This window comes from Gymnoscopelus microlampas, assembly GCF_963454915.1.
Source record: "Gymnoscopelus microlampas genome assembly, chromosome: 13".
Lineage (NCBI taxonomy): Eukaryota > Metazoa > Chordata > Actinopteri > Myctophiformes > Myctophidae > Gymnoscopelus > Gymnoscopelus microlampas.
In genome coordinates this window covers 44,918,095-44,990,183 of record NC_139950.1, presented here as the reverse complement: position 1 = coordinate 44,990,183, position 72,089 = coordinate 44,918,095, and the positions used below count along the sequence as shown (strand labels likewise).

Here is a 72,089-nt window from a genome sequence, read left to right as displayed (position 1 = left end):
TCATGGTTTGGAAATCTCATGTTTGATACTAGCTTATTTCATCCCATATCGGATTTTCTTTCTAGATGGACTGAAAGAAATCAGTTAAACGGTTGTGATTTTGTAGCTATCATTATTTTTCTACTTGGAAAGTTCTGTCTTTTTCTAACTTATGTGCTGCTCGTACAGATCAGTTAATTTTCTTCTGTTTTTCGCCATGGTCCTACCGTTTTGCACAAGTGATTTGAATAAATATGCTGTACAGTTCTTTACTTCAAGTCCTGTGTAATGTTTGTAACACACGGTTGTAAGAGAAGACTGCATTTGAAGCCTGTTGGTTTACAGATGTATTTAATGTAAAGGCAGATCTTGATTATTGCACACTTGAACTGGATTGTTTTGTATTCAACATTAACATTTATTTGCTCAGCACTTCAAACAGAAACCTCTTTGAGGCGTTGTGTTTTCAGTTTGTGCCACATTGACAGGATAACAAAGTTACTTTGCCATGCCACGGATTACATGAATGTTTTGGTTTAAGTTTGAGGAATGTTAAGACACTGAATATTAAACCAGGCTCCTTTAGTTATACATTGCACATGTTGCTGCTTGTAAGCGGCATTCTGTGTTAGTAACACATCTTTATAAACTTCCTTCAACTCTTATTGTGAACCAGTTGAACTACAATCTACACAAGTTCGGAGGTTTGTTTGTTGAACACAAATGAGGCTAATGGAAGTCAAGCCATCTTGACTCTTTTTCTAAAGGCTTAGCTACTTCCAATTGGTTAGGTTCAGCCATTCTCCAGTACTCTTCATCTTTAACCACATTACAACAACCCTGATGTCCCAATTTTGAGCATGTGACATCATAGGCTAAAATTAAAAATGAAACAAATTCAAAAGATTTAGATTTAGTTTTCCAAAAAAAATGCAGATCTACAAGCTCACAATGCATTGCAATGTGAGATGTTGTGAACCTGTAGATTGTAGATATCAATTTGTTTTTAAATAATTGGTCAATTTTTAGTGGTTAATTTGTTAATCTCCTGATAACGGAGCCTATGCTTTAGAGAAATCTTCCTGTGTAAGGCAAGAGAGAGCCTTTTATTAGGACTCCGTAATACGACGCACTGAGCCAATGGTGGAGCTTGTGCTGCCCCACTCACTGTGCTTGGTGTACTCTCCAGGACGCAGGTAGTACTGGCGCCCTCTGTAGTTGGGGTGTTCGTGGAGGATCCAGTAGCCCTCCACGACGTTGCAGGAGCAGATGTCACGCAGGTGGAATCGGTCCTGGAGGTTGGGGCAGTCGTCACTCAGCTCCGTCATCTTGCCTCCAAAGTCAGACCTCTCAAAGATCTTCATCCTATATTTGCCACTGTACTGCACAGCACACACATACCCAGAAAGAAGCATTGGTATCGGTGAACGTGCACGTTATCACGCAATATTCTGAGCAAAAATGGCATCTGATGTACGTATTGTGGCGGTGTAATGTAAAGTGTGTAATGTTAAAGGGTCCACACACGGCATCACTTCTAGCAGACAGCTGGTGATTTTTTTTCGGGTGTTTGGAACCTTTCAAGAATGTTGCACTTCTGACCACATCCCATTGACGCAAGCAATGATGTCACAGCAGGTGTTTTTCCATAGGTAACAATACCTGCTTTGACATCACTGATGGGGCAAGAAGTTGAACATGCTTGAAAGCTTCAACCCATAGAGAACAGTGTAGAAGTTGTTTTCTACCCAAAGTCATTCAGTGTGGATTTACCTTTTTCTTTTATTACTGTAGTTATGTAGTGTTGTAATCTGTGCAATGACACTCATTTGTGTAGTCTTAGTATCATTCCATGTGTACTGTTATTTGTGTTGTGTTAGTGTTGTTGTCTCCGCCAGGCCACAGGCATTACCAAGGCTATTTTTGCACCCCGTCCCTCCGTCTGTCTGTTAACAGCTAATCTCCAGCACCGTTGGCCCCAGCGTAGGGATAATGACCACGCACACTCCTTGGATGCCAGAGCAGAACCTCTGCCCCAAAGTTGTCACATGGGCCTGTTATAGCGCCACCAGGAGGCCGATTTTTGCATAAAACATTTTTTTTGACCGTACTACAGATTTTGTCCAAACATCATGCAAATCGGTACACAGTATCTCAATAGTCATTAAACGAAACGGGTCTTTCAGATTTTTCATATTCCATCCTGTTTGGCTAAGCGTCCGATTGCGGTGAAACTTTGCACGCACATTCGCACTATATTGAGGAACAAATGCCACCCTTTTAACATTGCCCTATTATAGCGCCACCAGGAGGCCGATTTTTTTGCGAAACATTTTCTCCTACAAATGTCCAAACATCACGCAAAACGGTACACATATTATCTCTATAGTCAAGTGATCAAGACGGATCCGTCCGATTTTTCATATTCCATCCTGATTGGCGAATTCCAAACGTTGCTGACCCACAATAACCTACCTGACCTGGCGGAGACCTGTGCTCCAAGGAGCACTTTTTCTAGTTCCATGTGTACTGTCATTTGTGTAGTGTTAGTGTTGTTCCATGTGTACTGTCATTTGTGTGCTGCTGGTGTTGTTCCTCATGTAGTGTTATTTGTGTAGTAGTGTTAGTGCTATTGTTTGTGTGGTATTGTTAGGCTACTGTTTGTATTTGTGCAGTGTTTGTGTTGTTCTACGTGTACGACGTGTTATTCATGTTTGTAGATGAGAAAAAGAGGACTGTCTCTCACAGCAGGGACGATGCGACAGGAGCGGATGCAGTCATTGAAACCGGACCAGCGGTGGTGGTCCGGGTACTTTCCCTTGGTCAGCATGTACTGGTATCCAGAATAGCTGGGCTTCTCGTAGGCCATCCAGCAGCCGCTGTCCACGCGGATGGAGTTGCAGCGAGCAAAGTGGGAATGCATATCGGTGCAGTCACCACTGCACTCATAGTGACGTCCTTCATAGTTCCTGCCCTCGTAGAAGATGATCTGAACGGGGAAGAGCAAAGCACGTCATTCACCCTGGGAGCTGTCGTCCAACGTGGCTCCGAGACAGCCCAAAAACAGGATTCCGGTTATACAGCAAAATATCATAAATGATAACCATTTGGGATACATGTATGTGGCTTGTGGAGGCTTTCTGGCTGCTCTGCCTTTTTTTTTGTGCTTTTAGAGTCCACTTACCTTTCCCATTATGGCTGTGTGGTTTGACAGGACAGGCCTGTCCAGTTCTACACATCCTTTTATCTGTGTGAAACTAGCACTGAGCATTGTTATTGAAATAAGGTGAATTATCATGTCAGCACAAAACTATTCTGTTGCCCCATGACTCTGGGCACATGTCAACCTCATGTTCCATTCTCAGTTGTCATGCAAATTTGGATGGACTGTTTTTCCTAGGCTTGAATAATAGAGGTGGAAACTCTGGAATTGTCCCTGGGAAAAACAAAAAAAACAAAAACAAGGTTGAGGTCAAATGTAGGCCTATACCATTAAGAGCATCTTTTGCAGCATGTTATGTACAGTAGGTTGTGGAGGCAGGACACGGCTGTTGGCGGTGACACCTGATCTCTTCAACATGTGGAGGTGGTCTGTGTGTGACAGTAAATTGGCAATCTATTTTGTCTGATTCTAGTTATGGGGGATGAGTCTACCAGAATGTATGTGTTTATACATTCTGTCTGTCTGTCTGTCTGTCTGTCTGGTACTCAACCCCAGTACTTGAGATAAGTATAGGTAGTCCTGGTCAAAATATTACTCAACTGAAAATGAAAGTTGCCAAACCATGTCATAATATACCTTAGAGCTGTTGTGTGGAAATAAGAAAAAAGTCCTCCCCTTCTATGTTGCCTATAACGATTGTTGGGGTCATGTGATCAGTGACATACAGAAGGTGTACTCTTTGGGCCGCCCTCTAGGCTCCCTCATTCACTAGAATGGTTGAAAATGAGTGGAATTCCCCTTTACGTTAAAGTACTGATGTTTGCTACTAAGCTTAACCACTTAAACCCCAGCATCCTTATCGTGGGGAAGGCTTTCACAGAAAATAGCAGATCGACAAGCTCACAATAATGCGTCGCGCTGCGACGCATTATTGTGAGCTTGTCGATCGGCTATTTTCAGCGAAAGCTTTCCCCACAATAACAGAAAACAGGAAATACACTTAGTACAGAGGGTCACCCATATGGGGCTTGTGTGGTTAGAGCTTTTATTTTGAGGTGTGATGACATAATATTGTACCGGAAGTAATGCTGTTCTTATATCAGCCTGTTCTTGACGGCGTGGTGGGCCGTCCAGTGAGGTCAGAGGTCAGAAAAGTGCCGCTTACGGACAATAGTGGACGCTGGACAGGAGATGGCTCTTTGTGTCGGCACTTGTGACATACCGACGCGCTCGGGGAGACCTCCTCAGACCAAACAGATTAATTTGTATAAAACACATTGTCCTAGATTATGAAATACATAGTCTTACTTTGATTATGGTTACTTGAGATGCCATTTCCTACATTAAAATGCAGTTTCCGCAGCTAAGTCATTATAACAGTCAGTTCCACATGCTGTACTTCCACCTTGAATGTTCCAACATACAGAAAGACACTGCTGCTACAAATGGCATATTTCTTATAGGGAGAGTTTCATCACACATATCCAGTGGAAGAAAAACATTGGACTTTGCAATTAAGCGATTTCATTCCAGAGAGGTCTGTTTTAAATGGATTAAGATTCTATCCAGCAAAACACTACTCACATAAAACAAATTGAGACAATAATACTTCTTTCTATGATGTTCAATTAAAATCAAATCTAAAAGAGCGTTCAGGTCTCTAATAACAGTCACATACTGTATGTCGGCTGTTCTTGATGTAGGCTGTAACCGAATAAAGAAAACTTGAAAGTGACATAAAATCAATACATAAGTAGCGTATGCGTTGTCAAAACATGTGTTTCCTGTCTGCTGCATGTGTTTGCAATCTGCTAAGCATCAAGTTTCATGTTGGAGGAGGGAGGAACTAATCTAGAATCTAGATTTCCTGTTGAAGGAAAAGAGTGGAAACGTCTGAATCTTCTGAATGTACTGTACAGTAGCTTGATTTGATTAAAATGTGATTTTGATTGAACAGAGAAACTACCTCTGCATTGTTGAAGCTCTTCAGTGATCTTCTACATCAGGGGTCTTCAACAGGGGGTCCGGGACCCCTAGGGGGTCCTCAGAGTTACTACAGGGGGTCCGCCAAATCTTTGTTATGATTTTTTTTTACCCTAATATCCCTTTTCTGAGGAGAACTAGAGCCAAAAATAGCAGATCTACGTGCTGCGAGGCGTTGTTTTTGGCTATTTTTGGCAAAGAGGCGTAGAGGGAATAAAGAGCAAACCAAGAGAACAAAAAAAGTTTAATCTGAAACACAATTTTATAAAATAAAGAGGGGGTCCCTGCTTCATCTCTCTCTCAACTAAGGGGTCCTTTGCCTGAAAAGGTTGAAGACCCCTGTTCTACATAGTACATACGGTTTGCTGAATGATAACTAAACAGGTGTTATTTTTCTTCAACTGGTGATTTCCATGGACCACCGAGGAAGAACGATGTCAGAGGAGCAGCGGGAGATAGACCTGGGACGTGGACTGCAGGATAGGTATGTATCCTATCCTATCCTTTACTGCTGGTTTCCACTGACTACTACAGAAATAGGTCTGTGTTAAATGTTAATAATTTGTATACAAGAAATCTGTCGTGTAATTGTCTGTTGGTGGCAGGTATTATTATACAGCATAACAATGGTGGCACTCTGGTGATCCTCTGCCAGGGGCTTTCTAATGCTGGCAGGTAGCTTCTGCCAGCATTCTTAAGCATTCTGACTCATTTTTCAAGAACCACAGAATATTTATCTCCAGTATGATCGATCCCCTGATGGTTGCTAATCACAGAGGAAATCGTTGTGCTTCTGTGAAAGAAAAAAAATGTCATTGTGACCTCCCGTTCTCTTGTTATACCCAGTTGAAAATAGCATGTCTCGCCAAAAATACATATAGTAAAAAAAACAAAAGGTACACAGGAGCCGAGATACAGGATTTTAAAGTAATAAGTTAACCAGGAAGTGAATGGAGCAGTAAATCTTCGGATCATGTTATCTTAGGTTCTGGACGTCCCCCACCCCCCCCCCAAAAAAGGAAAGAAAATCTGTTAAATCACGGATATAACCGTGAATGGCAGGTTTAATACAAAAAAAAAAGTTATCAATTTCAAGTCAAGTCAAATCTTATTATAGCCCAATATTCCAAATAATGTCCCAAAAGGCAGTCAAAAGAGCCATTTTGGACCACAAAATCTGTCTGTAGCCGCACATTTATTTGAGCCTTATAATGAAGTCAACACTTGCTAAGTGTATATATTAGCCTATCAAAATGACTAAATACAAATACATGTTAATGAATTACTTTAAATATGCTATGATGCTCATTTTAGTTGACAGAAATGTTGAAACTTTTTATTTATTCTACACATTTTTACAAATTTGGAAAACGTAAGAATGAAGGCTGTGTCATGTTTGGCCTACTTTACAGCAACAATAAATAAAAAAATAAAATGTGAAGAAAATAAATATAGTTAATTTCCATATATTTTTTGTAAAGCCACAGGGAGCCACTATGGGAGGGGCTAAAGAGTCACATGTGACGGACCCCATGGAACCACGGGTTGGAGACCCCTAGTGGACTAGAGTTATCGTGAGGCGGCTTCAAACCGGCTTGAACGTGTTTGGCAAATCCATCTTTCGTTCAAACTTTAGCACAACTAACGACAAGAATTAACTAATTGATTTGGCATTATGGCTTGGAAAAACGTTACAGGCCTACTGCTGTCCCTGTGGCTGTTGATGCGGATGACGAGCACAGTTCAAAGTATGTTTCTATATTCTTTATTAGCATTGCTAACATTAGGCTTAGTATTTTATCGAGTCTTGACTTTTTACTGTCGTATCTACGAGTCTTAGTGACCACCTTTGCACAGTTTGCACTGGAATTTCACCAGTAAAGCCCGTATTTCTCCGAATATGTACAAATGCTAAATATAAGCTGCTTACCCGCTTGCCCCAAATGTTAACTAGGGGTCCGGCGTGTTTGTGCAATGTATTACAGTCCATATCTTTCAATGAAGAAGTGTTTTAGTCCCGTCTGTGGCCGATTCTGTCGGAAGTTCAATGGGTGGTAGTGACGGGGCGCATCTGGTGAAAACCGGAATTACACTCAATGTAAAAAGGAATTAAACAAGGGGGGGAAATGTCGTTCGGCCACAGACGGGATTAAAACACTTCTTTATTGAAAAATATGGATTTATACAATGCACAAACACGCCGGAGCCCTAGTTAACATTTGGGACAGACAAAATATATATGATGTATATCATGTCATGATGACCCAAGGGCAAGGCTACGTATGCACTATGCACGTTTTTAATCCACGTGTTTATGGAGAACCGTTCGAACAACCGACTTCAAATTCGGATAGGCGCAGTTGTCCAGAACCCCCAGAAAAGGCTCTGTCTGGCCTAACCCAAATACTACTACTACTAATAATAATCGATTTAATTTATAATGCGCTTAACATTTGGGATTTGCCACACTTAACCTCCATCTTATGGAAAATTAAGATGGGGCGTTAAGCCCCAAGTCACAAAAAGGAGCCAAATCCACGCAATAATTCACCTTTGTTTGCACCTCTGATGTCACTAAAACTAAAATAATCATTATTGCCGCTGTTCTAACTTGTAAAGGATATCTTACATCTCAATGTGAGGCTTAAAGCCCAATAAAGAAGCTATCTCTAATACAAATACAGACAAAACATTTAAGAAATTGAATATAAGTTATATTATATAACATGCCTTACAATAGAAGTGACGAAGGATCATTGACAATGTATTTTATACGTCATGAACTATATGAACAACTAAGATTTCACATGAAATCACATCCAGTTGATATACAGCAGTGGTTCTCAAACTTTTTCATGTCAACGACCCCCCAAATTGACATTTATTAGCCTGTGGACCCCCATTTGAAAAGATATGCCCCAGGGACCCCCATAAGAGAAGTTTTTTTTACGGCTCTAGTGATTCTCAACCATTTTAATTTCAAGGACCCCCAGTTTGACATGCATTAGGCTACAGACCCCCATTTAATGACATCTTTCTCTGTGACCCCAATTTGTATTGTAAAATCAATGGTCCATTTGGTTCCATTTGTACACTCAGAGTTACAGACCCATAAGGGTCCATTTGGTTTCTAACTATCCATCATTTAGCTGGGGACCCCCTGGAACTCCCTCAAAGACCCCTGGGGGTCCCTGTACCCCACTTTGAGAACCAATGATATACAGTATTGTGTACAATACTGAATATTTAAAATGTTGAATTGAGTTTCTGCTGTTTTCACTGGCTGACGTTTAAGTAATACACACAAGGCTGTGATATATTTCATATCATGGCTAGAGTGATGAATTTTTGTTCAGAGATTCTCTTTATAATGCTACATGATTGCCTTATGCTTTATGATAGCCATTTGAAATTGTACATTTGTTTTCCTTTTTGGATCAAATAAGATATGCAACTAAGCACTGGGTAGTCAGTTGATGCGACTTATTTGTCTACTTTTGTTTGTGCAACTCTCTTAGTCCCTCCAGTGACCAGCCTGATGGTTGAAGCTCCTGCTCCCGTTGAGGGGGAGGATTTGGTCACGTTTGCGAGCTGCATAGCTTCTGGTGCCAAACCCCCTGCAGATGTCACCTGGGACACTGGGTGTTCTCCAGATCTGAGCGTTGCGACCAACTCCACCCTACATGCCAACGGCACCACCACCACAGTCAGCCATCTGGTCGGCATACCAACCAGAAAAATCAACCAACTCCTCGTCCAGTGTGTGGTCAAGCAACAGGCCCTGGCAACAGAGGAAACCCTGCCCTTCACCATTGAGGTCCACTGTGAGTTATATACCTGGCCTAACAGCTTATACACTTTCATATTTGTATCAACAGGGAGTCACATGTGCAGGTTAACCCATTAACCCAAGACCTGGAACGCATCTGTGTCACTTTAGATTTCTTTGGCTATTCAAAAATAGCAGACATACAAGCCCGAGTGCACCGAGTGCCGCGCTATGAGCTTGTAGATCTGCTATTTTTGAAAAATCTTGGGGGAAAAAATGTGGATTTAAAAAAAACAAACTGTTAGGATTTAGAAAACATTTTTAAGAATCGCCTCAGGTCTTAATGGGTTAAACATTATCTCCTGTTGCGCTCGGGTGGCCACCACCACGGAGGCTGTGGGTTCGAATCCACAGTTGTGCATCCGGCTTTGTCGAGCGTCTACACGAACACAATTGGCCCGTGTTCGGGGAAGGGAAGCCGGCCGGGGAGGAGGGTGATATATCGGTCATTGCATGTACTCCTACGGGCTGGGGGAGGGGGGGGGACGTCACCTGTCAGTGGGGAGTGTTAGGCGGGAGGAGTAGGACGAAGGCTCTACGTCCTCCTGGTGTGGGCTCCTCACTGGCAGGTGAGTCAGTAGGATACGACCGCAGAGACAACACAGAAATGTATGTGGGGAGGAATCAATTGACATAACGACTAAATTGGGGAGAAAAAGGGGTAAAAAATGATTGCCTACTCAAACAAAAACCTTTTTCTCCTGTTGTGTATTGTGTGAAGTCCTTGTTGAACCACACTATACAACTAGTGGAACAATCTGTAGTGCCTGTTTTCCAAAAGACATCACAGACACGTAATTGTCTTCTATAGCAGTGGCTTTCAACCTTTTTCGCGTCAAGGACCCCCAAATTGACACATATTAAGCCAACGTACCCCCATTTGAAAAGATATGCCAGGGACTCGACCGTTTTGATTTCTTGGGGGTCTTAATCTACACTGTAATCATCATCATTAGTGTTCATTTAACTCTGAGAGTGTACAAATGGAACCAAACGGACCCGTCAGGGTCCGTTTGGTTCCATTTGTACACTCTCAGAGTTACAGACACATAAGGGCCAATTTGGTTACTAACTATTAATTTGGCTGGGGACCCCCTGGAACCCCCTCAAGGACCACTGGTGGTCCCCGGACCACTGATTGAGAACCACTGTTCTATAGCATTTAGCCAGTAGGTTCACAGGTATGAGTAGGTTCCACTGTGTGAGACCATGCATGCCTGGTGCCTGGTGGTCGTACACTAAAAATGATGCCATGCAAGGAGGAGTTATTAAAGGCTTCAGTGTTGACATTCAAAAGCACCATTAATCGTCAGTTGCATCATTATCTATATGGGTGCCATTATCTCCTGTTCAGAACATGGGGGCTACTGACATCCTTCTTAAACTACTGCCCCTACACCTTGTCCATTTCATCTCCTTTCTTGCAGATGCACCTCTGTCAGTGAACATCCATGAAACATCCGAAGACGTGTTTGAATGCGTGTCTGACTCCAGTCCAGAGGCAACGTACACCTGGAGCAGGTAGTTTCAACAAACTAGTTTAAATGTAAATGGTTAGGTCTCTGCATACATATTCAATGACATTTGTTGAACCTGTATGCTTACACACGCTCGAAAGTTGAAATGGCCTTTCTGTTAAACATAATGATGTCTTGTTTAGTATATTTTGTATCCACGGACATGAATGTAACCAAACGCACACCATCTCAGCTAGACGGACACCATATAGCAGTGGTTTTCAAACAGTGGTCCGGGACCACCAGTGGTCCTTGACGGAGTACCAGGGGTCCCCAGCAAAATTAGTTAACATAGCTTCACAATCATTTTAACCGCTTAGATTTTCTTACCTTAATAAAAATTGTCATAAAGTCTATATGCTTCCAGTCGCTAGTTTAAAGTCTCCTTTCAATCATCATGATATGCGTTTTGCTAAACTATGGTCCCATTTATTTTAAAATTGACGATAAAGTAGGCTATTCTCTAGGAGGGGTGGGATGATTTGATTTACAAGCTACACAACCAATAGCATTCATTCCCCGCCCCCCGCTCTTGATGACAAGCTACCCAACCAATAGCAAACTTTGGGGATTGTTTTCCGGTTCCTGTTACCGACGTGCTTTTGGGCTTATATTAGAGATGGCGGATTTAACATTCCTGAACAATCGGCTTCATTTTCTGTCTGTAGAAACCAGCGGTCTGGCTTTGTCCATCTGTTTTGTACAGTCTATGGGATAAAGGCTCATCCTGAGTGTTTGCTGTGTCTCTGTTGTAGAGTGAACCAGTCATGGCCCACGTCTGGGATCTGTGCTGAGGGAGGCAGGCTGACCTTCAGCGGCCTCAACTTTGACCTGGAAGGTCTCTACGCCTGTGAAGCTTCTAACCCTCATGGACGACAACATGTCTCTCTCTACGTGTATGACGCAGGTGAGAAATATGCCTGCACACCACTGAAACCCAGGGGGTTCAAGTACCAATACTGCAATATAGAAATACTCTGTTACAAGTTAAAATCCAGAATTCAAAATGTACTTGGGTAAAAGTACAAAAGTATTGGCATCAAAATGTACTTAAAGTACCAAAAGTAAAAGTACTAAAATATTTGAAAATAGCAGATCTACAAGCTCACAACGAGCTTGTAGATCGGCTATTTTCAAATAGCCGAGGTATAAAATAGGGCTAAAGTGGTTAATGTATGTTCTATAACATCATAATTTACATCCGCAAAGTAACTAGTAACTAAAGTTTTCAAATAGTTGTAGTGGAGTAAAAGTACAATATTTGCCTCTGAGGTGTAGTGGAGTAAAAGTATTGGAAATTGGAAATACTCAAGTAAAGTAGAAATATCTCAAAATTGTACTTACAGTACTTAAGTAAATGTACTCAGTTACTTTACACCACTGGTGCTTTGTAAAATGTAATGTCTTGTCATGTTCCCATGATGTCTTCAGTGTCATGATGAGTCTTTTTCTAATCTCCGTCTTCTGTTCTTTAGGACGCCGCGTGAGCTGGGTGAAGTTCTTTGCCATCTTCAATTCCATCATCTATCTCTGTTGGTTCTTCCACTTCATACATGTACAGTACTACAACCCCGGTAACTATCAGCAACATCAGTAACCATCCTATTTGTGTGTAGTGTTGCTGTGATTCTTTGATTTTCCCCTTTTTTTCCACAAAATATTTCAAAATGACATTAGAGACATAACAAAAAACAAAAAGGACAAGTACATTTAAACATTACAAGACAATCAATGAAAAAACAAAAGAAAAACACACAATGACATCAGCACTACTCCTCTCCAGATTCTGCCATCAAATGTGACAGATTATTGTTTTCCATATACTGTATAAAACTTTTTTTTTTTCCCGAGGTAGACATAAAGACCGTTCCCTGAACCACTGTGCAATGCTTGGTCTGTCCGGCCTCGTCCAGGTCAACGCTATTACTCTTTTAGCTTGTAAAAGACAAATATCTATAAATATTCTCTCATTGCGCTTTATTCTGTGTCCAACTGGATAGAGGCCTAGCAGAAATAATTTAGGTTCTGGTACAATGTTAATTAACAGGATCCTTTGTATTTCCTGCCCAATCTCCCTCCAAAACTCTACCAATCTTGGGCATGACCATAAACAGTGGAACAATGTGCCTCTATCTTCACCGCATCTGGTGCATACGTCCGGAATATTGTTATTAAACTTGTTAAGTTTCACTGGTGTGATGTACACTCTCATAAGCCAATTGTATTGTAGGTGTTGCTGAGAATCCAATGGTGATTCCAGGAGCTGTGATTCCAATGGTGATTCCAATGGTGATTCCAGGCGTGTGTGCCTAGAGGACGAGGCACACCTCTGACTCCAGTCATCCTCTTTTTTGCATCAATGCAATCCTGCCACAGTTGATCGGCGTGCAGAAGCAGAGGAATGGCTGTCCCCACCCTAGCACTGCATTATTGTAAAGTATCTCTTATGTTTCATGATATGATCTTTGTAAAAACGGGACCACCTCGTGGCAGTGGGGCCTGGCTTGTTTTCGGCTGCAGCGTGTAACGTATAAGTATATTTTGATTCCAATGCTTTTGTACTTTTAAAAATGTTTCCCAGACTTTTACTTGTAACAGAGTAATTAATTGGGTGGTTGTCGATTGCTGTCAGCCTATGAAAGACAGTTGCCTGCGTCAACATTCCATCCTGTGACTCTGCACTTGCAGCCGAGAACAAACCATGCCCCGCCACTTTACATTTAACAAGCTGATACGTTAAAGGAGGAGTTCATCCAAAAAATGACTTATTTTCTATCAATTGCACACCCCCATGAAGCCTTGAATTCATGGATTCATTTTTGTTTTTGTGGCATTCCTAAGCCAAGAATTTGATGACCAGGTGTATTTCCGGTCAGAGACACAAAGAATCTACTTTGTGTCTCCTACCGGATACATTAGCCGGTAGGAGACGAGAATCAAATTATTAGCGTAGGAATGCAACTACAACAAAAAAAAAATCCATGGATTCAAGGCTTCATGGGGTGTGAAATTGATAGATTTTCTTTTGGGTGAACTACTCCTTTAAGAATGCGTTACATACTGTTGTATTACTGTAGATTGGCGTCTAATGTATCAGACCTGGGTGTACTTGAATTTTGAAATTCACTGAATGATTGTCATACTGGGAATTTGGCTTCCTATCTAAGTGCCTTATTTTGTCCAACTCACCCCATTTACTGTAACTAACCCTATTTCACCGTTGCATTATTTCTGAAATATTTACTAAAAGAAATGATGATTCTGATTGTAAACATGATGAAAGATGGCAATATGATGTTCATAGTGATTCCAGACATTTATTGATATTTTTTGGTTCACAGGAAACATTCATCCTGTGTGCGCGTTGTACCGAATGTGAATGTTGAACTGTTATTTCTACGTTAAACCACTGCGCTGTGTTCTTCAGTTCTGAAACACTACATTTATTATTGTTGTTATAATCATTATGTATGTATTCTGTTAACCCATTAAGACCGGGAAAGCATCTGTCATTAGATTTCAACCGCTTTCACCATTATCTTATACTTTGGGCTATTCAAAAATAGCAGATATAGATCTGTTGTTGTTTTTGAAATCGTGAAAATTTGTGCAAATCTTTGAATATATATGTTTTTTTAAAGCACATTTCTTTTACTCGAATCTTTGCTTCTGGGGAAGTCCGCAGACCCACCCCATCTCAAGATATTTTGTTCCAGGGACCCCCAGAAGCAAAGATTTGAGTTAAAGATTTATGTATATTATATTCAAAGATTTGCACACATTTTCATGATTTTGTTTTCAAGCTTGTAGCGCAGCACTTGGTACCGCGCTACGAGCTTGTATATCTGTTATTTTTGAATCGCCAAAGAAATCTTAAAGTGACACAGATGTGTTCCCGGTCTGAATGGGTTAACATGAAGGATTTCACTGCTACAGATACTTTTGGGATGGCATAACTCTTAACAGGGAAGTGCATTGTTCAGAGTTTTTCAATGATGAAAGCACAGATGAATGGTATTGATATTGGTATTATTATTTATAAATGTACAGTACAGGTCAAAACAGCATTTTGTTAGGGCTACGTCAATTGTTTTTAGAGCTTTTTCAGAGATCTTCCTTTTGTAGTTTTCTTTTTTAAAGGTCGGACCATTGTTTGTGTACTGTATAGAGTTTAAAGTCTAAACACTACTGTATGATATGGTTTTATAGACGGTGTTATAGTATGCAGCTGAGTGACATTTGAAAACGGGGAGCCTCAACAACGGAACCGTTTCAGAGAGTTTGTTCTAATGTTTTATTGAAATTTGCACTATATTTTTTGTTTTAATTGTTTAATTTCGTTTGCACTAAATCCTCATCTGTGATTAAACCAGTGTGATGGCTCACACTGGTTTTGTATGTAGTTACGTCGTGTGCTGTTTGACACGCGTTTGACAAACAAAATGGCATTACGTTTCCCCTTCATCGATTTATCAATAGGTCTCTTGTCTGTTGTATATGTCTGTGCCTTGTTAAACAGTGTCTGATCAGCCTTACATGTCTTTGAACGCTGATCGACGGCAGATTGCATGAACTGTTTGTGGGCCTGACACAGCTCCACGACCGTCTCAAAGTCGTCAGTATCTCGGGTCCACAGCTTGTTACGGATGTCTGTCATTGCACCGACAAACCACTCACCAGCGTTTGGATCTTTAATAGAAGCCATGATATGACAGTTTGTCAGGCTGACAGATGAGCTGCTGCTGCTGAGCGACGACTTGTCGTTTGGGTTTGTTTTCGAATACTGTGCTTTTGTTGAGACACATGATGTGTTTTTGTTGCTATAATAAATGGCAATAACTAAATGGCTTCACAGTGGCTCCCATTCTTTTTTTTTAAATTATTATTAAGCGTTGACACTGAATCAACACTTAACATCTTGGCTGGGGCACTTTGACTACACTGCCACCTCCTGGTACAACAGCCTCGCAGTTATTTTAGAGGGTCACCCATTGTGTGGTTAGAGCTTTTATTTTGAGGTGTGATGACATAATATTGAACCGGAAGTAATGCTGTTCTTATATCAGCCTGTTCTTGACGGCGTGGTGGGGGTGCCATGTCATTGTTCCGACGGCTCATTGTTCCGACGTATACTAACCCTATACCTAACCCTAACCCTAACCTTAACCGCACGCGGAAGCCACGTAGTCGGAGTAATGGAATGTCGGACTTATGGGCAGTCCCCCTCGAGGGCCGTCCAGTGAGGTCAGAGGTCAGAAAAGTGCTGCTTACGGACAATAGTGGACGCTGGACAGGAGACGGCTCTTTGTGTCGGCACTTGTGACATACCGACGCGCTCGGGGAGACCTCCTCTACCACGCCACACTCTCAGCTAAGCCGGACAGGTGTTTTAAGTCTACCAGAATGTATGTGTTTATACATTCTGTCTGTCTGTCTGTCTGTCTGCCTGGTACTCAACCCCAGTACTTGAGATAAGTATAGGTAGTCCTGGTCAAAATATTACTCAACTAAAAATGAAAGTTGCCAAATTTGTACTTAAAGGGACAGTCATTTTCAACATTGAACCATGTCATAATATACCTTAGCGCTGTTGTGTGGAAATAAGAAAAAAGTCCCCCCCCCCCCTTCTATGTTGCCTAGAACTGGAAAATCGATTGTTGGGGTCATGTGATCAGTGACATACAGAAGGTGTACTCTTTGGGCCGCCCTCTAGGCTCCCTCATTCACTAGAATGATTGAAAATGAGTGGAATTCCCCTTTACGTTAAAGTACTGATGTTTGCTACTAAGCTTAACCACTTAAACCCCAGCATCCTTATCGTGGGGAAGGCTTTCACAGAAAATAGCAGATCGACAAGCTCACAATAATGCGTCGCAGCGCGACGCATTATTGTGAGCTTGTCGATCGGCTATTTTCAGCGAAAGCTTTCCCCACAATAACAGAAAACAGAAAATACACTTAGTACAGAGGGTCACCCATTGTGTGGTTAGAGCTTTTATTTTGAGGTGTGATGACATAATATTGAACCGGAAGTAATGCTGTTCTTATATCAGCCTGTTCTTGACGGCGTGGTGGGGGTGCCATGTCATTGTTCCGACGGCTCATTGTTCCGACGTATACTAACCCTATACCTAACCCTAACCTTAACCGCACGCGGAAGCCACGTAGTCGGAGTAATGGAATGTCGGACTTATGGGCAGTCCCCCTCGAGGGCCGTCCAGTGAGGTCAGAGGTCAGAAAAGTGCTGCTTACGGACAATAGTGGACGCTGGACAGGAGACGGCTCTTTGTGTCGGCACTTGTGACATACCGACGCGCTCGGGGAGACCTCCTCTACCACGCCACACTCTCAGCTAAGCCGGACAGGTGTTTTAAGCGGCGCAAGCTGCTCTATACCTTTCACCGTCAACGTTCTGATTGGTCAGACCCGTCAACGTTCTGATTGGTCAGACCCGTCAACAAAGTGATTGGTCAAGCTTCACGTGACACATGGCTATAAACACATTATAAACACATATTGTGGTAAAGACAGACACTGCCTTTCCCACTTTACCTTTATAGCCTCACATGTTCCATTATTTTCATTATTTTCTGTTTAACATATGCATTTTTCATACTGCTCATTTCATGTTCATTTTATTTATACAAACAACACGGAGACAATGGTTTGTTTAAAACGTAACCACTTTATTGTATCTCAACAGCTCCTCACCACACCAAACAAACACACATACTTGCCATGACCACTTCCTGGTCTGAGGATCTGAAAAGAGTAACACATGACCACAGTGCTCCTTATATGGAGGGTAGGGGAATTGGGACATACCATTTGACAGGGGAGTGTGGGATTTGTCTGTATAAGGTATATTATGATTCAAAAGAGGTGTGTTGTTAAACATGATTAATACTTACCTTTTGGTTGATTTGAATGATTTATGTGAAGTTTGGAAAATGTTTTCTTTGTTTGAGTTCATTTGTATTTTAGGTGAATGTGTTGAGGTTACTTGTCTTTTAGGACATGGTTGAGGCCACTAAGTAGAGCCGTTCAGGTAGATGATATGAGTCAGTCTAGTCTCAGGCCTGGGTTAGGAAAGTCATGGGGCACAATGCTGCTGAGAGAGCGCTGTCCTTTATCTCAGTCTGAACATCATTTTTGTGCAATTTAAGAGAAATAAATGCGGATTATTGCAACATTTGGTTTGTCATTCTGTCTACCTAGCCCTCATCCAAAGGAACTCTTTTACACATATCGATGCGAAAATGTATCAAAGGCGCCGCTACCTTCACACAGGGTGTGATTTTTTTTTTAAAAGGGGCCAGAGGTCAGAAAGTGCCGTGGAGATTTGGCCATGTGGGAAACATTACATGTTTGGACAACAAGGGGGCAGACGTAATTCACACTAAAACAGAGCATACAGTAAGTAAGTAGTACTGTACACATATGCAGGCAGCTGTCTACCATCACTAGCAGTGACTTTAGACTCATAGAAAAAGGACACTGAAGGTGTGGCCAACTTCTGTGGAATAGCTTCAGTATGATGAAGAAAATGCCACGGCAAGAGGCTATGTTACAACTGAAGCCTATTCATCATTTAACAGGTTTGTGCTTATATTTGGATTTTGCTCTGTGTAGCCAATTTAGCCAATATAGAAGATTAATCATGTAAACTAAATCAGTCAATTTTCTACACATGTAGCCTTATGACCACAAAGCATGATGTGATGGGTGGTTTGTTACAAAATGGGTTTACTCTCAAAACATAAGTTGTACGAACTCTTGTTTTATCTTTGTATTGTTTTATTGGATCTTGTTTAGTCGATACACTTATTTGTTTTAGCTCGTGCTCAATTGATTTTGCCATTTTTGTCTCATCTGTTTAAGAAAGTAGGTAGCTGATATATTGCACTTTTACCTTAGCGCTAGGTATACTCTTGGTTGCTTGTTTTTGCAGGAAATGTACTTAAAACTTCTGGTGATTAGTAGTTTTCGTTCCCTACCTATGTTGAATACACTTATTGTAAGTCGCTTTGGATAAAAGCGTCTGCTAAATGACTGTAATGTAATGTAATGTAATGTAATGATGCCGTGTGGACGAATACAAGTCATTTCGCCCTTTCCGCACTTCGCCCAAAAAGTCGGACATTTCGCCCAGACATTTCGCCCAAAAATTCGGACATTTCGCCCAGACATTTCGCCCATTTTTGCGGACATTTCGCCCATAGATAGTGAAGCTAGCTGGCCGTTTGTGTGCGAGAATGAGAGGGTTAGGGTTAGATAAAAGCTCTCTCTCTCTCTCTCTCTCTCTCTCTCTCTCTCTCTCTCTCTCTCTCTCTAGCTAAACTGTCCATGCATCATTATGTTTTTTATTCATTTCTATTCTGATAATTTAGTTGCCCTATTTGCAAATAGATGAAGCCTTTAGGAATAAAATTCCTAAATCTAATTTGTTTTCAAGTGTAATCATTCAGAAAGAATGATTCAAGCCAAATCTAACAATTACAACAATTTAGGCTGGGGATAGATTATATTATCGACTCAGTGGCCTGTTTTTCAGTGCATTGTTTGATTGATTTACGTGTCATGCTTGATTCCTCAGACAAAGATCCAGCAGAATCTAAATGTTTAGTTCTGAAATGAATTTAGCTTGTTTGGCCTTTTTTATTTTTGTATTGTCTTGATTAGGATTAAATGGACAGTGATAGTGAAGTAATGTATATAATGAACAGAGCATATGGACAGATAACTGACAGAGGGCATAGCTAATGTTAAGCATGTATTCTGTCAGTTCTGGACTGGGTTGTAGACATGTTTTAGGCCTATTTATAAAACAAGCCAAAGGTGTCTGTTGCTCATGACATAGGAACAGTGGAGATGACTTCTGACATGCAGCAGCGGTGAACAGGTTTGCCAGGAGTCATATATATACACACACACACACTAAGACAGGAGAAAAGGAACATTTACATTTGCAATACTTTTTATTCTGCTATTCTGTTATTGTCATTACAGTACAGATGCATCACAGAGGCAGGTCACATTCCATTCCTTTGTCTTGAAATTTCAATAGACCTAGATCCAGGAGGTGCGGAATGGGCCATCTGCCGCCAATTAAAGCAATTAAAGTACACAGATAGCTGGACATTAAAGTACAAAGATTCAGGTGGTGATCAGTTAAGGCGTTTGTACCTTTTCCTATGCAAACTGCATGCAATCAATCAAACAGTAGAACAAGTTGTAAACGGAGCTATGCAAATAGTCAAACAGTAGAACAAGTTGTGAAAGTTGAGAAATTCCCCTCTTAAATAAAGCCATTTATAATGAATGGTAACTATAATAATTGCAAAAGTAGGATGTATGTATGTATGTATGTATTCCCCTCTTAAATAAAGCCATTTATAATGAATGGTAACTATAATAATTGCAAAAGTAGGATGTATGTATGTATGTATGTATTCCCCTCTTAAATAAAGCCATGTATAATGAATGGTAACTATAATAATTGCAATTGCAAAGGTAATTTCAATATAATGAATCTCGCACAACTGATGGATTATATATTTATAATGAATGTCGCACAATATAATTGCAGGGCGAAATGTCTGGGGGTGGGCGGGCGAAATGTCTGGGGGTGGGCGAAATGTCTGGGAAAAACGTATGGGGTGGGCGAAATGTCCGGGCGAAATGTCCGGGGGTGGGCGAAATGTCCGCTCAAAAACAGGGGCGAAATGGTTTTAGGGCGATATGTCTGGTTACCGTGTGGACCCTTTAACATTACACACTTTATATAACCAATACACTACACCAGTGGTTTTCAACCAGTGGTCCGGGGACCACCAGTGGTCCTTGAGGGAGTACCAGGGGGTCCCCAGCGAAATGAGTTAACATAGCGTCACAATCATTGTAACCGCTTATCTTTGGCTATTCAAAAACCTGTGTTAAAAAAACAAACAGAATAGTTAGCCTAGGCTACAGTTAGGAAAGTGCTGCAACTTCAGAAGACAACCAAATTGAGAAATGCTATAAGAAGGCCTGGTCACTGTATTTTAAGCTGCTTTACAACCTCTTATACTCAAAGTCCCCTTTCCTTAGAAGCACTCACACAGACAGGCCTCAGGTTATTCTTCATAGAAGACCAAACAGATTATTATATTTGTATAAAACACATTGTCCTAGATTATGAAATACATAGTCTTACTTTGATTATGGGTACTTGAGATGCCATTTCCTACATTAAAATGCAGTTTCCGCAGCTAAGTCATTATAACAGTCAGTTCCACATGCTGTACTTCCACCTTGAATGTTCCAACATACAGAAAGACACTGCTGCTACAAATGGCATATTTCTTATAGGGAGAGTTTCATCACACATATCCAGTGGAAGAAAAACATTGGACTTTGCAATTAAGCGATTTCATTCCAGAGAGGTCTGTTTTAAATGGATTAAGATTCTATCCAGCAAAACACTACTCACATAAAACAAATTGAGACAATAATACTTCTTTCTATGATGTTCAATTAAAATCAAATCTAAAAGAGCATTCAGGTCTCTAATAACAGTCACATACTGTATGTCGGCTGTTCTTGATGTAGGCTATAACCGAATAAAGAAAACTTGAAAGTGACATAAAATCAATACATAAGTAGCGTATGCGTTGTCAAAACATGTGTTTCCTGTCTGCTGCATGTGTTTGCAATCTGCTAAGCATCAAGTTTCATGTTGGAGGAGGGAGGAACTAATCTAGAATCTAGATTTCCTGTTGAAGGAAAAGAGTGGAAACGTCTGAATCTTCTGAATGTACTGTACAGTAGCTTGATTTGATTAAAATGTGATTTTGATTGAACAGAGAAACTACCTCTGCATTGTTGAAGCTCTTCGGTGATCTTCTACATCAGGGGTCTTCAACAGGGGGTCCGGGACCCCTAGGGGGTCCTCAGAGTTACTACAGGGGGTCCGCCAAATCTTTGTTATGATTTTTTTTTTACCCTAATATCCCTTTTCTGAGGAGAACTAGAGCCAAAAATAGCAGATCTACGCGCTGCGAGGCGTTGTTTTTGGCTATTTTTGGCAAAGAGGCGTAGAGGGAATAAAGAGCAAACCAAGAGAACAAAAAAAGTTTAATCTGAAACACAATTTTATAAAATAAAGAGGGGGTCCCTGCTTCATCTCTCTCTCAACTAAGGGGTCCTTTGCCTGAAAAGGTTGAAGACCCCTGTTCTACATAGTACATACGGTTTGCTGAATGATAACTAAACAGGTGTTATTTTTCTTCAACTGGTGATTTCCATGGACCACCGAGGAAGAACGATGTCAGAGGAGCAGCGGGAGATAGACCTGGGACGTGGACTGCAGGATAGGTATGTATCCTATCCTATCCTTTACTGCTGGTTTCCACTGACTACTACAGAAATAGGTCTGTGTTAAATGTTAATAATTTGTATACAAGAAATCTGTCGTGTAATTGTCTGTTGGTGGCAGGTATTATTATACAGCATAACAATGGTGGCACTCTGGTGATCCTCTGCCAGGGGCTTTCTAATGCTGGCAGGTAGCTTCTGCCAGCATTCTTAAGCATTCTGACTCATTTTTCAAGAACCACAGAATATTTATCTCCAGTATGATCGATCCCCTGATGGTTGCTAATCACAGAGGAAATCGTTGTGCTTCTGTGAAAGAAAAAAAATGTCATTGTGACCTCCCGTTCTCTTGTTATACCCAGTTGAAAATAGCATGTCTCGCCAAAAATACATAGTAAAAAAAACAAAAGGTACACAGGAGCCGAGATACAGGATTTTAAAGTAATAAGTTAACCAGGAAGTGAATGGAGCAGTAAATCTTCGGATCATGTTATCTTAGGTTCTGGACGTCCCCCACCCCCCCCCAAAAAAGGAAAGAAAATCTGTTAAATCACGGATATAACCGTGAATGGCAGGTTTAATACAAAAAAAAAAAGTTATCAACGTCAAGTCAAGTCAAATCTTATTATTGCCCAATATCCCAAATAATGTCCCAAAAGGCAGTCAAAAGAGCCATTTTGGACCACAAAATCTGTCTAGAGCCGCAATAATTTGAGCCTTATAATGATGTCAATTGCTTTTAAGTGTATATATTAGCCTATCAAAATTACTAAATACAAATACATGTTAATGAGCATTAATTAAATATGATATGATGCTCATTTTAGTTGACAGAAATGTTGAAACTTTTTATTTATTCTACACATTTTTACAAATTTGGAAAACGTAAGAATGAAGGCTGTGTCATGTTTGGCCTACTTTACAGCAACAATGAATCAAAAATTAAGATGTGAAGAAAATAAATATAGTTCATTTCCATATATTTTTTGTAAAGCCACAGGGAGCCACTATGGGAGGGGCTAAAGAGCCACATGTGACGGACCCCATGGAGCCACGGGTTGGAGACCCCTAGTGGACTAGAGTTATCGTGAGGCGACTTCAAACCGGCTTGAACGTGTTTGGCAAATCCATCTTTCGTTCAAACTTTAGCACAACTAACGACAAGAATTAACTAATTGATTTGGCATTATGGCTTGGAAAAACGTTACAGGCCTACTGCTGTCCCTGTGGCTGTTGATGCGGATGACGAGCACAATTCAAAGTATGTTTCTTTCTATATTCTTTATTAGCATTGCTAACATTAGGCTTAGTATTTTATCGAGTCTTGACTTTTTACTGTCGTATCTACGGGTCTTAGTGACCACCTTTGCACAGTTTGCTCTGGAATTTCACCAGTAAAGCCCGTATTTCTCCGAATATGTACAAATGCTAAATATAAGCTGCTTGTACGCTTGCCCCAAATGTTAACTAAGGGTCCGTTGTGTTTGTGCAATGTATTACAGTCCATATCTTTCAATAAAGAAGTGTTTTAGTCCCGTCTGTGGCCGATTCTGTCGGAAGTTCCCAATGGGTGGTAGTGACGGGGCGCATCTGGTGAAAACCGGAATTACACTCAATGTAAAAAGGAATTAAACAAGGGGGGGAAATGGTGTTCGGCCACAGACGGGATTAAAACACTTCTTTATTGAAAAATATGGATTTATACAATGCACAAACACGCCGGAGCCCTAGTTAACATTTGGGACAGACAATATATATATGATGTATATCATGTCATGATGACCCAAGGGCAAGGCTACGTATGCACTATGCACGTTTTTAATCCACGTGTTTATGGAGAACCGTTCGAACAACCGACTTCAAATTCGGATAGGCGCTGTGGTCCAGAACCCCCAGAAAAGGCTCTGTCTGGCCTAACCCAAATACTACTACTAATAATAATAATCGATTTAATTTATAATGCACTTAGCATTTGGGATTTGCCACACTTAACCTCCATCTTATGGAAAATTAAGATGGGGCGTTCAAGCCCCAAGCCACAAAAAGGAGCCAAATCCACGCAATAATTCACCTTTGTTTGCACCTCTGATGTCACTAAAACTAAAATAATCATTATTGCCGCTGTTCTAACTTGTAAAGGATATCTTACAACTCAATGTGAGGCTTAAAGCCCAATAAAGAAGCTATCTCTAATACAAATACAGACAAAACATTTAAGAAATTGAATATAAGTTATATTATATAACATGCCTTACAATAGAAGTGACGAAGTATCATTGACAATGTATTTTATACATCATGAACTATATGAACAACTAAGATTTCACATGAAATCACATCCAGTTGATGTACAGCAGTGGTTCTCAAACTTTTTCATGTCAACGACCCCCCAAATTGACATTTATTAGCCTGTGGACCCCCATTTGAAAATATATGCCCCAGGGACCCCCATAAGAGAAGTTTTTTTTACGGCTCTAGTGATTCTCAACCATTTTAATTTCAAGGACCCCCAGTTTGACATGCATTAGGCTACAGACCCCCATTTAATGACATTTCTTTCTCTGTGACCCCAATTTGTATTGTAAAATCAATGGTCCATTTGGTTCCATTTGTACACTCAGAGTTACAGACCCATAAGGGTCCATTTGGTTTCTAACTATCCATCATTTAGCTGGGGACCCCCTGGAACTCCCTCAAGGATCCCTGGGGGTCCCCGTACCCCACTTTGAGAACCAATGATATACAGTATTGTGTACAATACTGAATATATAAAATGTTGAATTGAGTTTCTGCTGTTTTCACTACCTGACGTTTAAGTCAACTGCCATTTGCCATCATTACTTACTGTATTTTGATGTAATGATTTTGGATAAAAATGTGAGTTATGATAGCCAGGTTATTAAAGCAATAATATACACACAAGGCTGTGATATATTTCATATCATGGCTAGAGTGATGAATTTTTGTTCAGAGATTCTCTTTATAATGCTACATGATTGCCTTATGCTTTATGATAGCCATTTGAAATTGTACATTTGTTTTCCTTTTTGGATCAAATAAGATAATGCAACTAAGCACTGGGTAGTCAGTTGATGCGACTTATTTGTCTACTTTTGTTTGTGCAACTCTCTTAGTCCCTCCAGTGACCAGCCTGATGGTTGAAGCTCCTGCTCCCGTTGAGGGGGAGGATTTGGTCACGTTTGCGAGCTGCATAGCTTCTGGTGCCAAACCCCCTGCAGATGTCACCTGGGACACTGGGTGTTCTCCAGATCTGAGAGTTGCGACCAACTCCACCCTACATGCCAACGGCACCACCACCACAGTCAGCCATCTGGTCGGCATACCAACCAGAAATATCAACCACCTCCTCGTCCAGTGTGTGGTCAAGCAACAGGCCCTGGCAACAGAGGAAACCCTGCCCTTCACCATTGAGGTCCACTGTGAGTTATATACCTTACCCTACAGCTTATACACTTTCATATTTGTATCAACAGGGAGTCACATGTGCAGGTTAACCCATTAACCCAAGACCTGGAACGCATCTGTGTCACTTTGGATTTCTTTGGCTGTTCAAAAATAGCAGACATACAAGCCCGAGTGCCGCGCTATGAGCTTGTAGATCTGCTATTTTTGAAAAATCTTGGGGGGAAAAATGTGGATTTAAAAAAAAAAAACTGTTAGGATTTAGAAAACATTTTTTAAGAATCGCCTCAGGTCTTAATGGGTTAAACATTATCTCCTGTTGCGCTCGGGTGGCCACCACCACGGAGGCTGTGGGTTCGAATCCACAGTTGTGCATCCGGCTTTGTCGAGCGTCTACACGAACACAATTGGCCCGTGTTCGGGGAAGGGAAGCCGGCCGGGGAGGAGGGTGATATATCGGTCATTGCACGTACTCCTACGGGCTGGGGGGGGGGGGGGGGGGGGCGTCACCTGTCAGTGGGGAGTGTTAGGCGGGAGGAGTAGGACGAAGGCTCTGCGTCCTCCTGGTGGGGGCTCCTCACTGGCAGGTGAGTCAGTAGGCTACAACTGCAGAGACAACACAGAAATGTGTGTGGGGAGGAATCAATTGACATAACGACTAAATTGGGGAGAAAAAGGGGTAAAAAATGATTGCCTACTCAAAAAAAAACCTTTTTCTCCTGTTGTGTATTGTGTGAAGTCCTTGTTGAACCACACTATACAACTAGTGGAACAATCTGTAGTGCCTGTTTTCCAAAAGACATCACAGACACGTAATTGTCTTCTATAGCAGTGGCTTTCAACCTTTTTCGCGTCAAGGACCCCCAAATTGACACATATTAGCCAACGTACCCCCATTTGAAAAGATATGCCAGGGACTCAACCGTTTTGATTTCTTGGGGGTCTTAATCTACACTGTAATCATCATCATTAGTGTTCATTTAACTCTGAGAGTGTACAAATGGAACCAAATGGACCCGTCAGGGTCCATTTGGTTCCATTTGTACACTCTCAGAGTTACAGACACATAAGGGTCAATTTGGTTACTAACTATTAATTTGGCTGGGGACCCCCTGGAACCCCCTCAAGGACCACTGGTGGTCCCCGGACCACTGATTGAGAACCACTGTTCTATAGCATTTAGCCAGTAGGTTCACAGGTATGAGTACTAGGTTCCACTGTGTGAGACCATGCATGCCTGGTGGTCGTACACTAAAAATGATGCCATGCAAGGAGGAGTTAAAAGGCTTCAGTGTTGACATTCAAAAGCACCATTAATCTTAAAGTCAGTTGCATCATTATCTATATGGGTGCCATTATCTCCTGTTCAGAACATGGGGGCTACTGACATCCTTCTTAACTACTGCCCCTACACTGTGTCCATTTCATCTCCTTTCTTGCAGATGCACCTCTGTCAGTGAACATCCATGAAACATCCGAAGACGTGTTTGAATGCGTGTCTGACTCCAGTCCAGAGGCAACGTACACCTGGAGCAGGTAGTTTCAACAAACTAGTTTAAATGTAAACGGTTAAGTCTCTGCATACATATTCAATGACATTTGTTGAACCTGTATGCTTACACACACTCAAAAGTTGAAATAGCCTTTCTGTTAAACATAATGATGTCTTGTTTAGTATATTTTGTATCCACGGACATGAATGTAACCAAACGCACACCATCTCAGCTAGACGGACACCATATAGCAGTGGTTTTCAAACAGTGGTCCGGGGACCACCAGTGGTCCTTGAGGGAGTACCAGGGGGTCCCCAGCGAAATTAGTTAACATAGCTTCACAATCATTTTAACCGCTTAAACTTTGGCTATTCAAAAATAGCAGATATACAAGCTCATAGCGCGGCACCGAGTGCCGCGCTATGAGCTTGTAGATCTACTATTTTTGAAAAACCTTGAAAAAGTGTGCATATCTTTGAATATTTATGTTTTTTAAAGCAAAAATTAACTGATATATTTGCTTCTGGCGGTCCCTGGCACAAAACATTTTCAAATGGGGGTCCACGGGTATTTAGAAGTAACATCAACATTGAAATGTCATTGGACCAAAATACTATATTCGAATCCTGGAAATATCTATATATTTTTGGAATAGTATGGCCACTCAATACAGGGTTTTCTCTCCAAAACGTAGCTGTCCATTTTATCAGATATTTTATTTTAAAAACATGACGCTGTTCTTTTGTGTGGGATACACCATTGGTTCTCAAAGTGGGGTCCGGGGACCCCTAGGGGTCCTTGGGGGTGGGGGGTAATAAAGCGTCACCATCATTTTAACCACTTTAACCATATTTTATACTTTGGCTATTCAAAAATAGCACATATACAAGCTCATAGCGCGGCACTCGCTTGTAGATCTGCTATTTTTGAAAAATCCCTGGCACAAAATATTTATGAGATGTAGGGGGGTCCGCAGCCAAATACATATCATTTTGGGGTTCCTTGACATGAAAAAGTTTGAGAATCACTGGGATAAACCAAGGGGCCAGCCTGACATATTTACAATGAGGCCATGAGGGTTTTTGACAAACTTTAGACTAGATTTTCTTACCTTAATAAAAATTGTCATAAATTCTATATGCTTCCAGTCGCTAGTTTAAAGTCTCCTTTCAATCATCATGATATGCGTTTTGCTAAACTATGGTCCCATTTATTTTAAAATTGACGATAAAGTAGGCTATTCTCTAGGAGGGGCGGGATGATTTGATTTACAAGCTACACAACCAATAGCATTCATTCCCCGCCCCCGCTCTTGATGACAAGCTACCCAACCAATAGCATTCTTTGGGGATTGTTTTCCGGTTCCTGTTACCGACGTGCTTTTGGGCTTATATTAGAGATGGCGGATTTAAAATTCCTGAACAATCGGCTTCATTTTCTGTCTGTAGAAACCAGCGGTCTGGCTTTGTCCATCTGTTTTATACAGTCTATGGGATAAAGGCTCATCCTGAGTGTTTGCTGTGTCTCTGTTGTAGAGTGAACCAGTCATGGCCCACGTTTGGGGTCTGTGCTGAGGGAGGCAGGCTGACCTTCAGCGGCCTCAACTTTGACCTGGAAGGTCTCTACGCCTGTGAAGCTTCTAACCCTCATGGACGACAACATGTCTCTCTCTACGTGTATGACGCAGGTGAGAAATATGCCTGCACACCACTGAACCCCAGGGGGTTCAAGTACCAATACTGCAATATAGAAATACTCTGTTACAAGTAAAAATCCAGAATTCAAAATGTACTTGGGTAAAAGTACAAAAGAATTGGCATCAAAATGTACTTAAAGTACCAAAAGTAAAAGTACTAAAATATTTGAAAATAGCAGATCTACAAGCTCACAACGAGCTTGTAGATCGGCTATTTTCAAATAGCCGAGGTATAAAATAGGGCTAAAGTGGTTAATGTATGTTCTATAACATCATAATTTACATCCGCAAAGTAACTAGTAACTAAAGTTTTCAAATAGTTGTAGTGGGGTAAAAGTACAATATTTGCCTCTGAGGTGTAGTGGAATAGAAGTAAAAGTATTGGAAATTGGAAATACTGAAGTAAAGTAGAAATATCTCAAAATTGTACTTACAGTACTTAAGTAAATGTACTCAGTTACTTTACACCACTGGTGCTTTGTAAAATGTAATGTCTTGTCATGTTCCCATGATGTCTTCAGTGTCATGATGAGTCTTTTTTTTATCTCCGCCTTCTGTTCTTTAGGACGCCGCATGAGCTGGGTGAAGTTCTTTGCCATCTTCAGTTCCATCATCTATCTCATCATCTATATATATTGGTTCTTCCACTTCATACATGTACAGTACTACAACCCCGGTAACTATCAGCAACATCAGTAACCATCCTATTTGTGTGTAGTGTTGCTGTGATTCTTTTTTCAACAATATGTTTATTGATTTTCCCCTTTTTTTCCACAAAATATTTCAAAATTACATTAGAGACATAACAAAAAACAAAAAGGACAAGTACATTTAAACATTACAAGACAATCAATGAAAAAACAAAAGAAAAACACACAATGACATCAGCACTACTCCTCTCCAGATTCTTCCATCAAATGTGACAGATTATTGTTTTCCATATACTGTATAAAACGTTTTTTTTTTCCGGAGGTAGACATAAAGACCGTTCCCTGAACCACTGTGCAATGCTTGGTCTGTCCGGCCTCGTCCAGGTCAATGCTATTACTCTTTTAGCTTGTAAAAGACAAATATCTATAAATATTCTCTCATTGCGCTTTATTCTGTGTCCAACTGGATAGAGGCCTAGCAGAAATAATTTAGGTTCTGGTACAATGTTAATTAACAGGATCCTTTGTATTTCCTGCCCAATCTCCCTCCAAAACTCTACCAACCTTGGGCATGACCATAAACAGTGGAACAATGTGCCTCTATCTTCACCGCATCTGGTGCATACGTCCGGAATATTGTTATTAAACTTATTAAGTTTCACTGGTGTGATGTACACTCTCATAAGCCAATTGTATTGTAGGTGTTGCTGAGAATCCAATGGTGATTCCAGGAGCTGTGATTCCAATGGTGATTCCAATGGTGACTCCAGGCGTGTGTGCCTAGAGGACGAGGCACACCTCTGACTCCAGTCATCCTCTTTTTTGCATCAATGCAATCCTGCCACAGTTGATCGGCGTGCAGAAGCAGAGGAATGGCTGTCCCCACCCTAGCACTGCATTATTGTAAAGTATCTCTTATGTTTCATGATATGATCTTTGTAAAAACGGGACCACCTCGTGGCAGTGGGGCCTGGCTTGTTGTCGGCTGCAACGTGTAACGTAACGTATAAGTATATTTTGATTCCAATGCTTTTGTACTTTTAAAAATGTTTCCCAGACTTTTACTTGTAACAGAGTAATTAATTGGGTGGTTGTCGATTGCTGTCAGCCTATGAAAGACAGTTGCCTGCGTCAACATTCCATCCTGTGACTCTGCACTTGCAGCCGAGAACAAACCATGCCCCACTACTTTACATTTAACAAGCTGATGCGTTAAAGGAGGAGTTCATCCAAAAAAGTACTTATTTTCTATCATTTGCACACCCCATGAAGCCTTGAATTCATGGATTATTTTTTGTTTTTGTGGCATTCCTAAGCCAAGAATTTGATGACCAGGTGTATTTCCGGTAGGAGACACAAAGAATCTACTTTGTGTCTCCTACCGGATACATTAGCCGGTAGGAGACGAGAATCAAATTATTAGCGTAGGAATGCAACTACAACAAAAAAAAAATCCATGGATTCAAGGCTTCATGGGGTGTGAAATTGATAGATTTTCTTTTGGGTGAACTACTCCTTTAAGAATGCGTTACATACTGTTGTATTACTGTAGATTGGCGTCTAATGTATCAGACCTGGGTGTACTTGAATTTTGAAAGGTTGAGAATCACTGAATGATTGTCATACTGGGAATTTGGCTTCCTATCTAAGTGCCTTATTTTGAAGTGTCCGACTCACCCCATTTACTGTAACTAACCCTATTTCACCGTTGCATTATTTCTGAAATATTTACCAAAAGAAATGATGATTCTGATTGTAAACATGATGAAAGATGGTAATATGATGTTCATAGTGATTCCAGACATTATTGATATTTTTATTATTGATATTTTTTGGTTCACAGGAAACCTTCATCCTGTGTGTGCGTTGTACCGAATGTGAATGTTGAACTGTTATTTCTACGTTAAACCACTGCACTGTGTTCTTCAGTTCTGAAACACTACATTTATTATTGTTGTTATAATCATTATGCATGTATTATATTAACCCATTAAGACCGGGAAAGCATCTGTCATTAGATTTCAACCGCTTTCACCATTACTTTGGGCTATTCAAAAATAGCAGATCTACAAGCTCATAGCGCAGCACCGAGTGCCGCGCTATGAGCTTGTAGATCTGTTATTGTTTTTGAAATCGTGAAAATGTGTGCAAATCTTTGAATATATATGTTTTTTAAAGCACATTTCTTTTACTGGAATCTTTGCTTCTGGGGAAGTCCGCAGACCCACCCCATCTCAAGATATTTTGTTCCAGGGACCCCCAGAAGCAAGGATTTGAGTTAAAGATTTATGTATATTATATTCAAAGATTTGCACACATTTTCATGATTTTGTTTTCAAGCTTGATATACAAGCTTGTAGCGCAGCACTTGGTACCGTTATTTTTTGTATATCTGTTATTTTTGAATCGCCAAAGAAATCTTAAAGTGACACAGATGTGTTCCCGGTCTGAATGGGTTAACATGAAGGATTTCACTGCTACAGATACTTTTGGGATGGCATAACTCTTAACAGGGAAGTGCATTGTTCAGAGTTTTTCAATGATGAAAGCACAGATGAATGGTATTGATATTGGTATTATTATTTATAAATGTACAGTACAGGTCAAAACAGCATTTTATTAGGGCTACGTCAATTGTTTTGAGAGCTTTTTCAGAGATCTTCCTTTTGTAGTTTTCTTTTTTACAGGTCGGACCATTGTTTGTGTACTGTATAGAGTTTAAAGTCTAAACACTAGTGTATGATATGGTTTTATAGACAGTGTTATAGTATGCAGCTGAGTGACATTTGAAAACGGGGAGCCTCAACAACAGAACCGTTTCAGAGAGTTTGTTCTAATATGTTTTATTGAAATTTGCACTATATTTTTTGTTTTAATTGTTTAATTTCGTTTGCACTAAATCCTCATCTGTGATTAAACCAGTGTGATGGCTCACACTGGTTTTGTATGTAGTTACGTCGTGTGCTGTTTGACACGCGTTTGACAAACAAAATGGCATTACGTTTCCCCTTCATCGATTTATCAATAGGTCTCTTGTCTGTTGTATATGTCTGTGCCTTGTTAAACAGTGTCTGATCAGCCTTACATTTCTTTGAACGCTGATCGACGGCAGATTGCATGAACTGTTTGTGGGCCTGACACAGCTCCACGACCGTCTCAAAGTCGTCAGTATCTCAGGTCCACGGCTTGTTTCGGATGTCTGTCATTGCACTGACAAACCACTCACCAGCGTTAATGGATCTTTAATAGAAGCCATGATATGACAGTTTGTCAGGCTGACAGATGCGCTGCTGCTGCTGAGCGACGACTTGTTGTTTGGGTTTGTTTTCGAATACTGTGCTTTTGTTGAGACACATGATGTGTTTTTGTTGCTGTAATAAATGGCAATAACTAAATGGCTTCACAGTGGCTCCCTTTTTTTTAAATTATTATTATTATTAAGCGTTGACACTGAATCAACACTTCACATCTTGGCTGGGGCACTTTGACTACACTGCCACCTCCTGGTACAACAGCCTCTCGAAGTCATTAAAAAAAAATCAGGTTTGGTAACAAGCAATGTCCCAATGATTTACAGGGAACAACTCAATTTGTTCCCTGTAAAGACACATCACCTCGATGTTAAATAGGCTATTTTGTCCAACAAAAAAAAAAGATATTAGGAAAATGATCTTAAGTAATGTAAAGTAGGCCTATACATGATTTGGACATACATGGTACATCATTATCAGACCTACATTTATCCCTCAACATATTGTTTATGCCCAAAATGATTGGATATAGAGGTTTTGGAGCCAATTGTAGAAATATGACACCTTAATAAAATAATTTTGTAGTCATGTATAGGCTACTTTACATTGTGAAGTAGCGTATACATGACTACGACCCTTTCATTGCATTGCCCAGTGGGGTCTAAGCATGGCCCTTCAGTCCTATTGGTTGTGCGGTTAAACCCCACCCCTTCTGCCTCTTCTGAAGTTCCGCCCTGCTCCCTGGCTGCTTCGCCTACAACGTGTGGGAGCGGCTCCCCCCGCATGAGAATGAGTTGCTTCACACATAATGTGTGAGTCCGCCAGTGGCGTGCACAGACATTTTGAGGGGCAGGTGCTCAAGTAAATTATATATTTTTTTGTTTTCTTGGTCTGCTCTTTTTTCCCTCTACACCTATACCTCTTTGCCAAAAATAGCCGATCTACAAGCCCACAACGCCTCGCAGCGCGAGGCGTTGTGGGCTTGTAGATCTGCTATTTTTGGCTAAAGTTCTCCTCAGAAAAGGGATGCTAGGTTTCGAGTGGTTATGGTAAAAAGAAAAATCGTATCACATAAAGATTTGGCAGACCCCCTGTAGTAACTCTGAGGACCCCCTAGGGGTCCCGGACCCCCTGTTGAAGACCCCTGCTGTAAACTGGGGGAAATTCTTTTTTTTTTCTTTTTTTTCAATAGGGCACTTCTGGTCAAGAGGGCAAAGGCCAGCACCACCTAGAGTCTATCTGTGCACGTCCCTGTGTGAGTCCGCCCTAAGGAGGCTACAGATGAGGCTGACACAGGAGAAAGGCTCAGTCAGGACTGTTGGAAGTTCAAGGTAATATTGTACAGATTATTTCCATTACAAACCCGGGGTCCATGATGTTGATATCGAGTTTCCAATTTTTTTGGGGCGGTGTAGCCGCCCCCTATAAGTGAGTTTTGGACACTGACCAATCCTGCACCGTGATTGGCCAATAGTGTACAACGCAGTCTACAACCCTAACCCTTCCACAGTCAATGCAAATCTATACTTTTGCAAAGTCAGCCAATCACATTACAGCTAGTGTCATCACCACTAGCTGTAATGTGATTGGCTGACTTTGCAAATTCAGGACTGTGATTGGCTAGCGAAACACATGACACATGTGCAGCCCTATGAATAGCAGTATGGACTTAAAAAAAAAACATTTTTATGTTTTTTTTAATGTGACTCACTTCCATCACAGTGATGACCACTGTGACCACACCGCCCACTTCACACTGGGTGTGATTTTTTTATATCAGGTTGCCATGGTTACCCAATATTTCCAACCAGAGTACTTGGAGGCCAGTCATAGAGCCATGTGGAACTCCATATTTGGGCAAGACATCATGACATCATGAGGCAGTCCTTTTAAAAAAGCTGGCACAGAGTCTGAGGGTGTTAAGCGAGAAAGAGACAAGGACAGATAAGAATCACCCCACAGCAGCCAAGGGACGTTTTCAGTTAACCAGACACAATGGCAGCAAGATATGACAGAGCAATCACTGTGTTTTCTCCAGACGGCCATCTGTTTCAGGTGGAATACGCACAAGAAGCCGTAAAGAAAGGCTCCACAGTGGTGGGAATCAGAGGTAAAGACATCGTCGTCCTCGGCGTCGAGAGGAAATCCGTGGGGAAATTGCAGGAGGACAGGACCATACGCAAGATAAACACCCTGGATGAGCATGTCTGCATGGCATTCGCGGGTCTCACCGCGGACGCCCGTATTTGCATCAACAGAGCTCGCGTCGAATGCCAGAGCCACAGGCTGACCGTTGAGGATCCGGTCACAGTGGAATACATAACCCGCTACATCGCGGCGCTGAAACAGCGCTACACCCAGAGCAACGGGCGCAGGCCGTTTGGTATAGCCGCTTTAATCGTCGGGTTCGACTGCGATGGGACCCCCAGGCTGTACCAGACGGAGCCCTCGGGGACCTATCACGCCTGGATGGCGAACGCGATTGGCCACAGTGCAAAGACCGTGAGAGAGTTCCTGGAGAAGCATTACACGGAGGAAGCCGTTGCCGTAGACACGGAGGCAATCAAGCTGGCTGTCAGGGCCTTGCTCGAAGTGGTGCAGTCAGGAGGGAAAAATATCGAACTCGCCGTTATGAAACGAAACGAGCCACTGAGGATACTGGAGTCCAGGGAAATCGAGGCGTTTGTGGCCGAGATTGAGAAAGAAAAGGAAGAGGAGGTGGACAAGAAGAAACCGAAGAAATCTGGTTAACCCTTTAAGACCTGAGGCCGGCGATTCTACAAAATGTCTTCTAAATCCTAACAGTTTTTTTTGAAAAAAACCCATGTTGCTACATCAGTGGTTCTCAAACCTTTTCAGGTGAAGGACCCCCAAAACTATGTATTTGGCCACGGACCCCTATCTCAAAATATTTAGTTCCATGGACCCCCAGAAGCAAAGATATGAGTTACAAATGTTTGCATAAAAAATATGTATGTTCAAAGATTTGCAAAATGTTCATGATTTTTCAAAAATAGCAGATCTTCACTACAAGCTTGTAGCGCGGCACTAGGTGTCGCGCTATACGTATGCTGGGGTTTAGGTGGTTACGACAGCAGACTTCAGTTCATCGGCTTAACTCCCAACACTTTTTAACACATTTTCTGAGCAAACCAGTAGCAAAACATTAGCCTGGCATGGCCAGACTAATATCACTACGTAGATACTAGTCTGGAATCTCTGTGTGGAACCTGCATCTCCAAGGGGCGAATTAAAAAAATGCCTCATGGTGATAAACCCGCCCCCGTATTTGCATACCGGGCCCTGATTGGTCCCTCACTACTTCGGAGGGAGTGCAATCCAGCATCCAATCACAACTGAGCGGTGCCAGACCAAATCTACCGGGGTCAATTTCTTTTTTTTTGCAATGTCAGATTTGTCTGGTTTCCAGGCTAGCAAAACATATGCATACATATTCCATACTTTTATAGATTTCAACACAGAGTTAAGTCCGGGAAATGACATGCTGTTAGGTCTACACAGCATGTATTCTTATCATGTAGGCTACTATTCTGAATAGTAATGGCTCAGTAAAATTCCACTTGTTTTAAAAAAGAAAAGAAAAGAAACTAGAGCTATAGATCTTTGTGGGGAAATAATCCGGTGGTGAGCGACAATAACTAAAATATAAAGCAAGGCGGTTCTAATAACGCGTGGCTGTGAATTCTGTGAATCTCTGATGATACGTTGGTGACGTCGGTTTTGCCCAAATAGGACTTTGGTCCTGGTCCTGGTCAGAGTTACTTGGAGGTCAGTCTGTTGGCTTCTTTCGAGTTCTGTGATGTTTTTTTTGTTTACGTTTCTATGATAAGCACAACCACCCCTGAAGGGGGGTGTATGTCATAGAAATAAACCCCCAAAAAGTTAAAATAGTTTGCAACATGATGCGCTGTGAGCTTGTAGATTGCCTATTTTAGCTATTAGTATTTTCACATTTGCAAGTGTTTCTCATTTCTGAGTGCCCAGAGCTCAGGGTCACTACCACCCACAGTACTGAGCAGGGCCGGATTAGGTTCTGAGAACCTTATCTGAAACAAATCCAGAACCTGTGTAATACGTTTCACGGCACGACCCAGTTCCTGTACTAGTCAAAAAGAACACGCCCAGTAAGACCTGAAGCCGATTCTAGAAGTGTCTTCTAAATCCCAACAGTATTCTGAAAAACGTATGTTCCTATATCAGTGGTTCTCAAACCTTTTCATGTCAAGGACCCCCAAAATGATATGTATTCGGCCGCCGACCCCCATCTCAAAATATTTTGGTCCAGGGACCCCCCAGAAGCAAAGATTTGAGTTACAAATGTTCGCTTTAAAAATATATATATTCAAAGATTTGCAAAAATTGTCTCGATTTTTCAAAAATAGCAGATCTACAAGCTCGTAGCGCGGCACTCGGTGCCGCGCTACAAGCTTGTAGATCTGCTATTTTTGAAATGGGCTAAAGCCAAAGTGTAAAATTATGCTTTTTAGCTCAAATAAAAAAGTGACACAGATGCGTTCCAGGTCTTAATGGGTTAAGGTGTGGCTCTGTAAGAAGCAAGAAATGTGTTTGTCTGTGGCTAATATGTAAAGCACTGGACCAATCAGCGCCAAAGCGCATACATTTTATAAATATTCAAATTAAATTTTATACTGGCGGTCGGATCGGTCTGAAACCTTGCCTAAACATGGGGTCATATACAGATACATCATAGATGACTAACGTCATAGACTGTGAACAAAAGGAGAAGGTCTGCACACCGTCTTGATGTCATAGACTTGCCACATTAAGTCCAACATCCAAACGGAGGATGTTGGCCTTGAAAATCTTTTGCATTAGCCCCGCCAGGCCAATAATCTCGCAAAGCACTGTAAATGTCTTATGCATGCAGCCAGCAGGCCAACAAAGTACCTCCATGCATTTTTATATTGTATCTAAAAAACATAAAAAAAAACTCCAGACTTTTGTACTTCATCACTGTCATTCAATCCCACAAAGGTAAAAAGCTATTTTAAAGAAATCATGTGACATCACAAAGAAGAACTACTGAATCCTTCTATCAATGCGTGGGGGTTAAGTAAATCTCTCTGAAATACTACGTTGATTTCACCATTTCTTACTATGGTAACTTACTGAACAAGTCGAACAGTCTTCGACTGTCGACTAGGCTTCGACTTTTACAAGTTGGTCGTTTTCTTTCCAACAGAGTTTATTCTCCTCATTAATTACCCCCCCACCAACCGCAACATTACGCACCTGTAGCCTATTGTGTGCCCCTACAGCAGGGGTCTACAACGTTTTCAGGCCAAGGACCCCCTATCTGAGAGAGAAATGAAGCAGGGACCCCCTCTATATTGTATAAAATTGTGTTTTAGATTAGACTTTTTTGTTTACTTGGTCTGCTGTCTTTTCCCTCTACACCAAACACGTCTTTGCCAAAAATTGCCTGTGAGATTGTAGATCCGCTATTTTTGGCTAAAATTCTCCTCAGAAAAGGGATGCTAGGGTTCAAGTGGTTAAGGTAAAAAAGATATATATATATATCACACAAAGATTTGACGGACCCCCTGTAGTAACTCTGAGGACCCCCTAGGGGTCCCGGACCCCCTGTTGAAGACCCCTGCCCTACAGTATGTGCTCACTGGAGAAATGTGGTCTATGTGACACTCAAGGAAAAGTGGAGACGTTTTACTAAATACACATTTTCTGCCATAGGCCTAACTTTCAAATGGATATGATTTGCTGACTGACCCCAAGTCGTAGTAATTAATTATTGGCTGAGTAGACCACAAATGTAGGTCAGGAGGGCATACAGTGGGATTACATCAGGCTCCCTCTGGAATACATGAAATGTGTATGTAATATCACAGCCATTAGGACTAGGGTCCGTCCTATACGTTTATATCCTAACTAAGTAAATAAATACACATGTTTTTGGGGTGTCACAGCACCAAATATCCTTGTATGACACCTCATACTTCACTGTTTACCGTTGAAAGTGATATTGGAGTAAGTGCCTGAATTGTATTTGCACAGAAAAGAAATGAAGTCATGATTTTATTGTTGAATACATTTGAACTGACATTTTTGGAGTTGTTTCCTGTCCAGCTGAGCTGGACACTCTGCTAACTTACTAGTTCCAGCTGTGGAGACAGTATGTTTGGTGATAATCGAGAGAGGGGCAAGTGCAATATGTGTATGCATGAGTGCAATAGAGACCAAGTGCCCTGCTCAAGTTGTGCTGTTCTGTTGCCAGTGTAATTGGGCTGGACCAAGTCAGAATGGCAGAGGGGGGTTGTGATGTGCTTGTGAAGAAATTGCTAAGTGGTGGAGTCCAAACTAATTGCCTCCAGCTGAGTATAAAGTGCTGCCAGCAACACACAGATTCAGTTTGGTAGAATGAGAGCGAAGCACCACCATGGCACCTGTGTTAGAGCCCCTGTTTTTATGTCTTTTGTATTTTTGTGTCTGTGAATAAAGCACTTTTTGGTGGCACCAGACGCTAAGTCGAGCAATCCAACAGTAGGGAAGAGAAACATGCATGTTTACTATTATACCATTTATTAGTTTGATAAAATGAAAGTATGGATGACTTTTTCAACGTCTGCAAATGATGACAAAAAAGAAGGACTTGATTTTAGCAATGTTTCTGAGCTGGAAGAAACTAAACAGACTCATGTCCCACCACCCATACAACAAGGTGGCACAAGAGATAAGCTAAGTTCTATCCCTGAGGACCTGTCTTCAAGGCATGGCAGAAGTGGAACCGACTGCATACTGGGTTGGCTGCTTCAAAACATCTATGAAGAAGTGGGGCCTGGTAGCAGTGGTGGAAAAAGTACTCAACTATTTTACTTAAGTAAAGGTATCAATACTGCAATGTAGAATTACTCTGTTACAAGTAAAAGTCTGGAATAAGAAAAATACTTGAGTAAAAGTACAAAAGTATTGGTATCAAAATGTACTTAAAGTACCAAAAGTACTTGAGCATTTTTGAAAATAGATCTACAAGCTCACTAAAGTTTTCAAATAATTGTAGTGTAGTGGAAGTACAATATTTGCCTTTGAAATGTAGTGGAGTAGAAGTGAAAGTATTGAAAATTGGAAATACTCCAGCAAAGTAAAAATACCTCAAAATTGTACAGGGTTAGGTACACTACTTGAGTAAATGTACTTAGTTACTTTACACCACTGCCACCTGTCCCCTACATAGTCCACCACGGAGGCCGGCCTCTTTGATTGGAGCTCCCAGCAGGGGGAGGAATTTAAGTACTGGCGAGCTAGCCCGATGTATGGAGGATCCACGTGACTGCAGACGCCGCTGGAGGCCTCATCCGGGGATGAACTATAGAGAGTTGGGGCTCTTATCTCTCTATCCATGGGTTCCAAAGGTTTGACCCTGGACATCACTTACACAACTGATGAAGTCAAGAAGACGGCTCAAGGTAGGAACACCCCGCCCTTTTTTTTTTGCTGCTATGCTGTGTGTATATACCAGTGGTTCTCAAAGTGGGGTCCGGGGACCCCCAGGAGTCCTTGAGGGAGTTCCAGGGGGTCCCCACTCCCCAGCTAAATGATAGATAGTTAGGAACCAAATGGACCCTTATGGGTGTGTAACTCTGAGAGTGTAGAAATGGAACCAAATCCATTTGTACACTCTCAGAGTTAAATTAACATTGATTTTACAATATAAATTGGGGTCCCAGAGATAGAAATTCCATTAAACGGGGGACCGTGTATAGCCTAATGCATGTTAAACTGGGGGTTCTTGAATTAAAATAGTTGAGAATCACTGCTATGCTGTAAAAAAAAATCTCTTATGGGGGTCCCTGGCATATTTTTTGAAATGGGAATAATAAGTGTCAATTTGGGGGTCCTTGACATGACAAAGTTTGAGAACCACTGCTATATACTAATGTGATTCAAGTTGTTGTACTATTGCTGTCATTTTGGGACCCAATGACGGTGGTAATGAAACGTGTTCAGTGACTGTTTCTGGCTCTGGAATCGAATGCTGATGTGAAGCTACAGTTGTGTTGTGTCTGCCGTTTAAAGGTAGTGGTGTTGTAACAGCATACGTGTATGCGGCTCTTGGTCACTTCAATTATCCTATGTGTGAGTTTTTAAGTTCAAGCTAGAGGATTTTGGGCTTTGACATAAACAGCCGTGAATTCCAGATGTTCATTTGGAATAGAAGACTGATGTTGATCTACAGTATGTCTGTCTGCTGTGTTGTTGTTGCTGCTGTTGTAGGTTGTGATCTGCAATCTGGGAACCCATTCGGTTAAAGAAAAATGTCAAAATATGTATTTTTTCCCTTTGTTTTTGCCTCTGGGGGCACCACTTCCCTTTTTGTGTAGAAACAAGAACTCGGTTTGGAACTCCTCCCCTTTCTTAGTCCACTTCCTCCCGGGTGCTTCTGTGTTATTCTACTAACAACAACACTACATGTTTACGGCAGTGGTGCTGATCTTGGTCTTGAGAGACTAGTGATCTGTGACGGGTTGGGCTTGGTGGCAACACCTCTGTCTATGTAGGGCAGGCCCATTCCCCATGGCCATTATTCATTCATTTATTCTTTCTTTCTGTCCTCATATTGTTTTATCACTTTAAAATAGCTAAAAGGAGAATATTATTGCTCCTAGTAATAATGGTTCATGAAGTCATAATGGTTATCGCTGATGGAATCACTTTTAATAAATATTTGTGGGCTATAGTGATATTTAAATAAATATAGAATTCAATTAATTACAAATCAAATCCAATCAGTACACAAGAATCTGGTTTTCAGAGTTAGTGCAGTATTTTAGTGTCCAGGATTATTATAATAAGACATTAAAGAAGCCTGTGTAGCTTGAGTGAGTAAAAAACTGAAAATGACGACACTTATGCTATATGACTGACGTTCACTATATTTTCTCATAGTGTGTGTGTGTGTGTGTGTGTGTGTATATAGTGTTTGGCTAATGCATGAGTTTATGGACCCAGTCGTAGGTTAAATTGATGATTTCTGTCTCGAAAGTGATAGATTGACCATAATAACAGTCATTATCCAAACCCAGCAAGATCATAGAACATCACTCAGGGCAGACTGCTTTTTTAGTTTAATCTGTGGAGTACCCCTGGCTTTACAGTGACTGTGATCTACTGTACCACCAGCAGAGTGCAGTAGAGCATTCCACAGTAGAACAGCATTGTCAGCAGTGCCAGGTAGTGATTCTATAATAGTAAGATACAGACAGTATCTGTGCTTGTGGGTCTAAAATTGGCACAGCCTGTTCTTTTTTTCCCCCTCACAAAGACCACTCCCCCCCTCAATCTTTTACCCCACCGATTATAGCATTACAAGCCTACTTTACAGTGAAAATACAATAGCAAGTGGTTATTGAGCTGAAATTATTTATAAATGCTCCATTTTCCTGTATAATGCGTCGGTTAGTAGGTCTACGTGTTTGAGATTTCTATACATTTAACTCTCCTATAATGTGCTTATCAAACGCGGAAATAAATATATCCATCATGTGTAAACCATTACCTCATCGTGGGTGTGAAACACCCGAGTAGCCTATAGGAGAATGAATGAATGATGGTGATCACATAAAAAGAAAAGTACAGTATCCGAGGTCACGACAGTGATGATGTATGATAGATACAGCATGTATACGTGGACGGAATGCAGAGGCACGGCCTTGCTGTGAGTAATGTGCTGCCAGCGGTGCAGTCTGTCATTTATAAATGTCAGTGAACAGGATGCAACGTTGTTATGAAGATGAACGGTCTGATGACAGCATGCATCAGATCACGCTTGCGAAAGCCATAATATGGGTTAAGATGCCATTTGATGGTGGTGATGCACCTTACACAGTCAATACATTGTTATTTACTGAACCGCTATTATAGATCTGTCCATGTTAGTCTAGTGCAATGTTTCTCAAACTTAATGTCAAGGTCTCCCCTTAACTCTGACAGTAAAGAAATGGAACCAAATGGACCCGAACGGGACATGTAAGGGTCATTTTAGACCCCCCCTAAAGGACCCCCGATAGTCCCTGAAATCCACTTTGAGAACTACTGGTCTAGTGCTTTAGACACTGAAGTATACTGACCCTTTAACCACATGACCCTTGTGTTGACTATTCTGGTCATGTAATCATAGGCGAACATTTGGTGAAAGTATAGGCAAACATTCGGCAGAAATGTCAGATCTACAAGCTCAAAACACGTTGCAACTTGTAGATCTGCTATTTCCGACAAAGAGGTTTGGTGTTTGTAGAGGGGAAAAGGGAGGTTAAAGTGGTTAAAGGGATAGTTCACCCAAAAAAGCAGGCAGCGGTTCCGGCAGGAGAGACAAAGGAGACTCTTTGTGTGTCCTACCCGAACCGCCACCGGTCGTCAAATTATTGACAAAAACAAAATAATATCCATGAATTCAAGTCTCCATGGGGTGACTAATCGATGGGGAAACAAAGTCATTTTGGGGGTGAACTATCCTTTTAAAATGTGACACTTGTCAGTAGGAAGGACATGGGTCTAATATTTAGGCTACACTTTGATTTCTCAATAAACAACAAATGGCAGTACATCCCTGAAAGTTCTATTGACGGTAAACCGAAAAGCAAATTTTCTATCCACAATATCCAACCTTTTAGACAGAAATACTCTCAAAATACTGGTCAGGTACTCTGGGCTCTTGTTCAATGTTACTTTGACCTCGCCTGTACAACTTGGGTACATTGGCATTTCCATGAGCCTTAAAACTAAATTACATTGATCCTCAGACTCCATCCTAGAACCCATCTTCTCTCTGCCCACTTCACCAGCTGCTAGTGGCTCAGAGTGGAGGAGAGAGTATCCCACTTTAAATTGTTTAGTTCACAGGATCATCAATAAATTAGCAGCCAAATATTTAAACTACTTTTTCCAAGGACAGTGATGCTCGTATTCCACCAGAGGTAGTTCTACTGATTTTGTACCCTCCCGTTTTAAGAGTTGTACGGTTGCAAGCAGTCGGTTTACCTTCCAACCTTAAGTTGATCAGTTTGTTTGAAAATGTTACACTTCCTAATAATTTGACTCAGTATTGATGCAGTCGATTTTTTTTCTTAAAAGAAAAGAAGCCATCTGGGGGGATACATGCTGCAAAGGGCCTCGGGTCGGATTTGAACCCGGGCCAGCTGTGCAAGTACTGAGCAGTGTTGCCAGATTCTGTGATGCCAGATTCTGTGAGAGAAACAAGCAACCAGGTCTAGGAAAACAAGCCTAAAAGAAGCAACTACGGGCCACATGAGCACTTTAAACATATGCATCGGCTATTTGAAAATAGCAGATCTACAAGCTCACTACGCGTCGCATCGCGACACGTTGTGAGCTTTTAGATCTGCTATTTTCAAATACAATCTTGGGGGGACAATTATAATAAGCAGACCTGGCAACACTGGTACTGAGCCCCCCCAATTAGTTTTGATTAGTGATTAGTTGCAGATAATGGACAAGAGGAAGAGATTTGAACTTTGCTGGTAGGGAAACAGAAACGTTAGGCCTCCCTCTCGTACGTCCTTACAGCCACAACATCATCCATGAAACATGTCACTATCAGCCTCCCATCTTGAATTTGTCGTTCCAGCGTGGTGCTCTTACCGTCCCAGGTCTGTTTCTGCACCAGCTTGCCGCCGTTCTCCAGAGTAACGAGGGTCTTTGTGTTTCTGTCGTCCGCGGTCGTCTCGTCGAATTCCTCGTCGAGTTGGAACTTGATCTCCATCGTTCTGAACGTGCTCTGTGATTTCATGGTGATGATAACCCCAGCGTCATCAATGCTCACCAGCAGATTAGGTTTTATCTTGTTGCCCACTTGCCGAGTCGCAAAGCCGACGCCTATTGCCTTCATGTATTTGTCAAAGTTCTCGCTGGCTGTCATCTTCCAGTTTCCAACAAATTGCTCGACCATGATGGTAATGGTGTAGCGTTGTTGACCCACAAGCTGTGAGTGATTATGGGCCACGGTTCTGGAGTGAAGGGCAACACATCCACTTAACAGCAACCTTGACTTTAATATTATAATGGAATTCAAAGAGGCCTGTGATCACACTTAAACCTTAGCCTAAATTTGGAGTCATACATCATTGATACGTCACAGACGTCACAGATGAATTATGTCACAGGCTGGGGTCACATGAAGTCTGACATCCACATTGGAACCACGTTGTTTCTATGTGGATCCCAGACGTCCACATTAATGTCTCAGTTTCCTGTACGTCTGAGCGGAGGTCTCTGCCTATATTCATAATCATCAATAATATATATATATATAAAATATATAAACCACTTTACCCATTAAGACCTGGAACGCATCTGTGTCATTTTTTAATTTGAGCTAAAAAGCATTATTTTATACTTTGGCTATTCAAAAATAGCAGATCTACAAGCTGTGCCGCGCTATGAGCTTGTAGATCTGCTATTTTTTTTAAATAGTGAAATTTTGTGCAAATCTTTGAATATATATTGTTTTAAAGCGAACATTTTTAACTCAAATCTTTGCTTCTGGGGGTCCCTGGAACAAAATATTTTGAGATGGTAGGTCGGCAACCAAATCATATCATTTTGGGGGTCCTGGACATGAAAAGGTTTGAGCACCACTGATATAGAAACATACTTTTTTTCAGAATACTGTTTTACTGATTTAGAAGACATTTGTAGAATCGGCTTCAGGTCTTAATGGGTTAAACCCCATATGGTTGATGACTTTTTGACGTGGTCTTACCAGTGCATCCAGCGCTGTGCTGCCAGACGGGATGCGAGGGGCTGTTTGGTACGTTCCCGCAGCGTGATGTTGGAGACTCGATCTTGCCATTTTATCCCCTCTATCGTGCGCAGCGCTCTGGTGTCAAAGCCGTCAATTCTGTCGGCCAGAGTCTTGTTGAGAGGCCAAGTTTCTGCTCCATAGAGAAGGATGGAGAGAACTGAGGTGTTATAAATCCGTAAAATATGGTCTCTCTCGTTATGGAATGGTGTCTCCACAGCGGCTTCCAGAGAGTTTTCATGGCACTGGCTGCCAGGGCACGTCTCCGATTCTAACAATGTTGCCGTTGTTTAATAGTGACAATGGACCAGAGGTAGATAAAGGAGGTCACAAACTCAACTTCCTCCCTACTGATGTGCATTAGCCCAGCTGACCTTTAGACACAGTTTATTGGCTTCATCTTGGTAGATCTCCAAGGCTTCTCTTAGCTGACCTAGAGTGGAGCAGAACAGTGTGGTGTCATTGCATATTCCAGATCTTTGAGGGGGTAATTGCTTAGTTGAACCCCAGACATACAAGCACAGATCCGTTCCATCAGATGGTCGATGATGCAGTTCGACAGGTTCTGGTGCAGCTACGCATCCCTGTCTCACTCCGCTGTTTGATTGAGACCCAAGTGGAGTTCAATATACGGTAGAATATTGAATGCTTTCCAGGAAAAAAATGAGAAAAGGTTGAGAACCACTGCTCTAGAGAGACCTCACATTCCCAAAATGCACAGAGTTAGGAAGTTGTGCTTTCTGTTGCTGCGCCCCACATACTTGGAATAATGCTTCACAAACGCTTTTAAGTTGATCTCATTGATACCACTGAGCCAATTCCAAAGGTTTAATTGCTTATTTTATTGTCTTTTTATTCTTTTTCATCATTATTGATCTCATTTATGTGTGAATCCATTTTCATACACTTTCTTGTGCTGCTAGATTTTAATTGTGTTTTAATTGATAAAGGGCATGTATCCTTGCGCTCATTTTGCTTTTAATTGTCTGCATTTATTGTGTCTGTACCTCTGCACCATTGGAAATTAGGGTTCGCACTCGATGCATTTTCCAAGCTTTTATACATATAAATGAGATGATGATGATATTGGCAGTGGTGGAAAAAGTACTCAAACGTTTTACTTAAGTAAAAGTGCAACGCGTCGCGATGCAACGCGTTGTGAGCTTGTAGATCTGCTATTTTCAAATAGCCTAGGTATAAAATAGGACTTAAGTGGTTAATGTATGTTTTATAATGTAACAATTTATATCTGCAAAGTAACTAGTAACTAAAGTTTTCAAATAATTGTAGTGGAGTAAAAGTACAATATTTGCCTCTGAGATGTAGTGGAGTAGAAGCAAAAGTATTGGAAATTGGAAATACTCAAGTAAAGTACAAATACCTCAAAATGTTACTTAAGTACAGTAGGCTACTTGAGTACATGTACTTAGTTACTTTCCACCACTGGCTATTGGTTGGCACAGCAATAATCAGCATCAAACACTACATTTTGTGTCTTGATTCGTATGATATGCTAAAACGTATATTCGTTGTCGAGTATAATGACCTTATTTCTTGTGGTAAGCTTTGGTTTTCTTTTTTATCACCTCAGGCTCTCAGCAGCAGCATGTTGGCTTACACCACATTCACGGTTCACTGGCCTCCCATTCCTACGGCGTATAGGAATGTGCATGATACATCAGAGACTCCCATCAAATAATCAGTGCTTCATGTACTTCAAGGACCGAAAACATGCATCCATAGATCAGTGGAACACATCAGAGACTTGAAATGCTCATAACGTATTAGGGATTCAACGAACGTGCATATCAGGGGTTTTTCCATCCATGGGATCGCAGCGTTGTTCATTCATCATGAGCTGCTACTAGCCATGCTGCGCCCCCATCATTCTAATGTGTCTGTGTCATGCATATTTCATGTCTCTGATGCCCATTAACCCATTGAGACCGGGAACGCATCTGTGTCATTCTTTTTAGATTTCTTTGGCTATTAAAAAAAATAGCAGATCTACAAGCTTAAAGCGCGGCACTATGACCTTTTTTTTTATTTTTATGAAAAATTGTCGAAGATTTGTGCAAAACTTTTTAAAGTGAACATTTCTAACTCAAATCTTTGCTTCTGGGGGGTCCCTGGAACAACATGTTTTGAGATGGGGAGGTCTGCGGCCAAATACATATAATTTTGGGGGTCCTTGACAGAAACATACGTTTTAAAAAACTGACAGACATTTGTAGAATCCCCAGAAGCAAAGATTTGAGTTTTAACAAATGTTCGCTTTAAGAAATATATGTTTACAAATAATACATACATGCTCATACATACATATATGCTCATACATGCATACATACATACATACATACATACATACTCATACATACATGCTCATAGCGCGGCACTTGGTGCCGTGCTATGAGCTTGTAGATTATTTGTAGAATATTTTTTGAACTAGTTGGAATAACGTGTTCCTTCCACGCGCTACGTCCAACCAGGGAAACTCTCCCCTGTCAGGTGACAAGAAGGTCAGTTGGCTCTCATGCATTGAAGGAGGCATGAGCTCGGCCCTGGCCTCCCTAGGTTGGCACAGGGAAGGTAGTGCCCAGGATTACATAGACAATTGGCACTGGGTGTAAAAAATGGGGTTACAAAATCGTGGGATAAAAATTTAGATAGCCAAAGAAATCTAAAAATGACACCGATGCGTTCCTGGTCTTAATGGGTTAAACTGCTGGTTTGACTGCACAGTTGGACTGTTTTTTTTTGCCAACTATTCTATTGTTCTTGGGGTGATATAGTCTCTCAGAGTGGCTGTCTAGGAACTGGAAGGTTGCCAAGATGGAGCTGGGGCATTAGACTCTATCTGTGTAGATGTGAAAAGATCTACATACGTGAATTTGAATACAACGGAATTACATAATATCTCTGATTTGTCCATGTACACAGATAGAGTCTTACAATTTACAATTTAGGCATTTAGCAGACACTTTTAATCCAGAGTGACCTACAGCAGTGGTTCTCAAACTTTTTCATGTCAAGGACCCCCAAATTGACACTTATTAGCCCGCGGACCCCATTTGAAAAGATAAGCCAGGGACCCCCATAAGAGAAGATTTTTATGGCTCTCTAGCAGTGATTCTCAACCATTTTAATTTCAAGGACCCCCAGTTTGACATGCATTAGGCTACGGACCCCCATTTAATGGCATTTATATCTCTGGGACCGCAATTCATATTGTAAAATCAATGTTAATTTAACTCTGAGAGCGTACAAATGGAACCAAATGGACCCTAAGAGTTACAGACCCATAAGGGTCCATTTGGTGCCTAATCTATCATTTAGCTGGGGACCCCCTGGAACTCCCTCAAGGACCCCTGGGGGTCCCCGGACCCCACTTTGAGAACCAATGACCTACAGTATAAGATTTAGACATACCTGTATTTGTGGACAGAGATACCAGTAATATACTAATTAACAAATATTATGCTCATTTATCATGGCTGATCGATCTATCATTATCCATCACAGATTTCAGCAGATAGTCAATAGACTGCCTAATTGAGGACACTCATAAAACATCCTCATTTGTCTTCCTATCCAGTATCATTTTTGTGTTAAATTGGGGGAACACGATAATGAGGAGTATTATAATGATTTAACCTTTATTATAAGGCTTTTAGCCCCACTATAGCGGTAGGGCTCTAAGGAGAGAATGGCAGTCCGCCCATCTGTCCGTCCGTCCAACACTTTGGTCCGAAACAAGATATAGAATCCAATGGAATTTGCAGCACACCAGCTGCCTGGAGGATGAACCCTACTGATGAACCCTACTGATGTGACATTAGTATAGGGCAACCTCCTGGGCTGTGGCTCAGGAAGTGCAGTGGCTGTTTGGGAAGCGTAAGATTCCTGGTTCGATCCCCAGCTGTTCCTGGATTTGTGTCAAAGAAGTGTCCTTGGCCAGAACACTGAACCCTGAAATGTCTTAATGGGTTAATGTGTGTAAGCTGTTAGGATATTAAAGGTACTAGAAATGCAGACCATTTACCTTTTGTGTAGTGCCACCATTAGACCAACATTACCACTTGTTTTGTGTTTAAAAGCACTTTGTAGCACTTTAACTATGGTGCAGTATTCCACTTAAAATCTTTTGCATACAGTATTTGTTAGCTCTTTAGTGGACGTACGATACAACATGTTAACAATATGTGGGCAAATTCAGGCTCTGTTAACTGTCAGAAGGCTTAACTCGACAGCCAGGGACATTTGTGTTAGAAGTACACAGTGTGGCTCTGGAAGACACATTATTACTGTCTTGTATTACTGCATTCAAACCTTCAAACCTTCGGCTAATGCTTCAGAGACTGCTCACCTACAAAGCTACTGTCTGAGGCCTGGGACTCTGTGAAAGTAGATGAGAGAAAAAATGATGCCAGGTCCCCAAAAGACAGCTTTTCCAGAATGGATTATTCTCTCTCTCTCTCTCTCTCTCTCGCTCGCTCGCTCGCTCGCTCTCTCTCTCTCTTTTTGTATGTCTGTCCCTCTCCTCTCTCTCTCTCTCCCTCCACCCCTCTCTCTCTCTCTCTCTCTCCCTCCCCCCTCCTCTCATTCTTTCATCTTCAGCCCTCAAGGTCTCATCTCCCTACAACAATTAAGGGAGTCGTCCCTGCGTGCACTGTGGTCTGCTCAAGCTGCAGAAATTGAGTGGAAATAATGCTAAAATTATGACACATCAGTCTCACCTTGTGAGCTCCTTCTTGCTGCTGACTGGGCATTTCTTCTTTCTTTTACCGCTCAAGCATTGGCAGGTGAACCAAGTTATTCCTTAAAAAAAAAAACACATCAGCAATTTTCTCCTTTTCTCATGTTTTATTTTCTCTCTGCCAAGTAAAAACCTCAGTGTTAATTGTTTCTAAAAAACGTTTTGCACCCCGTTCGTCCGTCCGTCCATCCGAGTGTGAGCAGCTAATCTCCGGCACTGTTGGCCCGGTCGCTGCGAAACTGTAGACTGATACCGGGGAGGAACGTGAGACCTCAAATCATGAATGCAGTGTCCGATTGCGTGAAAGGCCTAAGGAGAAATGGCACCCTTTTCACATTGGCCTGTTATAGCGCCACCAGGAGGCCACAATAACCTACCTTACCTGGCGGAGACCTGTGCTCCGAGGAGCGCTTTTTCTAGTTTAACGCTAAAATAGGTTGTAAATTGCACTAATTTAGCCACACATGCACACACACGTACAAGCATGCATCGTCATACAAAATGCCTATAATGACGTGTGATGTGGATTTGTGGAGATAAAAGTGCTCTCTGCCTCATCAACAGTAGATTGCCTGTCTCCCTCTCATCATCAAGGTGACAGCCTGTTAATTGCTTTTCAAGACCATCATGCACCCAAATCAGACGTGTCCGTATATAAGACCAAGCCCATGAAACCAGGAAACCTTTTTAAAAGTAAAAGTCGTGCTGGACGCCGGGGATGCGCCATGACACTCATGGGTGGCATATCTCGCACCGGCAGTGAAGAGGATAAGAGAAAACACAGTATTGTAAAAAAAAATAATAATAATTAAAGAAGACAGAAGAAGAGAAATATATCTATATTTTTTATTTGGTCATTTTGTCTGGAAAAGTGTTTAAAAAATCGTGAAAAACCATATCGTGAACCTGGTATCGTGATTCGAATCGTATCGTGAGTTGAGTGAATCGTTATATGCCTACTTAAAGCTCATCACGACACGTTGATTGGTTATTTTTTGCCATTTGTTGTAAAACTAAGCGTATGCCGCATGTAGTGTAGGGCTCACTGTAAGTGGTTAACTAAAAAAAGGATGATGAAGCTGCGGTTCGCCACAAACGGACAAAGACAATAAGACTTTAATTGCCTTCTGATTCTCGTGTCGTTACAGCTCTCCTGAGTTCTTCTATAACGTCGTCTATGCTGCTTAATTATGACTTTCATTTGTCCAGGGAGGCGGCCCTGCAAAGGAAATCATTTACTGTAGCAAGCCGACGTGGGAACCACGACAGTGCCTCTCTCCATTTGACTCTACACATTTAAAAGAGCAAACGGAGGCTTCATTAGCAGAGACATGGACACACTGCAGTGTGTTAGGTGAGGCGGCTGCCCTGCCATCTCCCCTACACATTGCAGACCATGTCCTCAAGCATGATGATGAGGAAATGGGATATACAGTAGGGCTTTATTTAGACTTAGGAGAATGATATCGGTATATTGATTTTTCCCCCACTCTCCCCAATCCCCCAGGTGCCCTCTTCACCCTGAGACTACTGTAGTGACAGAGCCTTGTCCCCCAGGAGAGCTGGAATGCTGCCCAAGTTATTTTTAGGCAGTCACCCTTCTGTGTGTGTGTGTGTGTGTGTGTGTGTGTGTGTGTGTGTGTGTATGTGTGTGTGTGTGTGTGTGTGTGTGTGTGTGTGTGTGTGTGTGTGTGTGTGTGTGTGTGTGTGTGTGTGTGTGTGTGTGTGTGTGTGTGTGTGTGTGTGTGTGTGTGTGTGTGTGTGTGTGTGTAGGAGACATTTTCAGGCCTGACTGAGCTTGGTCGTCAATGGAAGGATTTTCTTGGTGCTTTCCACACCCCACTGCTCATATTAACCTATTAAGACCGGGAACGCATCTGTGTCATTTTATAGATTTCTTGGGCTATTCAAAAATGTTTTTTTAATCGTGGAAAATTTGTGCAAATCTTTGAATATGTATATTTTTAAACATTTTTTTTTAACATTTGTAACTCAAGTCTTTGCTTCTGGGGGTCCCTGGAACAATTTATTTTGAGATGGGGGTCCGCGGCCAAATACATATCATTTTGGCAGTCCTTGACTCAAAAGTTTGAGAACCGCTGATTAAAGCAACAATAAGTTAAACTGTTAGGATTTAGAAGATATTTGTAGAATCCCCAGAAGCAAAGATTTGAGTCACAAATGTTCACTTTAAAAAATATGTATTCAAAGATTTGCATTTTCATGAAAAAAAAAATAAATGCAAATCTATAGCTGCTATTTTTGAATAGCCAAAGCATAAGATAATGGTTACAGTGGTTAAAATCTAAAATGACAGATGATTTCCCGGTCTTAAAGGGTTAAACACTGGTGGGTGAGTCAGAGAAAGACCCCTATTGAATTATGAGTGGGAACACCTCTGTTGTAGCAAAAGCACTTCGACTTAACAAGATAAGAATTTAATCTATACTGTAGTCATTTCTCTTTCCTTTTTGTGTTTTTTTTAATCATAATCTTGCTTGTAGTGCCTTGGGTGTGTTTTGGCGCCTTGAGTTAAATCATAGTGTTCCTGTCATTGTAAAGCATGGGAAATACATTACTGTGATAAATGCATACACGATAAGGCTATTTTCTGATAGGAAATATACATGCATAATGATAGCCTCTATACCTTTGGAGAGTCAATGAAATAAAGAAAACCTGAAATGAATTGAATCTTATGTCAAACATGCAAAGGTGTCTTTTTCAATGTTTTAATATTATCCATCTAAATGGGATTGAGTGCTTCTACAGTATAAGTCATTATTGTCATTCTGTGGCACACTCCAGTTGAGCCAAAGAAACACACTAGAGCTTACCGAGGTTTGACAAGAAAGCTAATGGTAAACAAGAGTCCTGAAAAACGAATACACAACCTTTCAAATCCTCATTATGCTAATTTATTGATTTCATTGATTGAGTCTATTCAATCTGACTTATACATGATTGAATTATGCAGAATGTACAGTTACAAAGTGTGTGTGTGTGTGTGTGTGTGTGTGTGTGTGTGTGTGTGTGTGTGTGTGTGTGTGTGTGTGTGTGTGTGTGTGTGTGTGTGTGTGTGTGTGTGTGCGTGCGTGCGTGCGTGCGTGCGTGCGTGCGTGCGTGCGTGCGTGTGTGTACTTCAACATAGTACTTCTACATTGCAGTATTGATACTTTTACTTCAGTAAAATATTAGAGTACTTTTTCCACCCCTGCAGGTAACACATAACCCATGGTATATTTTGCAGTTGTTACAACAGGAACAAGCTGTCCATCAAGGATTAGAGTCGAATGAATGACGAGGCTTAGTTATGTAAGAACAAGCAGCAGATCTCTGTATAAATGAGGGTGCTTGTATAGAGCACAAGGCTCCTCCAGGGCTTGAGATTGGGTTATTTAGACACCCTGACTTCCCAGTGTGCGTCATGCAAATCTGTGTCACGATCTGCATCTGTCCCCTCGCTGCTCCTGCCATGTTATATCTTGTGCCTTTGTGTTGCTTTCCTTGTCCTTGTGCTGGTTTGCTGCTTCTCGGGGCGGCAGTGTCCAGTGTTGCAATGCTGAATTGGAACGTGGTTGCACTCTATTTTAATGACGTGACGCGCACGTCACTTAACACCTACACTACAGGTCACTCAATGAACAATTGATATGCATCTAGGCTCATTCCTATGTTAATCCACCTGGTGTGAGTCGGGAGCCTTTGTAAACTTTGTTAAGGTGTGATTTTAAAGTTGTTTTAAATCTATGCATGTGCCTGCGCGTGCTCCTGGTCAAGTTAAGCGTGCCAACGTGTCGTCACCACGGGGGGCGAGGCATTGGGCGTGGCATTGGGCAATGTTAAGTCAACCTGGTTTTTACCCCTCAAAGATGTCCGCAGCTACCAAAAGACACTTGTTGACGCCCCCTTCAGGTTTTTTAGCACGCTCTATAGGTTCCTGCACGGCGTGCAAGGCCGTCCCATGAGCAATGCAACCCTGGCAGTGACTCAGGAATAGAGTGGTCGGTAGAGTGGCTGGATGGGAACTGCGAGGTTCCTAGTTCGATCCCGGGCTCCTCCAGAGTTAGTGTCAAAGTGTCCTTGAGCAAGACACTGAACCCCTAATTGCTCCCCATGAGCAGGTGGGTGCCTTGCACGGTTTGCGGTGTGTGAATGTGTGTGTGAATGGGTGAATGTAATGTACAAATCTACTGTATATATAATCTTTATTCCAGACCTGTGGGTCCATATAAAAAGAAAAGACATCACATAATATAAAACGAGACAGCAGTAACATATACAATGTATATAAAACAAAACAAAACATCACCCAAGCGCACCCGGCCGCCCCCCGCCCCACCCCACTCACACCAATTCATGAGGCGGCTGTCAAGCGCCAAGTCAAAATGTTCAAGTACGTAAATTAATTAAAAAGTGTATAGGCTATTACGCCAATGCTCTCTAAGCCTGGATGAGTATCTATAACTGCTTCTCATAGGGTTGGTTAGAGCCTCTATGTATGTACAACGGTTTGGGTAAAAGCACTATATAAATGCACCATTTACCATTTTCCCCCAGCTGTTTCTTGTGTTCTTTGTCTTTGTCCAGCGTGTGCTTTTGTGTTTACACTGCGTACTACTGTATGTGTGCCTCAGTTTACCACCTATTTGACCACCATATGCTTTTGTTTACACCCCGTGACCCTCCCATATTGAGCCTTCCTGTCGTCTGTTCAGTGCATTCTGTTCACCTGTGTCTGTGTTAGCCTGTGCGTGTTTGATCGTCTGTTTATGTGTTTACTTTGAGTAAACCTACTCTTCTTTACTCTGTCAGTAACCATGTGGGCTATGCTGTTTATCCTGCCTGTACCTGTGCATGTCTTTTCCTGTGTTCCGTCACACTGGAGAGGTAACACTTGATTTAGCCCTGAATTCTGCCTACTTTGTCCTACGTTTGGGTCCTACTGGTGGAAAAGATGGAGGCTGATTATGTTTTTTTGCCACATGTCTGCACCTCTCTGTGAGGGAGACTGCAATGTCATTATATGAATCATACTTTCATTTTCAAGCATGCGGCAGCCTTTAACCCATTAAGACCGGGGACACATCTGTGTAACCACTTAAACCATTGTTTTATACTTTGGCTATTCAAAAATAGTAGATATACAAGCTCATAGTGCGGCACTCTGTGCCGCACTATGAGCTTGTAGATCTGAGCTTGTAGATCTGCTATTTTAAAAAGCATAACTCAAATCTTTGCTTCTGGGGGTCCCTGGAGCAAAATATTTTGAGATAGGGGGTCCATCAGCCAAATACATATAATTTTGGGGGTCCTTGAGGACCTTGATATGGAAAAAAGTTTGAGAACCACTGATTATAGCAACATAAGTTTAAAAAAAAGACAACTGTTAGGATTTAGAAGACATGCTTTTAAAAAAAATCTATATATTCAAACTAAAGATTTGTTCAAGCGATTTCTCCCCAAAAAATAGCAGGTCTACAAGCTCATGAGTGCCGCGCTATGAGCTTGTATATCTGCTGTTTTTGAATATCCCAAAGAAATCTAAAAATGACACGGATGCGTTCCCGGTCTTAAAGGGTTTAATAGGCTATTATTTTTGACTGAAGCCTTCGCTGTGCCACCATCATTTGGAGACAGAGTGCAGAAAGTCTAAAAGTAGAATGCGAGGCAAAGGAGCCTTCAACTATCTGGCTCCTCTCCTGGAGGAGGAACCGTCTTCTATTTTCAGCCTGGGAGGCAGCAGACACAACCTCTCTATACAGTATGTGAGAGTATAGGATTAACCACATATGAACCCTACCTTACCTTTTCTAGGGGGCGAAAGTTCACTGAAAATAGCAGGTCTGCAAGCTTGTTATGAGCTTTGGTAGATCAGCAATTTTTGGGGAAGTTATTGAGTGTAGAGGAGGAAGAAAAGGAGGGGTTGCAGACAGTACAGACACCTTGCTGATGGCCACCCACATGCCATGAGAGTTTAGTTTAGGATCAGTGAGACTGCTCAATCCTGTCTATCAGATACATTATATAAACTAGACCATACCCGTCTGGGGATATGAGCACACAAAGTGCGTCATATGGTCCGCTTGTTTCACGGATGGTCCGCTTGTTTCACGGATGTGGCAACACCGGCGCTTGTTTCACGCACATGCTTTGGCAACCCGGGAGCCAGCGAACACAAAAACGCTAATACAGGGGTCTTCAACAGGGGGTCCGGGACCCCTAGGGGGTCCTCAGAGCTACTACAGGGGGTCCGCCAAATCTTTGTGTGATAGGATTTTTTCTTTTACATTAACCACTTGAACCCTAGCATCCCTTTTCTGAGGAGAACTTTAGCCAAAAATAGCCGATCTACAAGCTCACAACGCCTCGCGCTGCGAGGCGTTGTGAGCTTGTAGATGGGCTATTTTTGGCAAAGAGGTATAGGTGTGGAGGGAAAAAAAGAGCAGCAAAAGTTTATCTGAAACACAATTTTATACAATATGGGGGTCCCTGCTTCATCTCTCTCTCTCAGCTAGGGGGTCCTTGGCCTGAAAACGTTGAAGACCCCTGCGCTAATAAACAGCTGATATTTGGGGAAACCGAAAAACAGGCTTCTGTGTTCCGTGCACATGGTAATGGTCAATGGCTGTGTGCAAATGCAGATCAATTTGCTCCAGCCACTGAGGAGAACCGGGGACGCGCTCACACAGCTTTGTAGAATTATAGGAGGATACAGCAGCCTACTGTCACCAGCTGACCAGTGGCTCACTATTGTATAACACAGCAAGATCCATAGATGAATTAACATAATTATTATCCTATACATAATTAATATCATCATGCCGACATTGCCAGGATTATTGCACTGACAAGGTGTTGAGAAGGGAAGCATTGTCAGCACGTTCAGGTTCCATTACTCAGCATTTTGGTTGGTTACTGCAGTGGTTTTCATATCAAGGTATCAAGGTCCATTATTTATTCAGCATTTGAGCCACGGATCATCATTTGATGAGATTTAGCCTCTCAGACCCCCCCCCCCCCCCAAAAAAAAAAGAATGTTGTGTTGCTGTTGGAAAAGATTTTGTCCACAAATCCATGTATTGATGTGGTACCATAGGAGAGATGACAGGCAAACGTTGATCAAAATAACAATTCAATTCTACATTCTCTAATTGTGTAGACTTATTGTAAATTAAACATGCAGATATTTAACAATTATCTAATTCTTGAGAGTGTAAAATACGGGTCCATTTAGTTTCATTTTATAAGGGTTCATTTGGTTACCAACTCTCCATCATTTACTGTAGCTGTGGACCACCTGGAACCCCCTCAAGGACCACTGGTGGTCCCTGGACCACTGGTTGAGAACCACTGGGTTATACTGCACAGGTGAAATAGGCTCCCTCCCTACCTCCTCCCTCTCCACTTCACCTCTCTCTCCCTCCCTCTGTCTCCCCCTTTCCTTCTCCCCTTCTCTCTCCCTCATACTGATCAAGCTCTCCCTCTCTCCTTCACCCTCCCTTCATCTCACTCTCACTCACTCTCCCTCCCTCTCTCCCTCTCTGCACCCTCTCTCTCTCTCTCTCCCTCATGCTGATGGAGCTCTCCCTCTCTCCCTCCATGTCCTTTTGGGCTAAATCAATGCGCACTGACGTCGGGGAAGGATCTGACTGTGTTTTCACTCAAGCTGTTTTTGATAGTTTCATAACGTCCTTGTTGTCGTGCATGATGCACATATTGTACCTCCTCCTCAACTCCTCTGGGACCAGAGAACACGACCGGCACAAATCCCTGTCAGAATAACAGTACACTGAACAGAACAGACAGAGTGACATCTGTATGGTGGAGAATACATAAACCATCCTCATCATAACCTTCTCCCTCCTGGGGGTTCAACTTTACCTCAAAGGTTGTTTTTCCAACAGACTACTGACCTACATAGACTGTATAGTACAGCGCTTTTTAGCTCAAGACCCAAAAGAGAAGAAGACCCAAAACTAGTGAAAATAGCAGATCTACAAGCTCACAACGCGGATCTGCTATTTGAATTATTTTAATTGTAGTCATGAAATACTTTTGAAAAATGTTTCAATTGTTTTTAATTGATCAAAAGCTTTTTTGTTTAAACTTTTAAAAATATATATATTTTTGTGTAGGAAACAAAAAAGGGGGGATATTTACTCGTGACCCATACAAATTGGTCCGCGACCCGAACATTGGTCCCGACCCACTGTTTGGGAAACAGTGATATAGTATACGCATTTCACTTATATACATTATGAACAGTAATATAAAGCATTGGTTCTCAAAGTGGGGTCCGGGGACCCCCATGGGTCCTTGCGGGGGGGGGGGGGGGGGGTTCCAGGGGGTCCCCACCAAAATGTGTTAATATAACATCACAATACTTTTAACCACTTTAACCTTTTATACTTTGGCTATTCAAAAATAGCAGATATACAAGCTCATAGCGCGGCACCGAGTGCCGCGCTATGAGCTTGTATCTGCTATTTTTGAAAAATCGTGAAAATGCGTGCAAATCTTTGAATATAATTTGGGTTATAACTTCCCCACATTTGTAACTCAAATCTTTGCTTCTGGGTGTCCCTGGAACAAAATATGTTTACATGGGGGTCCACGGGCAAAGACATATCATTTTGGGGGTCCTTGACATGAAAAGGTTTGAGAACCACTGATATACAGTACATACATATATACATACAGTATTATACAACAACAATGTGTGGTGCATATGGGTGCATGTGTCAGCTGTTCAGCAACCTGTCTGTGTCTGCCTGGCCTGTGGAAATAAAGTGTTACTGAGGTGGTAGTGTGTCACATTTGATGGTCCGGTAATGTCTCTTTTTAGATGGACAGAGCGAGACGGGAACATGAGCGCGGTGGCTGTAGTGTCCTCCTTAATGATGTTGTGTGCTCTGCTTTTACAGGGAGCGGTAAACCTTATGAAGTTGTGGTACAGCAGTTCTGTGCCAATAATCTGTGCTGTCGTCTTGCCAAACCGCACTGTGATGCAGCCTGTCAGAACACTCTCCATCTTAACCCATTAAGACCAGGAACGCATCTGTGTCATTTTTTGATTTTCTTTGGGCTATTTAAAAATAGCAGATCTACAAGCTCATAGTGAGCTTGTAGATCTGCTATTTTTGAAAAAATCTGAAAATTTGTGCAAATCTTTTAGTATGTCTATCTTTTTAGAGCGAACATTTGTAACTCAAATCTTTACTTCTGGTTCATTTGTAGAAGCCCCAGAAGCAAAGATTTGAGTTACAGATCTACAAGCTCATAGCGCTACGAGCTTGTATATCTGCTATTTTTTAATAGCCAAAGACATCTTAAAATGACACAGATGCGTTCCCGGTCTTAATCGGTTAATGGTACAGAACGTTCTGACAGGGTTGGAGAGAGAGACAGACAGACAGACAGACAGACAGACAGACAGACAGACAGACAGACAGACAGACAGACAGAGACAGCCTCTTGGGGGTCTCTGGTCGGGGATTTTCTATCAGGTTTCACAAAGAAACAGGCTTTGAGGTCAGTAGCCTCTGCAGTGTTTGTGTTAAGGTGTGAAGGTGTGAATGCATTGTACACTGCACTGTGTGTACTTCTATAAAACACACATTTCCCTGGCCTGTCACTCAAGCCTCCTGACATTCAACAGAGCCCAGACAGTGCCAATCCAGGTTAACATTCACACATCTACTGAAGGATTAAACCTTTAAGACCGGGAATGCATCTGTGTCATTTTAGATTTCTTTAGCTATTGAAAAATAGCAGATCTACATAGCTTGTAGATCTGCTATTTTATTTTTAAATCGTGAGGATTTGTGCAAATCTTTAAATATTTTTAAAGCAAACATTAGTAAAATATTGCGTTCCAGGGACCCCCAGAAGCAAATATTTGAGTTACAAATGTTCACTTTAAAAGTATATACTATATTCAAAGATTCATTTGAATATAGCACTCGGTGCCGCGCTATGAGCTTGTAGATCTGCTATTTTTGAATAGCCAAAGAAATCTAAAATGACACAGACACGTTCCCGGATGTAATGGATTAACAGACATTGTATGAGAGAGAGACAGAGAGACAATGAGAGAAGTATGAGAGAAGTACTGTAGAAGTACTGTACTTAAGTACAATATTGAAGTATTCTTTACTTTACTGGAGTATTTCCAGTTTTCAGTACTTTTACTTCTACTCCACTTCTGTACATCTCAGAGATAATTTTGTACTTTTACTCCACTACAATTGTTTGAACACTTTAGTTAGTTACTTTGCAGATATATATTATTATATTATAAAGCATACTTTAACCACTTAAGGCCTATTTTATACATAGGCTAATTGAAAATAGCAGATCTACAAGCTCACAACGCGTCGTGATGCGACGCGTTGTGAGCTATGTAGATCTGCTATTTTCAAACATTTTAGTACTTTTACTTTTGGTATTTTAAGTACATTTTGATACCAATACTTTTGTTCTTTTACTCAAGTAACATTTTGAACATAGGCCTTTTACTTGTAACAGAGTATTTTTATATTTTGGTATTGCTACTTAATATCCGAGTACTTTTTCCACCACTGCAGACAGACAGACAGACAGACAGTGACAGATAGATTGATAGAAAGTCATGACGGTACAGGAAGCCCTGACTGTTGGTGTGTCACTGAACAGGGAGGAGAAATCCATAGTCCTACACAGCCAGGCCAGGGGCTGCTTTCAGCATCTGCTTTCCTAAATACCACCTCTCTCTCTCTTATCAGTCCTCAGCATGCTCCCTGCCTGCACACTAGTGTTGATTTTGAGCACAACCAAACATAAAATGACTTGTCTTAGTTCTACTGGATCTCTTCTCCACCAGACCCTCACTGACATTTTAGTCTAGTTTTTATTTGTTGACGAAATTGTCAATATATTTAGTCTGTGTTAGTCATCATAGCTTAATTTTTATTTAGTTTTTTGTCAGTGAAAAAAGGTAGTCGACGAACATTTTTAGTCGACGAAATCAACACTGCTGCACACAAACATACAGTGGGTGGACAAAGTACCCAACCCCAGTACTTGAGTCAAAGTGAAAGTATAGATACTCCTGCTCAAATATGACTCCAGTACAAGTGAAAGATGCTCTGTGAAATTTGTTCTTGAGTTAAAGTGCTGAAGTAAATAAAAATACTTAAATATTAAAAAGTACAAAATACAAAGTACAGTTTGTTTTTAATATTAATATGTATTGCTGAATTAAAAAAGTATTTGACAGACATTTAAAATTTGAAAATAGCTGATCTACAAGCTACAAACCTGTAGCATTATTGCCATGGAAATATAGTGGAGTCAAAAGTTCAATATTTGTCTTTGAAATGTAGTGAAGTGAAAGTGTAGTGAAGTGAAAGACATTCTTCCTGAGGCATAGAAACCATTATAAGGGATTAACCTGACAATTCACTGATTGCTGGACATTCACTCTGAGAAAATACTTCCTTTTCAACATCTTGTAACACAGCTTCATTCTCCCAATGACTGCAGAAAGCACAAAGTGATGAGTTTTGTCTCTCAGTGGGATCGACTCCAATGCAGCAGTTAGTTTGGTTCCATACTGCTGACATGCACTAGAACTGAACCAAATGGAAAATGGAGCTTGTGTGAGATGTGTGTTGTTATTATTTATTTATAGGCCCACGGGTGTCATTTGGGGTCCCAGGAGTGGAAAGTCAAATTATCCAAAAACATACAAATACTCAAGATTCTCAAACCATACCCAGGGTGGGGTTGGCGAAAGGGCCTCTCTGTGTGGAGTTTGCATGTTCTCCCCGTGTCTCCTAGGGTAGTTAATACCCTCACAAAAACATGTAGTAATCCTGGTCGCTATAGCGCCTCCCCCATGTCAGCCGGGGCGCCTGATGGAGGGGAAAGGAACTGGTTGGAATAACGTGTTCCTTCCACGACGCGCTACGTCCTACCGGGGAACCTCCCCCCTTGTCAGGTGACAAGAAAGTCAGTTGGCTCTCATGCGTTGAAGGAGGCATGAGCTCGGCTCTGGGCTCCCTAGGCTGGCGGGGGGAGTGTAGCGCAAAATCGTGGGATAAAAAAAATATATATGAAAAAAAAAAAGATTCTCAAAACATGTACTACAGTACTCAAGTAAATGTACTTTGTTTACTGTCCACCACTGCCGACTGCATAGAAACATACGGTTACAGCTTCGACATTTTGGACGCCACTCTGGAATTAAAAAAAAACAATTATCCACTCATTCATCACTCTGATGGACAGACAGACTCACAGAGGTGTCCTCTCCACGGCGTCTCACTGAGCTGTGAAAGCAACGTGTGTGAGTTTGCTTGAGACACTGTCACCTCCTTTCAGGACAAGTCGACATTATTATGTCGTGTCACACAGACAGTACCAGTGGAAACCGCACTGTGGGCCCAAAGGGGAGCCGGACAGACACCTCGTTCTCATTTGCCGTGCAGACCGATTAAGGCAAACATTACATCAAGCAGACCACGGGCTCCTCAATACCTATCGGTATAGTGCTGTGTGTGTGTTTGTGGAACTGCATGTGTGCTTGAGCATGCACACGTACTTACTGTATGTGTGTGTGTGTGTGTGTGTGTGTGTGTGTGTGTGTGTGTGTGTGTGTGTGTGTGTGTGTGTGTGTGTGTGTGTGTGTGTGTGTGTGTGTGTGTGTGTGTGTGTGTGTGTGTGTGTGTGTGTGTGTGTGCAATGATTAGGATAGATTTTCACAAAATGGAAAGGGAAGGTCTGAGCACAGCAGGGTACAAGAGATGAAACAGTTCCTTTTTTGGGGGGGAAAGTTGGCAGTCATAACCAACTTTAAAAGTAAAGGATCCGCTGCGTTGTTGTGCCAAAAATGTATGAAGGGATTATGAAGGCTACAGTAAGTAGGCACTTTCTATGCAGAGGAGAGACATCTGCTTAGTGGAAATGCTTCCATAATGACTTCAGTGGCCCTATACTTTAGACACTGATTGATATGCCCATGATAAAGGGTTGCTACGTGAACTCTTGTCCCTTTCCTCCATCTCCCACGGTGTCATCATCTGCCCATTTTATGCCCGGCCTCCTGTCACAGTAAGGCTATGCCAGTGTGGAGAGGCTGTTTCTGGCATGGGCACCACTAAAAGGTATGCAAATGCCAGACTCAGCAATAAACGGCTCCAAGAACATACAGCTGGCAGGTTCTGAGCTGTGGTTATATAGGCTCGGGCTATGAGGTTTGATTTATAATTCATTGCGTGCGGTGCCATGCACCGAAGCAGTGTTGATTTTGTCGACTAAAACTATGACAAAAAATGTTTCCTCAACTATCTTTTCACTGACGAAAACTCGATGAAAACTAAATGAAAAACTAAGCTATGATGATAGACTAAAATGTTAGTGAGAAGAGATCCAGTAGAACTAAAAGACAAGTCATTTTATGTTTGGTTGCGCTCGGGTATTGCGCTCTGAAAATAGCAGATCTACAAGCTCACAGCGTGTCGCGCTGTGACGCGTTGTGAGCTTGTAGATCTCCTATTTTCAGCATGCAACCAAGTGTAAAATCAGCCATTACGACGCCATCAAGGCACCGCCAAAACACATTTTAGTCGACTAAATCAACTGTAGATTTAGTCGACTATAATCTTATATTTAGTCGCCTAAAACTAGACTAAAACATTTCAGATGAATAAAATATGATATGAACTGAATGGAATTTTATTCAAAAGACTATGACTAAAACTAAATCAAACTTTGCTCTCAAAATCAACACTGCACCGAAGATAGCAGATCTACAAGCTCACAATGCGTTGAACTTGCAGCGCGACCTGTTGTGAGTGTAGATCGGCTATTTACTGGCGCACAACTACTGTAGGTATATGGCACTTTTTATGTGCTCTATTACTGTAGGTGCTGCAGTGACTCTATATCTCTCTCTGATCTCACCCTTTCATGTGTTGCCATGGCAAAACGTGTGTCTAAGGCAGGTTCATCTGTATGGCACATTTATATTCACATTGCTTATCATGGGGCATAAAAGGGCATTTAAAGAGAAATAAATAATAGAAGGGATGAAATAGAGATAATATTAACCCATTGAGACCTGGAACGCATGTGTCATTTTTAGATTTGAGCTAAAAAGCATTATTTTACACTTTTGGCTATTCAAAAATAGCAGATCTACAAGTTCATAGCGCGGCACCGAGTGCCGCGCTATGAACTTGTAGATCTGCTATTTTGGAAAAATTGTGAAAATGTGTGCAAATCTTTATATATATATATTTTTTTTAAAGCAAACATTTTTAACTCAAATCTTTGCTTCTGGGACCCCCTGGAACAACATATTTTGAGATGGGGGTCCACAGCCAAATACATATAATTTTGGGGGTCCTTGACATGAAAAAGAATACCGTTGGGATTTAGGAGGAATCGGCTTCAGGTCTTAATCGGTTAAAAGAGTCATAAAATGAATAAAGGTCACGGTGCAATTATGTTTTTTCCTTTTTCCTCACACTATCAGTAATGAAGTACAACATCATTCTCCATCCATACTATTAATCATGCTGGAGAATATAAAAGTTGGTGCAAGCCTCAGATCTCAATAAACTAAACGCTGTTTAATGCCTTTTACAGAAAAGAGAAGAATATTATTTTTTAATCAATTATACAACTCACTAGAAGCCAGTCTAGAGATCTGAGAGATCTGGTGGAATATGGAATATGTTTTTGATTAACAGTCAAAAGAGAAGTGGATTCTTCAAACCATCTGTCTGGGTCTTGTTATCTCGTTTGACTGTAAGCATTAACCGATTCAATCCGGGGGACGCATTTCTGTCATTTTTAGATTTCTTTGGCTATTCAAAAATAGCAAATATACAAGCTCGTAGCGCGGCACCGAGTGCCGCGCTACGAGCTTGCCCCCCAGAAGCAAAGATTGGAGTTACAAAGTTACAAATATAAAAATATAATAAAATGATTTTCACGATTTTTCAAAAATAGCAGATCTACAAGCTCATGGCGCGGCACTCGGTGCCGCGCCATGAGCTTGTAGATCTGCTATTTTTGAACAGCCAAAGAAATCTAAAATGACACAGATGCGTCCCCGGATTTGAATGGGTTAATAACTTAGTAAAAAGGCAATGTGACACTGTAGCATCAGTAGCAAGATTGGCTGCTTTTTGATTAGTAATTCCACAGATAATTCTGATTCCAACAATGCCATATTTACGGGCAGTGATTATTGTATTGGGGAAAAGTATACGAGATACCGTTTTGATTACTTGGAGAGAGTGGGGCTATTAATTATGTGTACAGGGCATCTGGGTGGGCACAGCGCTAAAGTTCCTGGCTGCCCACCATCGTGGTGGTGACTATAGGGGGGTCCATTCCTCCACAGCGCCTCCGGCTTGGCCCGGTGCTTCAAATGAACACAAATGGCAGTGTGTTCGCGGCTGGGCAGCCGGTGGGGGGGTGGGTTTGGCAACGACTACATTTGAGAGGGAAAACAATTGGGGGGTGATGGAAGATGATCAGAATTTCTACCACTTCCGTACATGCATGTGTCCAAATGGGCTGGATAGGATTTTAAAACCCATGTCAAAAATGTCAGCTGTAGAGAAAATTATTCCGGGAGTCTTTGAATAATGTTATAAATAACACCAAGCCCATATGGGGGGCTGTTGAATCTGATTATCCCCATGTGTGAGTAAATAGTGGGGCTGTAGCTGGAACATGTAGCAAATTTCACCTCAATAGATTGTCATGGGACCTAGATATCAAATCAATGATGGGCAGCAAAGCCGCCTTATATCATTGATTTCCTATGCCTTCCTGAGGCATAGAAACTATTATACGGAATTAACCTGAAGACGCACTGATTGCTGCAGATCAAGAGACTGCAGACCGGGCCTCTCTATGGAGCACGACTGATTTCTACTATATTATACGATACCACTATACTGTATATTATCTCATAACATTCTTATATTATACCATTATATACTATATTATTGTTGTACTATATTATATTATATACTATCTTACACCATTATACAGTATTTACTATTATTGTTATTGCTATTATTTGTATCTCCCTCTCTCTCTCTCTCTCTCTTCTTTCTCCCCCGACATGGTCGAGGCAGATAGCCCCCCGCCCACCCAAGAGCCTAGGGTCTGCCTGAAGTTTCCTCCAGTTTAGGGGAAGTTTTTCGTTGCCAATGTCGCAAAATTGCTTGCTCAGGGTGGGACAATGTCGGGTCTCTGCTTTCATTGTGAAGTGTCTTGAGACGACTTGTTGTGATTTGACACTTTAATAAAATTGAATTGACATTCACTCCGAGAAAACACTTCCTTACAATATCTTGTAACACAGCTTCATTCTCCCAATGACTGCAGAAAGCACAAAGTGATGATGAGTTTTGTCTCTCTGTGGGATCGACTCCAATGCAGCAGTTAGTTTAGTTCCATACTGCTGACTTGCACTAGAACTGAACCAAATGGAATATGGAGCTTTCAATATGCGTGTTATTATTTAAATTAGGCCCAGTGGTGTCATTTGGGGTGCCATGGGGTGGCATTGTCATTTGCCACCCCCTAACATCCACATTTAACCTCTAATTCATTTTATTTTATTTTTAAATAATTTATTTTATGAGCTGTGAGCTGCGAGCTTGTACATCTGCCATTTTGGGGCGGTGTAGCCGCCCCTATAAGTGGGATTGGGACACCTCATTAGTACACCCTTCGCTGTACTGTGATTGGCTCATACATTTGTACACCCCTACATTAGTACACCCCTAGCTGTACTGTGATTGGCTGACTGTATTGGCTGACTCTATTCAGCACTGTGATTGGCTAGCGAGACACATGATGAAATTAATAACCTCTAAATAGGACTATGCACTTAAAAAAAAAAAAAAAAAATTTTTAAGTGAGCTTCCATCACTGTGATGACCATTGTGATGACCACACCGCCCACTTCACACTGGGTGTGATTTTTGAGTGGTGCCAACCACTCCTACATTTGACTTTGTCCGTGTGTCCGTATGTCCGTCCGTCCGTATGTCCGTCCGTCCGTCCGTATGTCCGTCCGCATGTTTGAGCACGGCTGATTGGTCAAGCTTCACGTGACACGTGACAATATGTTGTCACGTGTCAACATATTGTAATAATGTTGTCACGTGTCAACATAATTCACAACATATTGTTGCTGATTGTTGCGGATGCAACCAGTTACACTTTCAAAGGCACCACTCTCTTCACACGGGGTGTGATTTTATAACATGTTTTGAAACATCTTGAAAGTGTTTTTAAAAATGTTGACTCATTTTAAATTACTTTGAAAAAAAGTTTGACAACTACTGATTTAGAAGGCATTTGTGAAATCGGCCTCAGGTCTTAATGGGTTAAGCGGGGCAAATACAGTACAGGCTAGTTACCACGCTGTGTTTTATAGTGGATGAAGTCCACTATAAAAGTCCACTTTTAGTCTCAGTCTTAGTCAACAAAATGAACACTGCTTTTTTTAGACATACCCCCCCCCCCCCCCCACACACACACACACACACACACACACACACACACACACACAAGATCTGCTTTGCCCTGTAACAGTTGTTCCCTTGTGGCAATGTATACTACAACCATAGTCAAATTGCTACAGTAGTCCGCCAGGTCGTGTGTTTTTGCCGAAGTATGAGAAGGGCAATACAGAGCACCAGCTCAGTTTATATTATTCATGTTACATAAGGCACATAATTATGCCATTTCGGTCGGTCATTAGTTTTCATCTGGCTTCAAGGCCACGCAGGGATGGGTTGTAACAGCTGAAACCATGGACAATTTAGAAACCCAAGGTACCATTTCTGTCCATTAATAAGTGACTACTGACGACAGCATTATAATTAAATCTGAATGGCTTAAATTCGGCCAAACTAATGGACAACATGGACAAGTTGACATAAATAAAACATGTGGACAAATAGGTCTGATGAACTTCACTGTAGTGGTGGAAAAAGTACTACAATTCTTTACTTAAGTAAAAGTACCAATACTTCAATATGAAAAAAATACTCCGTTACAAGTCAAAAAATTAAAATTGACTTGAGTAAAAGTACAAAAGTATTGGCATCAAAAAGTACTTAATGTACCAAAAGTAAAAGTACTAAATATTTGAAAATAGCCGATCTACAATTGATTCGGGCCACTGTCTGGACAGAATTTAAGATCTGCTTTGCCCTGTAACAGTTGTTCCCTTGTGAGCTTGTAGATCTGCTATTTTCAAATAGCCTACTGTATGTATAAAATAAGGCTAAAGTGTTTAATGTATGTTTCATTATATCATAGTTTATATCTGAAAAGTAACTAGTAACTAAAGCTTTCAAATCATTGTAGTGGAGTAAAAGTACAATATTTGCCTCTGAGATGTAGTGGAGTAGAAGTAAAAGTATTGGAAATTGGAAATACTCAAGTACAAGTTTGACTTAAGTACAGTACTTAAGTAAATGTACTTAGTTACTTTCCACCACTGGACGGGGGATGGCTGACTGAAGCAGTTACACCTGGCCTGAGTCAAACTAGGTGTGACTACATAACTGTTGTGCATGGAGGTAATGGATGTACACATGGAGAAATCAGTCATCCCCACACACACAGTACATTCAGGACGAGTCACTGTTTGGACAGAACGTACTATTCTGCTCTCCCCTGTAACAATTGTTGTGTTTCCTTGTCTATAATGGAAATAGAGAGTTGTTTTGTCCTGAAAACCTTGGCTGTTGTCTGTCCTGGTGCATTGGTAAATTGGCTGGGAAGATGGCAGGCTGCATGGACACATGGGGAGGAGTGCGGGACAATGGTCTTAGGGACGGTTGACATTTATTTTAGGGTTTTCTGTGTTGCTTGTTTGGGGAGGGAGGATAGGCTTTGTGCTAGGGATTCTGCCCAGCCTCAGTTTGGCTATAACGAGGGATGACTGATTTATGCAGTCGCATGCAGTTAAACTAATTTGACTCAGAGCTAGGTGTGACTATACTACACACCTGTTCATCCAATATTCGCTGCACACAGGAGAAAGTCATCCCCACAAACAAACATTCAGGAGGGGCCACTGTCTGGACAGACTGTACACTGTAAGCTGTATGCTTTGCATATAGTTGTTCCCTTGTGGCAATGTATACCACAACCATAGTGTACAGTGTTGCAATGCTGAATTGGAACGTGGTTGTACTCTATTTTAATGACGTGACGCGCACGTCGTTTAACACTTACACTACAGGTCACACAATGGACAATTGATATGCATCTAGAATCATTCCTATGTTAATCCACCTGGTGTGAGTCGGGAGCCTTTGTAAACTTTGTTGAGGTGTGAATTTAAAGTTGTTTTAAATCTATGCGTGTGCCTGCGCATGCTCCTGGTCAAATAGGTTCCTGCACGGCGTGCAAGGCCGTCCCATGAGCAATGCACCCCTGTATACACCAAAGGCATGGCAAGCAGCATGTAGCTGCACGGCATTAAAGAGATGTTTTGTCCTGAAAACCTTGGCTGTCGTCTGTCCATACTATATGTTACATTCACAATCAGAGCTTACACTCTAAGACGGGGGCCTTCAACAGGGGGTCCGGGACCCCTAAGGGGTCCTCAGAGCTACTATAGGGGGTCCGGCAAATCTTTGTGAGATAGGATTTTTTATTTTTTTATTTACATTAACCACTTGAACCCTAGAATTCCTTTTCAGAGGGGAACATTCGCCAAAAATAGCAGATCGACAAGCTCACAACGCCTCGCGTTGTGAGCTTGTCGGGTTCCTGCTTCATCTCTCTCTCTCAGCTAGGGGGTCCTCCATGGCCTGAAAAACGTTGAAGACCCCTGCTCTTAAGATCAAAGCAGGGAAGGAAAAAAGAAGATAGGAAAATGACAGAGCCATTAGTAAACTCAGATCCTATCCTAACCTGTGACATACAGAGTAGTAATCTTAGCATCTCTTCAATAGCCTCACAAATTCACACTAGCATCAATCTGTGAAGAAACGGCGAGCACAGCGTTCTCTTCTCCTGTCACACGGTGGGTGTTCCAGGGGAGGGGTGTTAGAATTATGCGGCAGACTGTACCGCCAGGGCATGAGAAGAAGGAGGAAGACTGATGCTACATTAAATGTATCTGGATTGTTAACCCGTTAAGACCCGGAAACGCATACTACTGTGTCATTTTAGATTTTTAGCTATAAGCATTGTTTTATACTTTTGGCTATTCAAAAATAGCAGATATACAAGCTCGTAGCGAGGCACCGAGTGCCGTGCTACGAGCTTGTAGATCTGCTATTTTTTTTTTAAATCTTGAAAATGTGTGCAAATCTTTGAATATATATATTTTTAAAGCTAACTCCCTGGAACAAAATATTTTACAAAATATTTGCTTAAAAAAAAAATCTGCCCGGACAGTTGGCGTAACCGTCTGGGCACCTAGGCTGGTAATCCAGCCTGACCGCGTGTCGCGGGTTCGACTCCCGATCCCGACGACCATTGCTGCATGTCACCCCCATCATCTCTCTCCCTATTTCCTGTCAGTCTACTGTTCCTATCAATAAATAGGCAGAAAAGGTCTAAAAAAATGTCTTTGTCAAAGATTCGGACACATTTTCACGATTTTTTGAAAATAGTAGATCTACATCTACTTATATCTGCTATTTTTGAATGGCCAAAGATCTAAAATGACACAGATGCGTACCCGGATCGAATGGCTTAATGCACATACTGTGTTCTCTCTGCACAATGAGATAAGCAGCATTAATCAGTCAATAGGGGGTTCGTGTGAGAGCTCACACAGAACGCCACGATGTTGCCTGTATGTGTGTGTGCCGAAACCGCTTGAAAATGGGATGATTTGTCACAAAACCATCTGTTTTGTAAACCCCATGTACTATACTGTAGGCATGTTTCTTGTTATGCAGATGCCATGGAAATGGGCTTTAAAAAAATAAAAGGTCATGCCAGACACCGGCAGTGTTAGAATTGAATTCCACATAATATCACACCCACCCACACACACACACACACACACACACACACACACACACACACACACACACACACACACACACACACACACACATCCAAAATGTGCTTCTGCAGTGATTTACTCCAGATGAAATGGAAAAAAGCTCTGAACCATGCAGTAATGACATGACCCAGGGTCATGAACCGCTTCAGCCATATTAAGCTATCTTTTATCATACCGTACGACGGAAATAGACGATTTACGGGGAGGGGGGGGGGACTGCTTTAATGACATGTCCAAAAACAGAGATGTCAGGTTGAAAGTTATTAATGTTACAGTGAATGTGTTGTGAATGTTATGTGAACTGCATTGTGGACAGTGGTGGAAAGTAACTAAGTACATGTACTCAAGTACTGTGCCTATGTACAATTTTGAGGGATTTGTACTTTACTCGTGTATTTCCAATTCCCAATGCTTTTACTTCTATTCCGCTACATCTCAGAGGCAAATATTGTACTTTTACTCCACTACTATTATTTGAAAACTTTAGTTACTTTGTAGATTGTGATTATTATTACAAAACATACAGTAACCACTTCAGCCCTATATACATTTCGGCATACATTTGAAAATAGCCGATCTACAAGCTCACAATGAGCTTGTAGATCTGCCATTTTCAAAAGATTTTTTAGACATTTCATACATTTGTAAACTTGTAGCCTACTTCAGTAAAACATTTGAGTACTTTTTCCACCACTGGTTGTGGAGACATTTGGGTCTCCTAATCATTAGGCATAAATGTGTTATGCATAAAAATGTATGCATCACAAGATGTTGACCTGCTCCATTAAAAATAGCTGGATGTAGGGCTGCCCAGCCCCAGTCCCATCTCACTGCTATTCTAGGTGGCCCAGACTTTCTGTCGAGCCTTTTAGACTGGAGCTTTAAAGCATGGCGTAGCCAGGGGGTTAAATAAAGCTAGAATATCTGGTCTATGGTCAGACTTTTATTATCCTGCAGCTGCAACAGCAGCTTTGTTTTTTTGTTTTGTTTTAGATATTTACAAATCAGACAGTTCATTAAAGGGATAGTTCACCCCCCCAAAAAAAATCCTATCGATTAGTCACCCTATGGAGACTTGAATTGAACCAGGGGGTCCCCAGCAAAATCAGTTAATAAAGG

At 41.5% G+C, this 72,089-nt stretch overlaps 4 protein-coding genes across 4 annotated transcripts; 2 read left to right on the top strand and 2 right to left on the bottom strand.

Moving 5' to 3' along the window:
• Positions 1–1,088: 1,088 nt before the first annotated feature.
• LOC311058679 (gamma-crystallin M2-like) lies at positions 1,089–3,172 on the bottom strand (the record flags this gene model as incomplete). The annotated part of the gene is made up of 3 exons (XM_084076142.1): positions 1,089–1,361; positions 2,726–2,968; positions 3,164–3,172. 3 exons carry the CDS (start codon positions 3,170–3,172, stop codon positions 1,089–1,091), a joined length of 525 nt encoding a protein of 174 aa, XP_083932268.1.
• A 21,784-nt stretch (positions 3,173–24,956) lies between these two features.
• Positions 24,957–34,218, top strand: LOC311058678 (nectin-1-like; the record flags this gene model as incomplete). The annotated part of the gene is made up of 6 exons (XM_084076141.1): positions 24,957–25,266; positions 26,692–26,785; positions 28,278–28,429; positions 29,004–29,095; positions 33,611–33,670; positions 34,120–34,218. The coding sequence occupies exons 1-6, from the start codon at positions 24,981–24,983 to the stop codon at positions 34,216–34,218; spliced, it is 783 nt and encodes a 260-aa protein (XP_083932267.1). The 5' UTR covers positions 24,957–24,980.
• Positions 34,219–34,334: 116 nt separating this feature from the next.
• On the top strand, positions 34,335–35,090 carry LOC311058677 (proteasome subunit alpha type-7-like; the record flags this gene model as incomplete). The annotated part of the gene is made up of 1 exon (XM_084076140.1): positions 34,335–35,090. The coding sequence occupies one exon, from the start codon at positions 34,335–34,337 to the stop codon at positions 35,088–35,090; it is 756 nt and encodes a 251-aa protein (XP_083932266.1).
• Positions 35,091–43,890: 8,800 nt separating this feature from the next.
• On the bottom strand, positions 43,891–44,301 carry LOC311058233 (fatty acid-binding protein, adipocyte-like; the record flags this gene model as incomplete). The annotated part of the gene is made up of 1 exon (XM_084075600.1): positions 43,891–44,301. One exon carries the CDS (start codon positions 44,299–44,301, stop codon positions 43,891–43,893), a length of 411 nt encoding a protein of 136 aa, XP_083931726.1.
• Positions 44,302–72,089: the final 27,788 nt, after the last annotated feature.